The 66,891-nt window shown below is 45.3% G+C and overlaps 1 protein-coding gene across 2 annotated transcripts; it reads right to left on the bottom strand.

Annotated features, from left to right (window-relative positions):
• Positions 1-24,093: 24,093 nt before the first annotated feature.
• LOC146026605 (vitamin D3 hydroxylase-associated protein-like) lies at positions 24,094-59,898 on the bottom strand. 2 transcript variants are annotated; one of them, XM_083157416.1, is made up of 15 exons: positions 59,631-59,898; positions 49,045-49,158; positions 47,984-48,127; positions 47,380-47,510; positions 43,919-44,125; positions 41,589-41,629; positions 36,959-37,083; positions 36,035-36,160; positions 34,558-34,652; positions 32,925-33,024; positions 30,853-30,896; positions 29,530-29,569; positions 26,509-26,617; positions 25,270-25,415; positions 24,094-25,057 (listed from the first exon to the last, which is right to left on the bottom strand). In XM_083157416.1, the coding sequence occupies exons 1-15, from the start codon at positions 59,835-59,837 to the stop codon at positions 24,929-24,931; spliced, it is 1,758 nt and encodes a 585-aa protein (XP_083013542.1). In that variant the 5' UTR covers positions 59,838-59,898; the 3' UTR covers positions 24,094-24,928. The 2 variants fall into 2 exon arrangements, with proteins under 2 accessions (XP_083013542.1, XP_083013543.1); XM_083157417.1 differs by lacking the exon at positions 24,094-25,057 and having other exon boundaries at positions 25,282-25,415; positions 26,464-26,617.
• Positions 59,899-66,891: the final 6,993 nt, after the last annotated feature.

Genomic DNA, 66,891 nt, shown 5'->3' on the forward strand with positions numbered 1-66,891 from the left:
TTATCAAGCACTGATCTGGTGGGCAGAATAAAAAAAAGGCATCCTTACTTATTAAGGGGTTAAGTTGTCAGATGTTGTTGTGTTACTAGATCACTACATTTGGAGGTGAGTGGATGTCTTTTAGAGGAGGTTATTACTTTTAATCACTTTGATTAAGCTATATACAGTATTGTAGTGCCTATGACATGAAGGAACACTGAGTTAGGGGTGTATTCAATCTGTGCTTGTTTTTCCGCTGGCTGAAGTAGCTGCACTCGCCTATTCCAACAGCATTGAAGGCTTTCAGTCGAATCTGAATTGGCAGAAACGACTACTAATTGTTGAATTCACAGCCGATTCTGACAATTTATCAGCCGTTTCCGACAAACCGCAGCTGTTCCCACATTCAACAGTCAGAACATTGAACACTGACTGTCGAGTAAGTCAGATGGGGTCAAAAAGGTCCGCAAAGCCGGCTGCCGGGAATGTCCCAACAGTTGGATTTGGGATTGAATACCCCCCATTGTGAGAAAGGACCTTGGTCTTTATTTCTTGATAGCTATTTTTCTGTACTGTACAGTATGTAGAATTTGTTTATGAATTGGTGAAAAAAATGCTTCCATTTCTTTATAGAATACATAGTTCTAATCTCCAGGAACAGCCGGGAGGTACAGGAAAATCGTGTCACACTCCCAGCCCCCTGGGAAAGCAGGTAAGTCTCCCACATCTGCTGCCCACCACCTCCCTTCTATCAGTTCACCCCCTTGAGTGAACCATCCTTGGCCGGGGCTCACCAGACCCTCCCTGCTGGTGAGCGCCGGCGGACAGGGGCTACACTGGACTGGGACGCGCGTGCGTCTCACACGCACGCGCGTCTCAGTCTCTCGAGGGGACGCTGCGTGTCCCTGCCCGTCTTTGCTTCAGGGAGACGGGCAGGGTTAGGGGGCGCTCGGGGCAGCAAGAGGTACCTGCGGCAACGGTGGGGGAGGTGGCGGGGACCGGAGACAGGCTCCGTTGCCAGGGGGCACTCATGCGTCTCATACGCGCGCGCCCCCTGGCGAGAATGGTGGGATGGCGGGGCTGGCGTTAGAAACGCCGGCCCTGCAAAGATGGGCCAAGCCCCATCTGTACCTCCCAACATGACCCTCTCCAGAGGGACACATTGCTCTGTTCCTGCACTTCCCTCTTAATGTATGATTACCCTCATCTGTGTTGAAACACCTTTCTTATCAATTAACTAGCTCACCACAGGTGATGGCAATCATAGATGAAGAGGGAAGTCCAGGAATAGAGCATTGCGTCCCTCCTGGAGAGGGTCATGTTGGGAGGTATGCAGACGATAAGTAGGTAAGTATAGTATGATACACAGGTATGAAAGAACTACAGGTTGAGTATCCCGTATCCAAAATGCTCGGGACCAGGAGAATTTTGGATAACGGATTATTCCGTATTTCGGAATATTTTAATATTTCAATGATGTATTTTGAAGTATCTTGCATTTATGCTGTTTAAACACATAATATACACACAAATATATTTTATTACCACATAAAATACACACAAATATATTTTATTTGTTCAAAAAACAAGGTTTCAAAACGTGAAACAAAATGTGTGTACTATCTCAGCACTGAATTTGAATGCCAAGCAATCATTGTCTTGCACATATATAGTGGCAGTTACATATCATGTCCCCAGTGATGCTGTTACAAATGTCCCCAGTGAGTTTTTACACTTTCTGGAATGTCTGGTTTTCGGAATAATTCGGATAACGGATATTCGGATACGGGATACTCGACCTGTAATACTGTAGATATACAGTATATAATTGAGGCAATATCTGAGTCACTAAACAAATCAATGACAATTCTCCCAGATATTTAAAACACACAGCAACAGCAACAGTGACTAACTATAGCTCCATCATTGAGAAATCATTGTGTAAGCAACAACAAACTTAAACCAGTAAAATAAAATGAACTTTAGGAATGTTCTATTGCTCCTGTTACACTGATGAAACTACTGACACCAGCATTAATCAGATCATTCTCTGGGTGGTCCTTAATCAAAAGGACAAAGGGAATATCAGTGTGGAGGGGCAGGCAGGTAGGTGGTCAATGAAGTAAGTCAGGGGTGATAATGTTACACCATCTAGCACATTGGATAAATGTAAGATGCATGATTTTGGGAACATTTTTATCCCCTTTTCTCTGCTCCATGTAATCTAAAACCTAATTTAATTAAAGATAATTCAAAACTGCTCTGAAAGCATTTAATTAGTCCTTCTCCCAGGGTGACTTCACTATTCTACACAGCGTTGGTTGTATAATGCAGCACTTGGATAGCAGCGCTGTGAGTGAGGTGTCGGAAAGGGGGGTGTATGGGTTAGGGTCACCTGTACGAGGGGTTTGGCTTCAATGATTAGTCAACATTAACGTGAAAATAATATTTTTTATTCACCTGTATCAGTGGTATAAGTTTGTTCCAGTTGCCCGGAGGCAAGACAAATATTGGTGCCCCCCAATAGCTCAGTCAGTAAGGTGTCTGTCTCCAGTTAGACAGGTCGTGGGTACTAATAGAGGGTGTGATACTTGCAAAAATGATGTTAGGAGGGGAATTCAGCCACAAAAGCGCCATTGACGGCTTTAAATTAACTGATTTAAACTCACAGGGGAGGAGAGGGGGCCCCCTTGGGAGCAGGAGCCCGGCAGTCAGGGCTGCGGTCAGAAATTGCGGGACTGACTAAATTCCGCCCCCCTCCCTTCCCCTACCAAGCCCCGCCGTCCGCCCCTAGGTGTATTGAAAGCGTACCTGCGACCTGCGGCATCCCGGCTCGTCCTCACTGGCATGCTGGGCGCCCGCACTATAAGCCGCGCGATGACGTCACACCACATGCGGCTTACAGTGCGGTCGCCCAGCATTCCTGCTGCCTGCTGCACTGCCCTGCTGCACTGCCCGGGACAGGCAGCGGGCAGCAGGAGGATCGGGCCAGGTGGGGCCTGGGGGACTGCTGTGTATGTGCAGGACCCGCGACCCTCTGCTGTGAAGTGGTGGATGGTGACCCATGGGCGAGGGGCGGATGAATGGGTGTGCTGGCGAACTGCTGCCTGGGCCCTACCCTCTGTTAGAGCGGTGGGGCCCAGGACAGTTGTGCCTATAGCACCCCCCTGTCATCGGCCCTGTCGGCGGCCCTGCTGGCGGCCGATGACTCCATTTCCTCCCAGTTACTCCTCTGCCTGTATTATTATCATTCTTATTAATAATAACATAGAAACATATAATTTGATGGCAGATAAGAACTATTGGCCCATCTAGTCTCCCAATTGTTTATTCAGTTATTGTTATACAGTACTATACACTTATAAGCATACCTCTGCGGGAACGTCCAGCGTCTTGCCCAGGGTTGCCAGTGTACCACGGCGGGGGGAGGGGCAGTTGGGAGTCCCCCCAGCCTGAAGGGAATAGAAGCTGTACGCGTGCGCACAGCATCTATTCAGCGATGCTGAGGGGCAGGAAACGGGGAACGTGGCCTGTGGACACTACATCCTGTGAGGCCACGCCCCTTTTCAGGCACATGCGTGGGGGGAGTGTCCCAATTAGCAAGACACAGATGTTGGAAGGTATGCTTATAAGACCATAAACTTATTATTGACACACAAACAAAAAACTGCATCTTAATAAAACTACACTTAAGATCAACTCTGTCATGTGCCTCACGTTGAACACGAATGTGACATCACATACATACATCTCAGTTTAGAGTAATCAACCTAGCCAAAAGGTGATCCGTGCCTCCGGACGGCTCCCGTTACACTCTAGCGTCCACAATATCAGATGCGGCTTCTCACTCAGGATACAAGCACAGCAACGTCAATGCGTTCAACGATCCCAAAGCCACGTGTGATTCATGTTGAGAATGTAAACTTTTGGGTCAGATAAGACATAAATCAAGCAACCTATTTGCACCTGAGATTGGCATTAACTGGGGTATCTAACAAGAGACTAGTAGTTACATAGTTACATAGTAGATAAGGCTGAATAAAGACTTGCGTCCATCGAGTTCAACCTAGGCTTTATTAGCTTATCCCTTATTATGTAGTGTATTCTGATATTTTTAAAGACAAATTATGATTCTTATTTGTACCCCTAGATGTTTTTAACCAATAAATGTTTGTCCAACCTTATTTTAAACATATTTATTGTGTCAGCCGACACCACCTCACCAGGAAGAGAGTTCCACAGTTTGGCTGCCCTGACCGTAAAGAAATTTTTCCTTCTAATGGAACAAAATCTTTCTTTTAATCTAAACTCGTGCCCACGTGTCCTAGAATCCTTCCCTGCAGTAAAAAGGGTGCTTGACAGGTCCTTATATTGGCCCCTGATATATTTGTACATGTTGAGACAATTAGCTGCATTCTAATAGGCTTATCACTGGACACTTGGCCGCTTTGTCCTAAGTACATGTTTGCCTGAGCCCCCCAGCAGCTCCCCGGGAGGCGCACATGTGATCTGGCACTTGATGTGCCATTTTTACATGTAATACTCCCGGGAGTTGCTGCGGCATCAGGGAGCGGGCAGCTGAGTCCGGCCAACTGGGGGCGGGCAGCTCGTAGTGGCGGGCAGCAGGGTCCATCCAAGAAGCGGCTGGGAGCTTGTAGCTGCATTTTGCCGGGCGGCGGGGCGGGATGTGGCTGCTGAATATTTTGAAATGACTGGCCAATCAGTGGCCTCCCATCTGATTGTCTGAGAGAATTATCTCAGCCAATCAACGTCTGGCCAGTCACTTAAAAATATTCAGCAGACGCATCTCCCGCCCCACCGCCAGGCATAATGCTGCTACTGTAGCTCCCAGAAGCCACCACTGCACAGATGGACCCCGCTGCCCCCTCCCCAAGCCACCCCACCACTGCCTGACTACCAGCTGCCCGCCCCCCACCACTGCCAGCTAGCCGGAACCCACTGCCCGCCACCAGTGGAGGGAGGCCCCAGGTCAGGTGGTAGGACGGCCAGCAGGTCCGACCACCGGCTCAGGTCCGATACAAACGCAGGGGGAGAGGGGGGTTCCCGGTTGCCTGGAACCCCCCCCCCCCCCCACACACTCTTGTCAAGTTGCTAAAAATATGACAATAGCAATATTATGCAGTATAAGGGACAGAGGAGAGCTGCTGCACATGCCTAGTGGTTGCAGCTTCTAACATGTTTCCTGTGAGTGCAGATTTGAGTCCTCCATCAGTGCAGTAGACCAGAGAGCAGCTACCAGGAAGAAGAGACAGGAGCTTTACCATGAGGTCGGAGAATGTGAGCTCAGAAAGTGCAGTACTAATTCCATTATGTTTGTGGGTTGTATTATTTATAATGGTATATTTATCCTTTTCTTGACCACTTATTCATATTACAGGTTGAGTATCCCGTATCCAAAATGCTCGGGACCAGGAGAATTTTGGATAACGGATTATTCCGTATTTCAGAATATTTTAATATTTCAATTATGTATTTTGGAGTATCTTGCATGTATGCTGTATAAACACATAAAATACACACAAATATATTTTATTACCACATAAAATACACACAAATATATTTTATTTGTTCAAAAAACAAGGTTTCAAAACATGAAACGAAATTTGTGTACTATCTCAGATATTGAATTTGAATGCCAAACAATCATTTTCTTGCACATATATAGTGCCAGTTACATATCATGTCACCAGTAGTGCTGTTACAAATGTCCCCAGTGAGTTTTTAGCAAAAAAAATATTTTTTTTCACTTTCTGGAATGTATGGTTTTCGGAATAATTCGGATAACGGATACTCGGATACGGGATACTCAACCTGTATTTAAATGTTATATACTGTATCTCCAATGAAGTCAGGATACCGGCGCCCATGTCATTCGCCAGCATGCTAAGCGTATTCCATGATAAAGTGATGTCATTTAGTGGCAAAATAAATAATTTAGGATTATCTGCAGTATCTATCTACTGCAGGGGTCAGGGAACATTTTTACCTTTAACCCCAAATATATTTAGATAACCTCTTGATTTGAAAGGAAGGAAATCATATAATGGAAATACACATTGTACCCCCAGAAATTGTCAATGTCAGGCTGTGGGCCAGATGCACTAAGCTTCAAAAGTGATAAAATGGAGAGTGATAAACAGCCAGCCAATCAGCTCCTACCTGCCATGTCACAGACTCTGTTTGAAAAATGTCAGGCAGGAGCTGATTGGCTGGCTGTTTATCACTCTCCATTTTATCACTTTTGAAGCTTAGTGCATTTGGCCCTGTCTAGGATATAGCCATTGATAATGTTTTCCCCTAGACTAGAGATGGGTATACCTTGACAGGAGCCTATAACCAGGCAAAGAAACTCGGCGCCGCAGCGGCAGTACAGTCTGCGCTGCCGAGCAGCAACTAGTCCACGCTACTGAAGAAGCGGGCGGACTTGGAGGCTGGGGCCCGGGGCATCAATCAGGGAAGCGTGTTATACACAAGGGCCCGACGCACTGCACAGTGTCAGGTCCTTGTACACTACAGTACTGTAACACACACAGCCCACATTGCACTGCGTCAGGTCCTTGTACACTACAGTACTGTAACACACACAGCCCGCACTGCACTGTGTCAGGTCCTTGTACACTACAGTACTGTAACACACACACAGCCCGCACTGCACTGCGTCAGGTCCTTGTACACTACTGTACTGTAACACACACAGCCCGCACTGCACTGCGTCAGGTCCTTGTACACTACAGTACTGTAACACACACACAGCCCACACTGCACTGCGTCAGGTCCTTGTACACTACAGTACTGTAACACACACACACAGCCCACACTGCACTGTGTCAGGTCCTTGTACACTACAGTACTGTAACACACACAGCCCGCACTGCACTGCATCAGGTCCTTGTACACTACAGTACTGTAACACACACAGCCCACACTGCACTGCATCAGGTCCTTGTACACTACAGTACTGTAACACACACAGCCCGCACTGCACTACAGGACGTCCTGTCCTTGTAAACTACAGTACTGCCCAGTGGCAGTTCGACCATCCATTACCCCAAGTAATTTAATTTTTAACCCATTTGGGGCAATTTACCCCTTTTCCCTGACCACTGATCTACTGTATCTATCTATTTATATTACAGCTGTACTGCTCAATTCCCTAGAATTATGAGGGTGGTTTGGCAAAGCTAAATGATGAAATAGAACTAAAACTCCAAAACATGGGGGTCCACATCTCCACTATATATATACTTTATCAGAACAGGTAGAAGGCCTGCAGGAACATCCCCGGTGACAAATCGCAGTATGGATCTCGGTTACATGATAACGACAGAGCGGGTAATTTATAATGCAGTCTACACTTTCTATAGATAGGAACAGTCTTAGACAAATAACATTATTATATTACTCATTTCATGTCTGCCCCACGTCACGAAATCACAGCTCATTCTTACTTAAATGTTTCAATCTTTACGGCATTAACAGAAGCCACTTAATTCAATTACAAGCGCCGTCCGCTGCTGGGAAACGCATTCAGTACACACTATTTTACACCAGTGTCAGAGGAAGCAGCTAATGGACTTAAATAAAATGATTTCTGTCCCAATTGACAGGTTTATGAGAATTTAATAAAGCATAACCAGGATAAAATGAGATATTACCGCCCGGAACAAGCGACAAATTCTCCATCATGTCTTCACACTGCGATATTGTCCGCTGCAGATAAATGGCATCTTACAAGCACGGTCCGCCTGCCCAATTCCCACAGAGTAATTGGATTATTGCTATAATTGGGCCATAAATAACATTAGTCCCTTTTTTCTACAGCCAGTGCTTCCAGGGTCTGGACAATGCTTGCACTAGTCCTGTGAGCTTACACTCTATTATAATGTGTGTTTCATTGCTAAACTGTGATGATTGACATTAATACGCTCAACACTTGATATGGAATAAACTGTATTAATCCTGTTTACTGGTCACAATTTGTCAGTTAACTTATTTGTGGACATTTAAAAAATAAAATGTGATGTTAAAGTGGATTCAATTATTGATGCAATTTAACAATATTTCGCATTGGAGCCTCCTGAGTTTTTGGTGCCGATTCGGGCTCGATGATGGGGCAGTGCGCATGCGTATAGTAGCTTATGCGCCTGTGCACACACACACGGAACGAATGCCTTCGGCAAGTTTTACACTTACTGGGATGTTCGCGAAATGCTTGACAGGCAGGGGGTAGCGGTCGAAGGGATTCGCCCAGAATTTTATGAGTGTGCCAACACACGATCCCCATTTGAACGCAGCCCTGCTGTGAATGGACCAGAATAAGGGCCATTGTCTCTCTATTTAGTTGCACGAGTTACTTCAGGGTTGCCGACTTTAGAAAGCTTCTCTCTGCGAGAAGCCCGGAGAGGAGACTTTCAGCAGGAGTTCAGGGGCGGGGCTTAAATGTGACATCATTAAGCCCCACCCCCATGTAGGAAAGTGCCTCAATTTGATGATCTCCGCGGAGGGGGCGGGGATAAACGGCGCGATGATGACACTTTGGCCCTGCCCCCTCTACGGAGATTGTCAGAAAAGGTAATTTAAACGCTGCGGCCGGGGTGCATGAAGCCACAATCAGGGGGGGGGGGGGGGGTCCCCAGGAATCCGGGAGGGTTGCCCACCTTTCCAGGGGGCCGGGAGGGTGACCCGATTTTCGGGACCTCCCGGCCATTCCGGGAGGGTAGGCAACTCTGAGTTACTTACTGCAGGTCAGTCCCAGGAAAATGAATTATTAAAACAACACTAGAAATATCTGCTGCCCACAGTCACTCATGGCAAAGGGTCCATCTCAAGGCGGAGCACAGTGACTCAGTCGGCGGCGCAGCGAATGGGGTGGCGGTGGTATGGTATTTGGGGTACGGCGTACAGACTACTAATTTCTTCATGTTGCACCATACTGGCCCGTTCCACCTTACTTGCTCTGCCGATACCAATATATTTAACAATTTGTTGATGATGGAAAATACTTTATTAACCCTTTGAGCACCAACATCTCTCCGAGAGATGTGCAAAATATCCACACAAAACAAATGCCAGAGTCGCTCACATTTGTTATATAAATTCAAATTAAAAAAAGATTCTATTTCCTATGTAAGATAAACATTACACCGGTTATTATGATGAATAAAAATGTTTGCTTGCCAATTTTCACAGCAATTTTGACAAAGGGTTAAACCTATGAAGCATTTTAGGATTCAATTTCTTGAATTCATTCGTCATCCTTGTTAGCCGAATATTTCCAAACTCATGCTTTCCTTTTGCCGGGGCGACAATGCAGCAGGATGTAAATCATGCTGTTTTGAAAGTGTAGTGGGTCCAGGATCTTCATCATTGGACTTCCTGGACAGCTCACACAGGCTGGCCAGTGCCTGAATCCATCATGAAACGCAACCAATGGTCGTGATGATGATCCACTGATGGTCCTTCAGACAAAGTAGTCGGATTTTGCAAATACTCTCAGGAGGCGTCTACCTGCAGATGACCCAGTTTGCAATTGAATTTTAATTACATGGAGTTGCACAGCCGCAATTATTCCTCAACATGAATTAGGCCCTATGTACAGATCTGCAAATGTTGGCATATGTGCAGAAAGGTTACATTATAGCGGATCGACGCTGTGTAGACTATGTCGACTATGTTATGGTCAACTGCCCTTAGTTGAACCTGGGCTTCTCCCAGAGAGGGACATTAAAAAATTCGGCAAGTATGAGTTAGATGTCAGCGTTAGAGTGACGGAAGCGTGGTTGACAGTCACTTGCTCGACATGACTTTTTCACGGTACAGTGGCCTCTCGCATGGCTCGATGCGCTCGTCACACTATTATAATCTCACTTTATCCACTTGGATCGTAAAGTATGAGCCAAGTTGACATTTGGCACCAAAAATAATGTGAAAAACTCATGCTGCCCATGGGGGTTATTCTGGTTCACTCTTTCTGACAAATTCCTTCTTAGATGGACAAAACCATGTGCACTGCAGGTGGGGCAGATGTTACTTGTGCAGAGAGAGTTAGATTTGGGTGGGGTTTTACTTCAAAGTGAGATCTATATTGCAGTGTAAAAATAAAGCAGCCAGTATTTACCCTGCACAGAAACAAAATAACTCGCCCAAATCGAATTATCTCTGCGCATGTTACATCTGCCCCACCTGCAGTGCACATGGTTTTGTCCATCTAAGAAGGATTTTGTCAGAAAGAGTGAACTAGAATAAGGCCCCATGTGACAATCAACCATTGCTCTAACTGGCATCTAACGCCCGTTACTGTCGATCTAGACGTGGTCGGCTATGTTTAGGCGTCTAGCTGGATGGGTTCGACTAAGGGTGGTCGATCGTAACATGGTCAATCTAGACATAGATTCGTCGACCGGATACCATGCAGAGAAGTGTCTCTATTAACTAAGCAATCGTTAAAACAGCAATACCGTTCCGTGTTATCATCTGCTGTCCCCTTGATGTATAGAATGAGGTCCTATTCCTGGTAAAAACACCCTTTTATAAATAGACCCTTTAGAACTATTTATCTACTCACTTCATTGTGTTGTAGTTCGTGGCTGTTCAGTACACTTTGAAGGATTTTAAGGAAAGAATCGCCATCTAGTGGCTTCAAGGTATAATACAGCCTAAATCTTGACTTCACAGTAAAACTTTTTTAGGTAGGTTGTAAAACAAATATTAATATTTTTTTTAGGTAGGTTGTAAAACAAATATTAATAAACTAGTAAGCCCGCTCAAAGCAAATGCTTCGAAAGCTAGTAGATGTAGTTTCACTTGCTGCCGACAGATGGCAGTGTAAGGCCGATTGATGTAACCACTGAGCACATAGATGTAGTTTTTTTTTCCTGTAGTTAAAAACAACTACAATTACCCATGATATTTATGTATAATGAGATCGCTTTACTCCTTTCACCGGTACTTGCTTACACAACATTTTTGCGTATTTCCACATTAATTGCCCTCCAAATGTATGAAGAGGGTACAACGGCTGCCACTCCTCTATTATCAATAACAATTACACTCCTTATAGAAAACTTTCTGTTTTATGGTGTGTACACACGGTAGATGTGCCTTAAGATCCTATCCACGATCCGATCAGATAGGATCGTGGATAGGATCTTAAGGCACATCCAATTTGCATCCTATCTTGACTATATAGTGCAGAGACAAGGCAGCCAAGACTTTCTGGCTTCCGATACGTGAACGCGCATAGGGATCGGATCGGGATCGCAAGGGTTAAAACCCTTGCAATCTGCATCCGATTCCGATCCGATGCAGATGTTGACTATATCGTCAACATCGGAAAGGAAATCGGACCGTGTGTGTACAGCATTACTCGTGTGAGATGAGAAGATTGGGACTGTCTGATGTATACCCATCTAATACCCCTTTCACATCGCACTTTTAAAACGGTAAATTGCCGTTTTTTTCCCTTTTTAAAACGTTTAAGCCTGCACTGTGAATGCACCACAGCCGATTTACCGTTTAAAGTTAACTGGCATTTCGAACCGTGTAAAAAGCAGAGTCCTACACGGTTCCTTGCCGTTTTTTGTGCAATGTGAATGTGTACAATGCTATGCATTCACAGTGCAGGCTTAAACGTTTTAAAAAGGGAAAAAAAACGGCAATTTACCGTTTTAAAAGTGCGATGTGAAAGGGGTATAAACCGGTATTTAAAACGGTAATCTGCAGCAATGTTAAGGCTCTGACCCGTTTTAATTACCGTTTTAAATACCGGTTTTTAAAACGTGTCGGCGATGTGAAAGTGGTATTAATGTGTCTGTTATGGTTTAATTGCATAAATAAATAAATACATAAATAAATAAAGGAATAATACTACGCTCTTAAAGTGCACTTAATCTAGTATTTTCCTAGTTTAAGTCAAGGTTGCCCACCCTCCCAGAATGTTCGGGAGGCTCCCGAAAATTGTGTACCTCCCCCCGGAAGGTGGGCAACCCTCCTGGATAGTGGGAGGGTTGCGTTATTTATTGCGCCATTTAGCCCCGCCCCCTCAAAGACCCGCAAATTGTGGGATTTGCAGTATTATGGGGTGGGGATTGATGATGTCTACATCTGGCCCCGCCCCCCAAAGTCCTTCTGACAGTCTCCTCTCCAGGCTTCTCCTGGAGAGGACATTTTGGGCAGTATTCAATGAGAAAAATTCGCCATGTTTTATGGCGAGTTTGTGCTTTTCTCGCGTTGGACGGAGACTTTTGCTCTCAAAAAGCGAACAACCCTATTCAACGTGCACTTCGCGCCATCTTTCTAAGTGATTTTCGCCGTGTCTCTCCGTGTAGCAATTCTCCATCTTTTCATGGAGAAGTGGAATGTGAACTTTTTAAATAAAAGGTTTTTTGTTTTAATTTTGGTGTAAAAAAATCAGGAATTTTATTCTGTAAAGGGGCATGCTATTTTTATTCATGTGCTTATAGCACATGAATATATATTTTAATTGTTTAATATTTTAATTGTTTAATATTTACACAGAGCAGCCAGCAGGGGGCCGGGAGCCGAGCCGCTCATTAGATATTCATATATTCAGTGCACCCGATCATTACATATGCATGATTGGGAGCAGTGAATATACCCGGTCCCCTGCTGGCTCTGGGGGGGGGGGGGGGGGGGCAGCTTGTGCTGCCTGGGTCCCGGGGAGCCCACCTCCCCCCCACATACGTTCTGGGGCAGGCAGGGAGACTTCAATCTCCCTGCCTGCCACCATCCCACGGCTCCCTGCCGCGGATGCTCGTCCGCTGCAGGGGTTAAGATTCGCCGCGAGGGGCTACTCGCCCCTCCGACATTGAATACGGAGAGAGCGAGTGGCAGCCAGCCCTCCGGAACACAGCGAGTGTGCAGCGAATCCTAAACAGGATTCGCTGCACACGGCGATATTTCTCATTGAATACTGCCCTTTAAAAGTAAGCAACCGTGGTTTAAGTGCTGTACCTATGTGATTATCCTTAACTGTCCACAAACAAAGATGAGTAAACCTATTTTCCTAGACAATCTAGTGCAGGCATATTCAAACTGTGGACCTACAGCTGTTATTGAACTACACATCCCAGCATGCCCTGCCATAGTTTTAGCATTACCTAATAGCAAAACTATAACATGGCATGATGGGAATTGTAGCATACTTTTGAAATCTAGTTTCAGAGAGATTATAGTTGGTAGTAGAATTTTGCACAGCGCCCCATTGAGGGGGCGTGTCATGCTCCACCCACAGAGAGAGATTGTGAACATGGCCCCTAGAAGCGTGGGTGCTTACTGCTACATCTGAGAGGAATCTTTTAAAATGACTCGTATCCAAATGTAGATGAGCCCCAAAGCAGTTAGTAAGAGATACTGTACTTGGTAAAGTGCTGGGAAATGGTGCTGATGATTCAATGTAAATGTATCTATCTCTCATTCCTTTTTTTCCCCCAAAACAGTGTAATGTGGGCTAGGTGAAATGAGGGAGATTGCTAGACTAATGAGGGCGGGTGGGAGATTGCTGTTATTTCAGGGAGTCTCCTGCAGAATGCAGGGGGGAGGTAACTATGATGTAACAGTGTAATGTGGGCTAGGTGACATGAGGGAGATTTCTTGACTAATGAGGGAGAGAGGGAGATTGCTGCTATGTCAGGGAATCTCCTGCGGAATGCAGGAGGGGAGGTAAATATGATATAACAGTGCAATGTGGGCTAGGTGAAATGAAGGAGATTGCTAGACTAATGAGGGAGAGAGGGAGATTGCTGTTATTTCAGGGAGTCTCCTGCAGAATGCAGGAGGGGAGGCAACTATGACTTGTAGTTTCACAACAGCTGGAGGGCCATAGTTTGTACATGCCTGATCTAGTGCTTTGTCCTTTGCTCACTACTCTGAATCCTTAGTCAGCAATTACAGTAAATTCAGAATCATCGATGGTCGATGGCCATCCCTACAATGAATCTGCATTTCATTTCAGAGCAGTAAACAAAAACATTGGCGTCTTGCACCCACATCTGAATCGGGCCAAGTGAATGTGGATTGGGGGTAACAAATTTCTATCTAATGCTGTAAAATCTCACAATCTGTCCGGCTGCAATTATCCTGCACTAACTGATCTGATTCCGCCGGAGCAGGTGAATCTAGGACTGATCATTAATAGTCCATGATTGGTTAGCTTGACCCTCAGCAGTGTCCACAATACAAATATTTTCAGGCCAGAGCCCCAGGCGCATCCGGATAATGTGCTGCATAATGAACAGTGTGTCAGTGCAAAGTCTGAAAGTTCACTAATTAAACATGCAGATTCTTATTAGGACAATATCAATCTAAATAAAGCCATTAGAACTGTGCTAAGTGGATTTATCTCATTATTAAACTTTTCCTCTCACCACTGAGGTTACTCACAGATTACAGCATCAGATGCTCATACTGTATTGTCTGGCTGTCAATTACCACATTCAAATACCTTGTTAAAGGGGTATAAAGAGAAGGGGCAACTGACTACAGCTTTACATTGGGCTCCTACTAAATTGCTTCATTAAAGTAAAAACAACAAATATATATATATATATCTATCTATATAGATATATCTATATCTATAGATATATCTATATAGATATATATATCTATATATATATATATCTATATAGATATACATATATATATCTATATCTATCTATCTATATATATATCTATCTATATATATAGATATACATATATCTATCTATCTATCTATATATATATATATATATATATCTATAGATATATATATATATCTATAGATATATATATATATATATATATATATATATATATATATAAACCAAGATATAGAGAGCGCTAAGTATGTATTCCACCACCTGGTATGAGTGTAATATTTCACTTTATAAATTGATACATACAACTTTGTATAAACAGAATGATTTATTAAAACTTTTTCTTAAAAATCCATTGTTGTGTTCTTTCAAGATGTCAACAAAAAAATTACCCAACGCGTTTCGCCTTTCAGGAAGGCTTCATCAGGGTTTTTTTTATGCGCACATGCACACGAAAGAACAGTATAAAAACAATCACTGACGGAAGTGTAGGCTTTAGTAGAACTTCCCACAATCTGCGGTAATAATGTGGGGTCCGACGGCAAAACTGCCCGGATTGGTCTTTTCACTATTTAGTGACCCCTTATTAGGAGAAGCGTAATAGCCTATCACATGTGGGGGGAGATCTGTCCAAAACTTAGGTGGAAGGATTTTTTCTCACTTATAGTGAGGATTTTCACAACTTTTTAAAAGGCTATCAGCCACGTATAAAAGTGAATATTTATCGTTTAGATGTAGAGATTTTATTCCAATAGTCCTCCAGGAATGTGTGACGAAAATCTCACTAGTGGTAAGGATTTTCCACAACCTTTTAAAAAGGCTATAAGCCACGCATAAATGAAAAAACTCTCGATCTGATGTAGAGGTTTTTCGAAAGTCCTCAGGGCACAAGTAGCAAATATCTTGAGACGACTTCTCCCTAGTGAGACTCCCACCAGACTGAGTGGGAGTGGGAGTCTCACTAGGGAGAAGTCGTCTCAAGATATTTGCTACTTGTGCCCTGAGGACTTTCGAAAAACCTCTACATCAGATCGAGAGTTTTTTCATTTATGCGTGGCTTATAGCCTTTTTAAAAGGTTGTGGAAAATCCTTACCACTAGTGAGATTTTCGTCACACATTCCTGGAGGACTATTGGAATAAAATCTCTACATCTAAACGATAAATATTCACTTTTATACGTGGCTGATAGCCTTTTAAAAAGTTGTGAAAATCCTCACTATGGCCCTTATTCTGATCTGTGCGGAAATTCCCGCATTCTTACGGAGCGGTCCGCACGCCACGGTGTTTTTCCGCATGCGGCCATCGTCCGTAGAAACGCCCACGTGTCCTCCGCATTCGGACGGACTCACTCTTTAAGAACAGGGCGTGTTTACGGACGACATACAAACCATGCGTGTGCGGGAGAAACACTCCGATTCGGCACGGTATTACAGAGTATTACAGAGTATGCTCGGGAATACCGCATCCGACCGGGAGCCAAGCGGTGCTACCGCACGTAAGCGGAGTATTTACGCCAAACAACCCACTATGAAGTATCTTCTGCAAGACATCACATGACCCACTTATTCAATTACCTATCCTCATAAAAAACTGCTTATTTGGAATTGGAATCAATTAGATTCCAATATATCCTTACAAGCATGCCTAACACATGCATTGCACACATTAACCCTTACAGCAATTGAAGTGCAATGGTTTCAATTAAAGCACTGACAAGCGTCCTATTAGTGAGTAATGAGTAAAGGAGTAGATTGTATTGGGTTCAGGTGTTAATGGTTGTAGTCATTAGGCGTACGTTCGCCTACCGCATGAACGAGTGGTGTCCGCAAAGCAATAGTACACTTGTGGACACCGCACATTTCAGCCCTTTTTGCTCGCGTGCATTCGGAGTGGTTTCCGAATGTACGCCCCCCAACATAAGTGTACTCCCCCGTGTCCGCCCATGTTTCCGCCCCGTTTTGCCCACTTTGAAACTACGCCCATGTGTCATTCCGCATGACGCCCATAATACGCCCCTATTTCCCGACTGATTGCGGTGACCAGTTTTGGACGGGCTTTGTCCGAACTGGTACCGAGTCAAGGCGTGGCACATGCGCGTTGCGTTCTCTACGCATGCGCAGACGCCGTAAAGACGCAATCCGTAAGAACGCGGTAAAGTCCGCATCAATCAGAATAAGGGCCTATAAGTGAGAAAAAATCCTTCCACCTAAGTTTTGGACAGATCTCCCCCCACATGTGATAGGCTATTACGCCTCTCCTAATAAGGGGTCACTAAATAGTGAAAAGACCAATCCGGGCAGTTTTGCCGTCGGACCCCACATTATTACCGCAGATTGTGGGAAGTTCTACTAAAGCCTACACTTCCGTCAGTGATTGTTTTTATACTGTTCTTTCGTGTGCATGTGCGCATAAAAAACCCCCTGATGAAGCCTTCCTGAAAGGCGAAACGCGTTGGTTCATTTTTTTGTTGACATCTTGAAAGAACACAACAATGGATTTTTAAGAAAAAGTTTTAATAAATCATTCTGTTTATACAAAGTTGTATGTATCAATTTATAAAGTGAAATATTACACTCATACCAGGTGGTGGAATACATACTTAGCGCTCTCTATATCTTGGTTTCTATATTTCTTAGTATCATCTCCCGCTAACAGGGGTGATTTATAGAGTAGCTGCTTCTTGGTAGCGCACTTGGGGTCATCACCCTATTTTTATATATATATATATATACATATTACACATACATGTGTTCTCATTCTCTCTTTTCACACTGCCCAGCAACTCAAATTTGACCCAGGTAAAAACCTTATTTTGACCCGTGTCGGATTGCCGGGTTACTGGATGTTTTTTTTTAAAAGGCCTTTTAACACTGCACAGTGACCCGTGTCGACCCGGCAACAATCCGGTTATTTGCGCGGTGTGAAAGGGGTATTAGTGACCGGAGATCTAAACAGAATCACAGGTTAATACGTGACAGGAGAAAACATGGAAAAATAGAGCTGCGCACCCAACTGGAGTATATGAAAGCAATTTAATAATATTACACAAATACAATATAGAAATAAAAATAAATAAAAAATGAAAATACAATAAAAACACAGAATGTAAAAAAGGGGGAATATACAACCGGTTGTATTAACTATGATCCAGTCCTGGTAGTATTGATTAGTATCAGGTTAGTACTGTTAAAAGCATATTATTACTGGCAGTCACTGTGCATTCCCGGATTTTGATGTCATTATTAGAAACGTAGTATATTGCAGTATTTGCTAGTAGTTCAACGAAGTTTTAATAGTAACTTTTTACGTCTGGCCAGACAATTAATGGTACCTTACAGATGACCTTGTGCTGCTATGTCCTGTCCTCCCAGTTGATGGCGCTGATTATCCGAATTTTCAACTTTATCCGGAGTATGTTTCTCAGGAAAGCTAGTCACAGTATAAGCAGAGGTACCGGTCCTCTTAAGTGTATTGCAGGTGGACTTGTGCCCTAACGCGTTTCCCCGCCTTTTGTAGTTATCAGCGGCTTCCTCAGAGAGTCTGTCAGTTGTCCATTCCAGGCAGGTTAATCTTCGTGTCTCAGGCAGCCCCATGTGACAGGTCATTATAGAGGAACCCAAAACAGTTGTAACAGCACCCCTGTGATGGTGTAGTGTCATACCTGCATTCCCAGATGACTGGTGCGTTCAGCACTCAACGGCTTTTTCTTCCTCCACGGAGCCTGTGGCAGAAGACTGAACACCCCAAGGAGCACACAATAACCGGCATACACAGTGACAATAATGTTTATTAAGCAGAGAATTAATTGGTCACTGATGCAAATCAATGGTAGTTAGAATGAAGTATGAATAATAAACATCAGTACTACAGTACTACGATCCTCAGAAATAGTACAATCACTACTGACAATCCAGTTTAATCAGCAGGGCCGCCGACAGGGGGGTGCTGTGGGTACAGCTGTCCCGGGCCCCAGCCTCTGGAGGGGGGCAGCTGCTCACAGCGACAGCGGAACAATGCCACCCACCCCCGCACACCGCCTCCCCCACCCGGCGGCCCCCCAGCCGGGCATGCACAATACACAGTGCAGTCTGCAGAGCACTGAGCCTAGGACACAGAGGGGATCGGCGCTCTGTAGACTGCACTGTGGAGTGTGCGCTCCCGAGAAGATTCACGCAGAGAGTGGAGGCGTACAGGAACAAGGGCGATGCCGTGCCGTCGCAGCTAGGTAAGTAATGGTACTGGGGGGTCAGTCCCGGGTCCCAAGATTCCTAGTGGCGGCCCTGCTCTTACTGTTCTGTTCCTCCTGGAACCTTCATCCCGGCGATGCAGTAATAATACTTTCAGGTGAATGAGGATTCCTTAGTGGCACAGATTGCGGCATAAGCAACACTTTGTATCGGGCGCAGGCTACGGTCTATAATAATAGATAAATATGCCCCATAGAGAGATCTATAGCTTCTTTCAGTGTCACACCCCAGACACTTTTTCTGGAGTAATCACAAACTGCCAGCTCTGGAGAAACTGCTTTTGCTGATGAATGCAGTCAATATGAAAAGAGTTTTATGTGTCATTAATTCCTTTAGCATTCAAAAAGAACTTCCTCTGACTGGAGATAATGCAGTAATCACTCACGATCGCCAATACAATTATCTCCATTCAGCTGTGAAGAAGTAGTGTCATATTTTTAGCCACTTAAAGTTCTAATGTTTATATTGAAATCTGTACTGGATTCATTCAGAGAAATCAGAGGTGAGATGAGAGAAGGAGGTGTTAACCCTGTGGGTGCTGGAATAGTACTTCTGTCACGTGATCATGATTCGGAAGGACAAATTAGGGGCTGCTATATATATATATATATATATATATATATATATATATATATATATATATGTAATAACAATAGTGAAATCAGCACATAAAACTACCAATGTCAAAATAGATAAAATCATTAAAATAACATCCATTAACAAATCATGGCATACCCAAATATTTATTACAATAAAAATCATCCAAAAAAACACAGAAATTATAGCTTCTTGAGGTTGGTTGGTTTTCTTTGTTTTTGACAGTTGTTAATAATTGATGTCTTTTACAGTTGTTAACCATTGATGTAAGTAGTCATCAAAGGTACAATCCAATGCGTTTCATCTCTTTGTGACTTCATCAGGGTATAAAATGTCAATGTCATTTTGACAAATAAGCCTTGATTAAATGTGCCGCAATAATAACAATGATGGATTTAATATTTTATGTGGGTGGTATCCAACACTGATTATTTGTTAATAAATGACTATTTCACTTTCATCCATATAGGTTTGTCCCAAATAAACGCCGTGTACAGCTAGTGCTAAATGTGGCCTCTAGTGCATCCAGCAGTGTAGCTTCATATTTGTGGGTACCCTCCCAAAAACTATTGTACAGACAAGAATAGTTTGATAAATATGTCCCATCACTATCTCATGACTGTGGCTCCACCCCTGCTATACAGTGTTGAGAATGCAGGCGCTGTTTAACATGCCTACGATGATAAGATTCATCACAAATCACGTCATCGTAGCCCCTTTGTGAAAGCGGTTTCCTGTGGGATGGCGGGGAAAGTGGGAAACTAGTGCACCTTTCCAAGGGGAAGGGAGCGCCACCCGATTTTCAGGAGTTTCCTGGTTGTTCCGGTAGTGTATGTAAGTATTCAGTAGGCTCTGAAAGCTATGTAATTGCATACCTCCCAACTTTTTGTCTTTTTTTTTAGAATCGGTAACTGCCGCACGTAAAGCATGGCCGACCTAAAATTGGGGCGGGTACACATAATGAATGGGCGTGGTCTATGGTAGAGGGTCGCGGCCTAGCACCGCACCCCTCACTTTCATCATTTAGGAGGCGTGCCTAGTTCTCCCTGAGCAGCTGGGAAGCCCCAGAGAAACCAACTGTCCACCTTCCACCTGCTGGACACTGCGACCCGCAGGTGGGTTATTGTCCAATTTGCAGGACTGTCGCACTGGAATGAGGACAGTTGTGAGGTATGCAATTATTCCTTTACCATTATTAACTGATTACCAGGCTCTTTGCTCTTTCTGTACGTGACATGAACGTGTCCCCAATCCGCCCTGGTGTTTCCATGGCCTCTTTCCTTGAAGTACGGATAACAACTTGAAGACCTGAAATCCTGGGTGACGGGAGTCATGTAAATGTCACTATTAGAGAAATGCTCGCTTATAGCTCTGATAATACTCCGAGTTAATGGGTTTGTCTTGGGTCAGAGGTGCGGAACAGTTGGGTGATTGTCTTGTGCAAGTGAGAAGACAATTCTAGAACAATTGTCAAGTTAAATGTTTTCCGCGATAAAAACCTCTTATGAATTCCATCTCTTCTGCTTCATTCCAGTCTCTGAAATGTGAATCTGCTCATATAGTAGATGCAGAAATAATGAGACTAGCGGCTGATTTCCTGGAGATCCCAGAGCCGGACATTAGGGGAGTCGGGAGAGGTGCATTTGAATGTAAAATGTTGCAGAGATTGGAGAAAGGTGATAAGAACATATTTATAAAGAAATCACAGACGCTGCGGACGCAGTGACTTGTGTTATACAATTACGACTGAAATCTGAGGAATAAATAAAAAAAACAATATATTATAGAAAGGAGCCAATATCAGCGCTGCATGTTCTCAGCATTTCAGGCCTTTGCGCATTTCTTAAAAAGAACAGAAACACTTTGAATGATCTTCTCCTCTTTTGCCTGAGTTTAATATCTGATTCAGATCTGGACACTTACATATTTCCCGACTTCCTGGTTACGAGGGGCATTTTGCTGTAAAGTGGGCAGAATTGTGAGTGTGATGAGACAATTGCATCATCTTGGCCCCACCCCCAACAACACAATACCGTGATTAGCCTATTTGTGGAGTGGATGGTGGGGCAGCGATGATGTGATTCAACACAAATCACATTATCTGCCACCCAGATTGCCCACTTGTATTTAGTAAGTAGGTGGCTTGTGGACAGTTGGTGGACGGTTCAGAAGACTTGCCCACTTATTTGGGAAAGCCACTGGATTTTCAGGAGCCTTCTGGCCATTCTGGTAGAGTAGGAAAGAAACGCTGTTAGCACTGCTGCGTTTACATTGATCATGTCCAAGGTTGCAGCATCAGATCAGTCAATGCAACCATCAGCCATCAGCGTAACCATCAAGGTATGGGAAAATGTACTGACATCGGAATCCTGCCCGCCGGTACTCCTGTGATCTTCTTCAAAGGGAAGAAGTTCACAGCGGGTGATCGAAAACGCGTTCGGAGCTCCTGTTGCCTATTGGTTTTAGACTGAGGACTGAACACTGGACCAGTTACCTACTTGCCTGAGTGTGGAGGTGGATCCCGGGTACTCACCTTCCTTTCATGCGCATTTGAGAACTCAGTTAATTCTTAGTTCTCCAACACCTCGGTAATTGGCCACTGTTTACCTTTTGTTTTGTGTATATTTCTGTTGTGTTCAATAAATGGTATTATTCTATGTACCATTTTTATTTGTTTTTTTCCGGTACTTACATCCTTGGAGGTAATTCTGCCCCCTACTGTTGGTCCAAGGGATTAAATACCACACTTTGCCTATCCATTGATACGGAGAAGAGGATCCCTTCTCATCAGAAGGAACGTTGGGCTATTAAACACTATCTCACATATACGGAGAAGAGGACCGTCCCTTGATCAAGAGGGACGTATTCTTCTTATTAGGGCACCATTGGAAGGAACACCTTCACTCTTGTTGTATTTTGTTGCTATTTTGATATTTTAGGGATATCATCTAGGTGTACCCTCCTTCGGGCTGCCTAGGCGCACAGAGGGATAAATCTCACTCACTTCTTCTATTGTACTTTTGAAAACTAGTTTCAGGGAGATTATAGTTGGTAATAGAATTCTGCACAGCGCCCCATTGAGGGGGCTTGTTATGCTCCGTCCAAAGGGAGTGTCTAGTTCCATATATGGAGAGATTGTGAACGTGGCACCTAGAAGCATGGGTTTCTGCTGCTATATCTGAGAGGAATCTTTTTAAATTACTTATATACAAATGTAAATAAGCCGCAAAGCAGTTAGTAATAGCTGCTATACTGTAATGTAAATGTATCTATCTCTAATTCCTTTTTTCACCAAAAAATGTAACAGTGTCATGTGGGCTAGGTGAAATGAGGGAGATTGCTGGACTAATGGTAATGCATTTTAGGGTGTCTCCTGCAGAATGCAGGAGGGTAGGCAACTTCTGTATGTGCTGGATGCTTCCCAGACAGGAAGTCTTCAGGAATCCCATGGCACTAGTGATGTCACTGTCAGTGCTCCAACCCTAACTGAGGACCACCTCTTTTGAGTACAGAGAGCCAGGCAGTAGGAGAAAGAGGACAGGCTGCCGCTGAAGCACAACATCTCTCCCCCAGTAGCGCACGCAGGGGGGTTTCCGAGTACCCAGAAGCCTCCCCAGGAGTCTAAGGGTCACTGTCTGAAAGCTGAGGGTCCCCTCTTTCCAGGAGTACAAGAATTTTTAAAATTGGACCTTGGGAACCGGAGATATCTGACTTCAAAGCAGTGGTCCCCATCCAAGCCTGTTAATTGCTGTTCCCAGTCAGATATTTCAGGTTCTGTCTAACGTAGAGTTTTTCTGAGGATATATTCCAAAAGCTGGGACTCTCCCTCTTTGAAAGACATTAGAAGCTTGTCTCTACTGTTCCTAGAACCAGAGATATCAGCCTTCCAGCAGCTGGTTACTGCTCCAGCTCCACACACCTGGTATGTAGTTTTATATACTCCTTGGCAGATTACTCTGCCTCCTGAAGTCTGATCCCCTAGTCCCCAATATAATTTGGTAGGTGGGATTCTCTAGTTTTTAATTCCATTAAAATCTAAGAAATCTATTTCCGGGAATTGGAGATATCTGCAGTCAAGCAAGCTGTCCTCCCACCAGAAAATTATGAATAATAAGCCCACTCCACTATACACCCCTCCTCTGCATATTAAACATCCTCTACCGCCCTGGAAGTTATGTATCAGGGCCCCTTCATTCAGCCCAATGCCCCCTTCTCCCACCTCATCTCCCACCATCTGTGCAGTAAAGGGGTAATTAGTGGAAATTACTGATCCAGGCCCTACATGCTGAGCGATTGATATAATACCCCCTACCACCCGCGGGACATCAAAACATATACTGAGTCATCTAAGTGTCCATCTCCGTACTTTGCTCCGCCCCTCTGGAAACCCCCTTCTGAAAATCCTGCGTTTGCCCCTGCTCCCCAGCCCAGTCTTTCCTATCTCTCCTTGCACCTGTGTGATCCCACTCTGCCTCCTGCCAACCCTGCTAAGTTTTGTGTTCTTTTTTTTTTTTTACTCAGGGGCGTGGCCACTCCCCCTCATTTTACCGTGGCCCAGCAGAGCTGGCGGCGCCCCTGATCACAAGTAAAAATCATTTGCGGTCACTTCTTGATCATTTCCATCCACCTGTTTTAATAATAAATAATGTGACAGAGGCACTAGATAGAGTTTTATTAATATGTAGCATCCACATTTATTGATTTAAGGCACATTCCCCTACAAATGCCACAGACCTCATACCCACTAGACTTGCATTTGTGTATCTTAATGTTGTTATACAGTAAATGGCACTCGATGCATTTTTTCCAAATGCAAATGCTCACATAAAATACATAGAAATAGATGACGGTGTATTCAGGAAACCAGAAAACAAATGGAAAACACATAAAACTGCAAGGGTATAATTATTATTGTTAATATTGTTGGTTACATGGATTTTACTAGAGGTAAAAGCATTAGTTAAAACAATGTAATAAGGGTCTCTAGACTGGTATATAATAAAATAATGGTCCCCTGAGTCATATAAAAGTGTATATAGGGGCTCTGATGGCATATAAGGTGCAAGTGGAGCAGATGGCATATAAGAGGGACTAATCAGGACTGATATCTGAGAAATAAAATGATTGTAACCCTATGGCTGTGACTGTCACAAATAACTGTGAAATAACTGCAGAGAGATCTGTTCTAGTTAAGCAGCCACTCCAGTTGTTTTTTCTTGGTGCCCCTCTGACAGCTGGAGCCCAGCAATCAGTGCATCCACTATCTTTGGAAATTACACCACTGCTTGTCATAATCCCTGTCCAGGATTCTGAAAACAAAAAGTTGGTAATACTACCTGCAGCTATCATTAGATGCCCCCTACAGATAATAATAATAATAATGATTGATATATGTTTCTATAATGAAATAAAGAGTTCTGGTAAATGTTTATAGTTCTCTCTATAAATTCCCACTTCGAGGATCATTAATTCACAAAGAACTAGATAGTGTCTTATCGCTTCTTCTGCTGACGACCACTGAGGGTCTCGACTTCTTTCATGAGGCGCAGGCAGAGCTCATCCTGGTGGGGGAGCGCCACGCACTGAACGGACAGCGGGAGACCCAGACTTCCTTCCACAGCCTGCAGAGGTAGTTATAGAGAGGCAGTTACATGGAGCAGCCAGTAGGGGGAGGAAATGAGACAATACACATAACCACTGAGCCCCCAGCAATGTGTAGATACCCGCTGTCCAGGCTTATTATATATAAACACACTTTATAACTAAATAATCTAAAAGACAGAACAAATAAACCTCACCTACAGTATGTCATATACACCACTATAATAATTACCTTCTTATACAGCTTGTCCCAGGGATCATTGGAGTAACCTGTGTAATGTTTCAGCTCTTCCTCATCTTCCGCAGTGACAGAACCTACAGGAACGACTCCGGCGGGATAATTTAATAAGTTGTACAGCATTGTGCAGGACAGAGGAGCTGAGAGACAAAAGAGATTGGTGATTTATGTAAGATTCTGCATCACCCTATAATCTGTCCATTAATTTTCAATATTGTTTTACTATTGTGTTTAATCCTAATTGTAAAGCACTGTGTATACAGCGATGTGGAGGGTGCAGGCTGAATCTGGGTGTGACCTGCTGTGCGGTGTGCGCTGCACTGCAACATTACATGCAGCATCTTGCTCCTGTCACAGTGCAGGAGCGGCACTGCAAACAGGCAGTCTTGAGATGCGGACCACATCTCTAGGATTCTCCGAGTGATAAAAATGAGGTCGTTATGTGAGGCCACTCCCCCCCCAGGTTGTGATCTCTTGTAAAACCACGCCCCTCTTTATACCGGCGGCGCATACCAGGTGTCACTGAAGTAAGTCTGCTGCTGTGGACCAATTATAGTAATATTATTGTTAGAGTTATTAACCGTACATCTTACTTTGTCATATGTGCACTGTCTTTACCAGGGAACTTCAGAAAAAAACACATCCACATTAGCGTCCTGACCCCATGTTCTACCTACAAGCAAACCGAGTACAAAATAAGCCCTTGTACCATTTGCGATGCATGCCGGACCCACAATGCACTTCAGGGAACGGTTGGGTGAGGGCCAAGGGTGGATTTTCTGGGCCCCTTGGTGCCCGCCAGGCCCTAGGCGAGTGCCTACGTTGCATAGTCGGAATTCGGCGCTGGTACTGGAGAACCATAGCACTGTATCAGAGTCTAGTGTGCATGCATGATATATGTAGTGGCTAGTATGGCTATATCCTACCCTCCAACATTACCCACGCCATTAGGTACAAAATGCTGTGTTCTAGGACGTCCTTGTGCTGCAGTTATTATAGACAGCAGAACCCCCAACACAGGTCCTAAGGGGGGTCCCTACTGTAACATCAAGAGCTGAAACTTCTATGGGCTGAGGTGCTTTAAAGGGCCCTCATATCCATCAATGCTCAGGGGTAAACGTTTACACCCGGCCAGCACAGAGTGTACACGGAGCCCCTTTATTACATGTTGCTGTGATGCCTACTTACCTGTGTGATACTATACATAAATCAGGGAGGAATTTACAGAAATACCGAATAATTTCCCTGCATATCCGATGTTGAAGGCCGGGCCCAGCATGGGACATAGGACCACATCTAGATTCAGCTTTCTCCATTCATTGAAGAATTCTGTCTGGTATTCCTGAAGGAGGAGACACTTACCATAAGAGCTGACTACCGTATGGATGGAGGGGCAAGAAGAGAGAACACACCTAATGCCTAGCAGTAACCAAGAGTGATATCTCTACCTGCACTGGCTGGATAACTATACAGTACTGTAGGGGACAATACACAGGTTTCAGTGTCTAGACCGTCCCTTACATGGTTGATATGCATTAGAATTGACAGGAACACAAGGTCACAGGTACAAAAGGTGGACATGACTGTGGTCGCAAGTTTTTTGGGTGTTTTTTTATGTTTTTCTAACTTTTGGTAAATGTGCTATCCAGGTGTACCAACAGTTGGGCCAGACCCCGCAAAAATGAGGGGGTGTGGTCAATGGAGGGGGCAGGGTCAATGGTGAAGGCGATCTCAAGCCAATGTGAGAACAAAACCTTAGTTTCTGTGGGAGTGTGCCACGCTGGGGATGCCGGTCGGGGATTCGGGTGGGAGCTGCCTCTCTCCCCAGCTCAGCACACAGCACTGAGCATTGTTTGCTGAGCTGGGGAGAGAGGCTGCTCCAGCGGCAGTTAGTTCTCTCTCTCCCTGCAACGGGGAAGGGCGACCGGGACTCAAGCTTCTCCATCAGATCTAGGTTTGGGTACAACCCCCCCACTGGTGGAATAGTAACCTGCCCGGAGCGTGGGATGCAAATAGTGTCCATGAGTTAACGCATTTCCACTGATTGCGCTTAGATATGGTTAAACATACAAAATGAAATCCACAAAAAAAGTTAAAAAAAAACTCGACCTGTTGACCCTGTCAACATTTTGTACCTGTTAACCTTACCCACTGTCTACGTTTTACCTGTAGACCTTTTGAGCATGCCAACCATATGAGGTCAATCTAATTGCTGTATATCTACAGTGTAGACCTATACCACGGCCCAATGTACGCCCTACTGTTAATTATATGGGTATTTGAGGTCATAGAGTAGCTCTAGGGCAAAGATGAGATGACTTCTACTATCTGTTATAAATTACAATTAGAAGAGGGTTATTTGTAATTATTCTAAACAACAAAAACAATACTTGTGCATTATATTATTAGTGGAGTATCACACTGATTGTTAGTAGTGTCAGAGCCATCCCTAGCTAATTTGATGCCCCAGACAAGATTTTGGTTGACGCCCCCTTGCACCATCCCTAGTTCTGCCCCTTATCCATTGCTCCTTATTCACATTACTCTACACTGTTTTGCTCCTTATTCACACTGCACCACATAGTAGTATCCTTTAAACAAAGGCCCATGGGAGGAGCAGATGCTACAGCTGTAATGCACAGCAGCCCTCCTCCAGGGAGGGTAGCCATTTTTGTTACTGTCCACTGTCTCTGCTCAACGCACGGGTACTCTCACTGCTGCTGGCTCAGTTGTATGAGCTACATGCTCCTAGGCATTCTAGAGGCTGTCGCATGGGGATGTCCAGCGTTTCCTGTGCGTCCCCACAAAACCAGTGAGTGCGCCCAGGAAAATGCTGGGTGTTGCCATGCGAATGGGGAAATCAGTTGATGATCGGCGACCATTGAATGGTTTTGCCCCCGTACGCTCACCTGCAAATGGATGTTTATGCTCGTCTGGCGGGTGCTGTTAGATGCTGCTTAGCAAGCCAAAGTGAATCAGGCCCAAAGTCTAGACTTCTTCCTGAAGGTATATCACAGGTTCCAGCTTGACTTGGCTGCCACAACTCCTCATGTACAGTCTTAGTCCTGTATCTGATAAGTAAGGTACCGGCTGGCCTACTCACATTCAAGGTCAACTGGCCTTTCTTCTTAGTAATATAAGTCAGGAGGTCTTCCTCCCTCCTGCAGGGTTAGACACTGGCCCCCACTGGCTTTTCGGGAACACTGGACTCTTCAATTGCCCATGGCCAGCTCTATGATTAGGCAGCTGTCTAGGGGCTCCAGAATATGGGGCCTCCCTAGTCTCTCACATAATTAAGGATGACTCTGAGAGGGATCCTAGTTGAACTTAATGTAAATGGCAGGTGCTGATCTTTGAAGACTTGTGTGTAGTGTGTGGTTGGTGGTGGGAGTTCTGCTGAAAACCTTGCACCGGCCCTGGTCTTACCCAGACCCGCTCTCCAGCATTTAGGTCTCCATCCTCAAATGTTTTGGTTTGGATTTCAAATTTGAGTTTTGGGTTTCTTGTAAATGGATAAAAACTGCTAAATCCTGTATTTTATTGTAATCCAAAATTCATATTTAAAATCCAAATTCTAAACTGCCGGGGACTTGGGACCTTATTCTAATCCATACGCTCCCCTGTGCATGTGCAGTCGATTGGTGTGAGCGGGCATGGCGAATTGAGGCAGGTGGCGGCAGCGAGGGGCTGTGTTCATGGGAATGCCCAGTGTGTCCCTGTCAAAATGCTGGGCCTTCCCATGTAAATGCGCCAGTGACACGGGTGTGACGTCAGCTGCCCACCCACTTCTCGCACAGGAAGCATGCAGATATAAGGCACCAGAAAGGTGTCTTAGATCTGCGAGCACTTGCAAAATCATTCAATGGTTGGCGACCATGAAATGATTTTGTCCCGCACGCGTGCAGGGATAATCGGCGGTTGAGTGGGGGCGGGCGTAGGTATGGGTGGCGCATATACAGGATGACTTGCAACCAGAATTACCCCTTAGCTTGGATCTCTATAGTTCCAAAACGTGAATTGGTTTGGTTCAGAATTGGTTTGGTTCAGAACGGCAACATTTGGGTGGGTTCGGATTTCTAAAGAACTGAACCAAACATCTCAATAAACACACATATATACCATGTATACCAGCTATATGTCCTATATACTGGTGTGAATGTTCAAATATTCTCTCTGTAAAGCGCTGCGGAATATGTGTGCGCTATATAAGAAACTGTTAATAAATAAATATATACTGTTCATGGTGTATACTACCTGCATGGCTGTCTGATACTTCCAGAGTTGCCTGACAGATCTAGACAGGGAGGTCAATATGAACAATAATAACACAAAAAAACAGACAAATAAATTCTATTGCAATGGGTTTAATATAATAGAAAAATAGCAGTACATAGTAAATGAGCTGGCAGCCAATAACATAACATGGAAGCAGTATGCTCTATGTCATGGTTCTTCAACCTATGGCCCTCCAGATGTTGTGAAACTACATGTTCCAACATGCATTGCCACATTTTTTCCTATAAGAGCATGCCAAAACTGTCAGGGCATGCTGGGAAATGTAGTTCCACAACATCTGGAGGGCCACAGGTTGAAGACATGTGCTCTATGTTATTATACTGTAGCAATAGGAACATAGGGCCTTATTCTAGTTCACTCTTTCTGACAAAATCCTTCTTAAATGGACAAAACCATGTGCACTGTAGGGGGGCAGATATAAAATGTGCAGAGAGAATTAGATTTGGGTGAGTTATTTTGTTTCTGTGCAGGGTATATACTGGCTGCTTTATTTTTACACTGCAATATAGATCTCACTTTGAAGTAAAACCCCACCCAAATCTAATTCTCTCTGCACAAGTAACATCTGCCCCACCTGCAGTGCACATGGTTTTGTTCATCTAAGAAGGATTTTGTCAGAAAGAGTGAACTAGAATAAGGCCCATAGTAACATGGGGTTTGATGTAGGAAGCAGTGATAAGGAAGAAGAACTGAGCCAGAGCAGAAGTGGCCCATGGCAACCAATCAGCTGCTCTGTATTATTTTATATTATGCAAATGATAGATGTTCCTTCCATGCTCATTGGTTGCCAATGGCCACTTCTTTGGCTCACTTCTCCTCCCTGGTTGCCATGGGCCTTTTCTCTTCATCACTTCTTCATACATCTACCCCACGGAAACAGAATAATATTGCGTAAAATGGTATAATTCTAGCACCTCCCCCTTCACCTAGACCTACGAATCATGACAGTTACCATAATGGGGGCAGGGCTTGATGACATCAAGCTCCGTTCCCACCTCCCAAAATGTAGGCGAGAGGAGTAAAAGATAATTAGACAACTATGCTGCCTTCCTGATTCCTATTATTATGTATCCATCATACCCCAGTGTCCCTTTCCTCCCTTACTGTTAAAGCGTCCCATGGTTTAGAAATCCTCATTTATAACCTCACTCTGTGGCCTGTACACCCCCAGCGGGTCATGCCCTAGCGGGCAAAGGTGAGAGGGGACCCTTATCTGGAATGATCACCCACAGCTGTACATTGTATATGAAAGATCCTATTGAAGAGCGAGTAGGATCTTACCTCGCACCAAGACTGGAATATATAGCACTGGAAATCCTGGGATACTGGAAAATAAAATAATATTATTTATTACAAAGAAAAATATTTCTATTACTCATCACTAAAAAATATCAAATTGTGTTCAAGCTGTTGCTCAGTGTTACTATAGGGGAGGGAAACGGGACTAAAAGCTCTGGATTTGGCATCTTCATATGGACATGATGGAGAGGGAAAAGCAGAGGCAGAAGGTGCAATGCACGGGCCCTTGAGGACCAAAAGGCCCATTGCTGTCCCTATCACCCTCTTCCTGTCACCCACTTTGCCTCTTCCTGTCACCCACTACCATGTTCAATATTGTGAACTTTGGGGTGAAGAAGGGGGGCCCAAATTATATTTTTGCACCTCGGCCAAAAACCCACAAGTTCCGCAACTGGGGAGAAGCAAGGAAGCTCAACCAAGCTCTCGAGGTACTGTAGGTGTAAACTGATTGGACGGGTAATGAAGGACACTAGTAATATGTTAAAGTGTTCCACCATACACTGCGGCCTCAGTCATGCCAAATACCCCCTCTCTGTTCGACTTGGCCCCAGCAAACATCCATCTCACTTAAATTGTAAATAAAGCAACTGTAGGTGACAAAATGACTTTGCTAGATTACACAGAATTCTACATCTGCGAGCTAATGATTCAGAATCTCTATACAAGGTACTACAGTGCAGCAGCAGTGGCCTATACTCGTGCCAAGACCCGCGCTGCATCATCTACAACTTGTACATTTATTAAAATCACAGGCCCATCGTCTCAAATACATTGTGAGTAGTGGACAGACCTGAAGTTCTAGCACTGAGGACACAACTCCAGGGCTGAGGACAGAGACTGTATAACATAGCTGCACATTGGGCAGTGAGAGAGAGGAGGCTACTTCCTTACTCGCAGCAGCCTCCCTGGATATACAGTACATAACAGGATACAGGAACATACAGTTTAGACACCTACAAGTTGCAATGACACTTTCTCTTAACAAAACATCTTCAAGGTCAAACCTGTGATTCAACAGAGCACTTAATAGGAGAGACAGTCAATATTGGTGTCTGATAAGACCTTGGAGGCAGCAGGAGAAGTGTGACTGAAGGAGCCGTGTTAAGCTGGGTTCCACAAGCATAATCCATGGATACACCGAAGGCTAAACCAGAGACTAGACTTGTAATTCTGTCAGGTGGACTCCCAAATGCCTTCAAGATATTGCGGTTGATTATTTCTGTCTGTTCTGGGACACGAGGTGTGAAGTTCTGTTTGTAGAATTTGTACATTGATAAAGTCCAGTGAGCGTAGTTTTTAGTTCAGCGTGAAGAGTTGTCCAGTGGCTGCTATCCAATATCAGAAGTCTACAAAATAACTTATTTGGTGTTCAAATGCTACACTAACCAAAGGTGGTCATGTATTTAACCAACAGGGGTCATGTAGCTAACCAACAGTGGCTATGTATCTAACCAAAAGTGGCAATGTATCTAACCAACAGTGGTCATGTATCTAACCAACAGTGGCCATGTATCTAACCAACAGTAGTCATATAACTAAACAACAGTGGTCATGTATCTAACCAACAGTGGTCATGTATCTAACCAATAGTGGTCAAGTATCTAACCTACAGTGGTCATGTATCTAGCCACCCGTGACCATGCATTTAAACAACAATGGCCAAGTATCTAACCAACAGGGGAGATGTACCAAGCATTGGATAGAGATAAAGGGAGTAGTTGCCCAAAGCTACAAATCAGCTACGTACTGTCATCTCTAAAACTGGATACACAACTAGCTGAACGTACATCGCCCCGAACGATTGGCTCATTCTGGGAAGCATACGCTGTACTGATTGGCCGCTCAATATGTTGGCTCAGGCATCCAGCTGAGCAGACTGAAATGTTAGTCCTTGCAGCCATAGTACTTAGTTTTAGAGTAAAAAAAAACATCTGTTATGAATGTTAGGATAATATATGCAAAAAAAAGTTGTTAATTTTTTTAATGGAAAACGTCTCTGCTAAACATTTGCCCAATAAATGGCTTTTATTATTATTTTTTTAACATCTACTTACGATTGGCCAGAGAATGTAGGACAGAATCCTCTTTACCACATTGGGTATGAAACAGAGACGGGAGGCTTCCGCTATGTGGGGGTCACCGATGTTGTTATTACTAAAAGAAACAGAAAGTGATTCATATCGTGGTCTCTATAGTCATAGGCGTGCGCACATAGAGTGTTAGGGGTGCACAGGCACCCCCTAATGCTGTGCCCACCCTTATATAATTTTGCTTTTTAGAACTGGTATTCCATTAAAACAAGCGCCCATCAATCAAGTATGTGTGTTTTGCATTGTTAATTGTACTAGACCATTGTCATATCACTACATACCTGTCATCCATATATGTTTATGAGTAATTAGAAGATTAAAATTGAACTAGGCAGAAGATTATGGTGTGGCTGAGAGATGTTTTATATTGTAGCGAGTGCCAATAGCTGATGGTAGACACGTCTGATTGGTGGTGTTAGACACAACCAATGGGCGTGTAAGACACCCCCTAATGAAATGTGCACCCCCTAATGAAATGTGCTGCGCACGCCTATGTCTATAGTTATAGTCACGAATGTGGTCATTACTGTCACAGTGGTGTGCTGAACCTACAGAATTAGTACAGACAGGCAAACACCCTCCTCCAGGGGCGTAACTAACTATTTTGCGCCCCCCCGCCGCCGCCGCCGCACGTTTTTTCGTCATATATCATAGATAGCTTGCTCTTACTGTATGTGATCTTCATTAAAGCTCCTGTACCCTTCGCAATTTAGCTCTCCTAAACTCAAGCGGTAATAAGTAACATACAGGGTAACATTTAATGAGATGTGAAAATGTGATTTTTGCGATTTTTTCGGCCAAAACGGCCGAAATCCCACTTTCTACCGAATTCGCACATTTGATGAGATGCGAAAAACTGCAAAAAATGCTGATTTTGCAGCAAAATGGCACATTCTGAAAATGCGATTTTTATTATTATTTTTTTTTTAATGGCGTGAGGTCCCCCCTCCTGAGCATAACCAGCCCCAGGCTCATTAAGCTGGACCTGGTTTCAAAATATGGGGGACCCCCAGTTTTTTGGTTGAAACCAGGTCCGGCTCAATGAGCCCGGAGCTGGTTCTGCTCAGGAGGGGGAACCTCACGCCATTTTTAAAAAAAAAATTTTTAACACAAATTCGCACATTTCTGCAAATTCGCACATTTTCATGACTAAAAATCGCACATTTTAATGACTAAAATTCGCACATTACCGCACCATATAGCACTTTTTTACCCGGAATACACACTTCATTAAATATGCAAATTCGCAGCAAAAACATTGCGATTTTAAAAAGCACGATAATGGGCGAATTTAAAAATGACTAAAAATCGCATCCTATTAAATGTCACCCACAGTTGCACCAAGAAGGGGGGAGGGGGGGAATTAGGCAACAATTACCAGGGCCTAGGCTTGCTTGAGGGTTCCATCCAAGTCTGAGTCAGCTGCTAAGGAGACAAATGTCTAGCGGTGTAACACGGCACCACCGACGCCACCTGTGTGGTTGCCAGTGGCGATAAGCAGGAAAAGCTGTGCTTTAGAAATATGTTTAGTTGCGTGGCAAAATGAGATTGTTTCACATCTGTAGCATTCCTCATAAAACTGGTACATTCCACTTACAGCTTATCTACAATTGTTTCCCCTTTATCGCCAAGTAACGCCTTCCAGAACAGTTCATATGCATAGTCCACCCGCTGGGGATTGAAGGGGATCAGCTGAAATGAAAACAAATTATATTAATTTAGTTTTCATAATTTTATCAAAATTTACCCCAAGACTTGTTGTTGTAAGTTTGTAATTGAAGAAAAAATTCTGAAATTGTGTGAAAGGGTATGAATAGAAAATAAGTTATGGACATTTGAATTCCAAACTCCAAGGCTATTGGGTTATATCTCACCCCGACTCCTCCTCTTCTATACAACCTTCTCAGACCCCCCTGACTATTTCTCTGTTTTAGCTCATCTATCTCAGGAAGGACAGAAGGAAAGGAGCAGAATACAATATGGACCCCATATTGCTTGGTGAATTGGTATGTCCCGCTATGACCTTGGACAGTATGTACAAAATCCCCTTTTCTCCTTCTGCAGCAGGGAGCACAGAAAAAGGATGTACAGTATTAACAGAGCCCCCATCGATGGGAAAGGATAATGCCTAGGAATGAACAGCTAACTGTCGGATTTTCCTACCAAATCACCTTCCTGGCGCTATTAACATCATGCTGAATTGAATTACCACCAATGTGTCTGCATGTTAGAAATCATAAATCAGCGAAAACCATACAAAAAACTCATTGGGGGAAAATTACTAAGCAAAATACGCTTAAAATAGGCTTATTCGTATAAGTAAATATGCCTATTTTAATTGTATTTGTTTTTTCGGCATTTACTATGTCGAAAATAAGTCAATTCATATTTGTATTCATGGCACATTTGTATTCGCAATTCACAATTCACAAAAATTGTTTAAAAAATCTTACCGTGAGTGGGCACCTTCAGTCTTTAACAGGGTTGCCGACTTTTTAAATCTCCTCTCCGGGAGAAGCCCGGAGTGGAGACATTCAGCAGGAGTTCCTGGGGGCGGGGCTTGAACGTGACGTCATTAAGCCCCGCCCCATGCTTGAAAATAACCCGTTTTGCTCATCTCCGTGGAGGGGGCGGGGCTAAAATGATGCGATTATGGCACTTTAGCCCCCGCCCCCTCATCGGAGATAAGTATATCGGGTTATTTAAATGGTGCGGCGGGGGTGTTTTAGCCGCGATCGGGGGGGGGGGAGCGGGGGGTCCCCCAGAACTGGGAGGTTTGCCCACCTTTCCGGGGGACCCGATTTTCGGGACCCTCCTGGCCATTCCGGGAGGGTAGGCAACCCTGGTCTTTAAGTTAAATTAGCACAATAATTATATTACCCCTCTATTAAAACGTTGTATTAAAGGAGGGGAAAATGATGGGATGATGACTATGTGTAAGTCCTGCACATTTTCATATAGGAGAGGGGCCGCTTCAATCAAAAATATTTTTTGAAGTTGCAGGTAAAGAGGTCGCCCATCAGCATACAGGTAGACCTGTACCAACAATGATCCCATCCTTGTTCTCCTCTAACCTTGTGTCCAGCGTCCTCTAGAAGATGTTTTGTTTCTAGAAGAACTCGTCTCATACCGGGGTTTGGCTTGAAGTATCCGTCCTCTTCATAATACCCAATGCGGAGAGGTTTTGTAGAGGAGTAGATCTGTAGAATATAAGGTCAGTGGGATTAGGTTGGGTCATAGTGCTGGTCACTAATGCTGCTTTCACACTGCAAAACCTGTTTAGACCCGGTATTTAAAACATTTGTTAAAACGGGTCAGAGCAAGTTTAACCCCTTTCACACTGCATGTAAATACTGGGTCTATAGCAGGTTTGCGGTGTGAAAGCAACAGATGAACTCAACTGTACAGGGAATGCAGGACTATGCAATGGGTGATTCAGTGGGTGTCACCCGTGGCTGAGAAGTAATCAGCCAGTGTCTAGGGTAGGGGGTCTGAGCATCAGCTGGTCCCACTCTGAGCGGACCAGCGCAGTGCATATTTAATGAGCGGGACCACTCATTACATATGTGCATATGTAATGAGCGGATCATTTCATATGCACATATGTAATGAGCGGTCCTGCTCATTAAATATGCACTGCACTGCGCTGGTTCCAATAGTGCTCACTGCTGCCTGGGTACCGTTTTAAAATACCAGTTATTTTAAAATGGTAAATTCACTATGGACCTTTCAGTCTGCACAGTTTACCATTTTAAAACGGTTAAAAATCGGCAAAATACCATTTTTTTTAGTGCAGTCTGAAAGGGGCATAAGTGTCAGGGAAGGCAATTATCATTTCTCTATTAAGCTCCAATCATTCCGACAGATATATCCCCATTGCTGATGTAACCTGATACCATTACTATGTTTGGTCATCTGTGGAAATCCATATAAAGTCAGTCCCCCCCCCACACGTTTCCCATACACTGCATATCTATTATATGTGAAAGTCTTATTACCTCCTCATTGAAATAAATAGGTGGAACTTTTGGGTCAAGACGAAACATCTCATCGCACAATAGAGCCCTCATGGAGAGTACCAGAGCATCCACATCTCTTGCCATTGGTCCGTTGCATGTATCCACTGATATAATAAACAAACAATTAATGTGCACATCTTACAGCCCACTAATGTCACACAAAGAAGAGGCTCCACAAATAATGTGCATCCATTTGTTACGATCCAGGGAGTAACTCTGGTAACTGAATGCCAACTCAGACTGAACGGTGCCGCTATCCTCTAATCTGACTCTATTGGCTCTCGCTGACAGGTGGCCGTGGACTGCGGGATGCTAGGCTTCGCCTGTAGCCGCCACGTTTGAAAGGGCGAGTTAAGCCCGCCCTAGCTCCGGTGCAGCCAGGTGTTAGGATGTGACAAGCCCACAACGACCGCCAAGGCTAAGTCTAATCCCTGCAGCAATCCTGCATAAGGCACAGGATGATTATCACCGGCGTCTGGGAAACCTCCCAGACTCCTTAAATGAAGGACCTCAGCCAATGAGAGAGCGGCATCAGGAGGCCACCCCCTAGCCACTAATGAACCCAGCTGGCTGAGGGCGCGAATATGAGAGCATCCTGGCTGCTTAGTAACAGCCAGGACTGAAAACTGCGCTGCTTAGCGTCTAACAGTTGCCTAGCAACCGGCCGGGAGTTCCTGAACTAGGCAACCCTGTATAGGCAACCCTGTATGTTCGGTGCACAGACGCCACAAGTCACCGTGAGAGCCCGCCTGCCCCCTATCGCCGAAGTGCCGGGGGAACCCAATATCAGGTACAGGACGCCAGGGATCCCGTGCGGTCACCGGGCCTGCACCAACGGGACCCCGGGTCCTAACACCATTACACTGATATACAGTCCTGCCGTGCTCTTACACCCCATCACACTATACAGTACTGCCCTGCTCTTACACCGCATTATAGTGATATACAGTACTGCCCTGACCTTTCAACCCTTTATACCAATATACAGTACTGCCCTGCTCTTACAATCCATTACACTGATATACAGTACTGCCCTGCTCTTACACCCCATTACATTTATATACAGTACTGCCATGCTCTTACAACCCATTACACTGATATACAGTACTGCCCTGCTCTTACAATCCATTACACTGACATACAGTTCTTCAATACTCTTACACCCTATTACACTGATATACAGTACTGCCCTGCACTATACCCTATTACACTGATATACAGTACTGCCCTACTCTTACACCCCATCACACTATAGAGTACTGCCCTGTTCTCACACCCCATTACACTGATATATGGTACTGCCCTACTCTTACACCCCATTACACTAACATACAGTACTGCCCTACACTTACACCCCATTACACTGATATACAGTACTGCCATGCTCTTACAACCCATTACACTGATATACAGTACTGCCCTGCTTTTTACCCCATTACACTTATATATAGTACTGCCCTACTCTTACACCCCATAACACTGATTTACAGTACTGCCCTGCTCTTACACCCCATCACACTATAGAATACTGCCCTGCTCCTACACCTGATTACACTGATATACAGTACTGCCCTGCTCTTACACCCCATTACACTGATATACAGTACTGCCCTGCTCTTACACCCCATTACATTGATATACAGTCCTGCCCTGCTTTTACTCCCCAATACGCTGATATACAGTCCTGCACTGCTCTTACCCTCTATTGCACTTAAGACATGTAAAAAAATTGTATTGCTTTATTCATTATTCTGTTGTCACAGACTTGCACCAAATGTGTAATTGCTTCCTGAATAGTTACATTTCAAAAAGTCCTAAAATCTTATTTATAAAATAAGTAACCCCCTGAACCCAAGTAGGACATCATACCTCCCAACACTCACGATTTCAGCGGGACAGTCCCGATTACCGGGTCCTGTCCCGCTGTCCCACCCACGGCCGGCGGTGTCCCGCTGCGGGGGGGGGGCAGTTGGGAGCCCCCCCATTTAACAGAATAGACGCTATGCGCATGCGCACAGCGTCTATTCCCGGCCGAAAACGGGGATGCGGCTCATTTGCATAAGCCGTGCCCCTCATTTACATAAGCCACGCCCCCTTTTGGGCGCTCGCGTGGTCCAGCTACAAAGTTGGGAGGTATGGGACATCCACCTTTAAAAATGAATACATCTTTAATGGACAAAGGATCTTTCAACGCTTTATACCAATATACAGTACTGCCCTGCTCTTACAATCCATTACACTGATATACAGTACATCAATACTCTTACACCCTATTACAGTGATATACAGTACTGCCCTGCACTTTACCCCATTACACTGATATACAGTACTGCCCTACTCTTACACCCCATCACACTATAGAGTACTGCCCTGTTCTCACACCCCATTACACTGATATATGGTACTGCCCTACTATTACACCCTATTACACTGATATACAGTACTGCCCTAACAGCTGAGCGAACTCACCAGGTTTGAATCCGGTTGGATCTAGTCTAGATTCACTTCTGTTCCATCTACCCGGGAGAACAGAGTCCCAGCACCGTATTTATATCCCAGTGTTACCCTGGAAGACCATTTGGGCATCCAAGAAATCTGCATTTCACAGACTCCTCCAACGGAAAAAAAGATACAGCTCCGTGTTCTAGCGAGGACCAGTGACGTCATTCCCCCATCCACCTTGGTACAGTGACTCCAACACCAGCAATTGGGCTAAGTGCACTTACCCACATTGGACTTTACACCAAGCGTCCATCCTGAGAGTGAGATACCCCTCTTAATTTTTTCTTTATTTCATTTTATATTCAATGTATTTGCATATGTCAATGTTTTAATATAATTCTTTATTATATAAAATTACCTATATATTTTAAACCTTCATTGAGAGTGTGTAATCCTTCATTGTAGTGCCAGCGCTGCTTCCCTCTTTTATTTTTGTATCACTTGTCCCAGTGACAGCCTCAACAGGGATTGACTACCCCTGTTATCAAGCAGCTGCCTAGAGGAATTTCTCATATAACAGGCGCCCCTATATATACTCTCCAGTAGAGTATATTATTGTTCTTAATGGACAAAGGACCTGATTCAGGACTGATCGCAAAAGCAATCAGTCGCGCAGTTTCCCACATGCACACCGTAATTTTGCAAATGGTTGTCCCTAATTGACAGGGAGGGACGAGAGCGTGGGCGGGCGTTGTTTCTGAATCGGTTTTGCGTAGAAGTTTGAATCATGCCCTGTGTGCACATTACTCGGTATTCAAATCTTCTAATGTCACACAAAGAAGAGACTATACAAATAATGTGCATCCATTACACTGTTATACAGTCCTGTAATCTTACACCCCATCACACTATACAGTACTGTCCTGCTCTTACACTGCATTATACTGATATACAGTACTGCCCTGACCTTACAACCCTTTATACCCATATACAGTACTGCCCTGCTCTTAGACACCATTACACTGATATACAGTACTTCAATACTCTTACACTGATATACAGTACTGCCCTGCTCTTTACCCCATTACACTGATATACAGTACTGCCCTACTCTTACACCCCATCACACTATAGAGTACTGCCCTGTTCTTATACCCCATTACACTGATATATGGTACTGCCCTACTCTTACACCCCATTACACTGATATACAGTACTTCCCTACTCTTACACCCCATTACACTGATATACCGTACTGCCCTGCTCTTACAACCCATTTCACTGAGATACAGTACTGCTCTGCTCTTTACCCAATTACCCTGATATACAGTACTGCCCTACTCTTACACCCCATCACACTATAGAATACTGCTCTGCTCTTACACCCCATCACACTATAGAATACTGCTCTGCTCTTACACCCCATTACACTGATATACAGTACTGCCCTTCTCTTACACCCCATCACACTATAGAATACTGCCCTGCTCCTACACCTGATTACACTGATATACAGTACTACCCTGCTCTTACACCCCATCACACTATACAGTACTGCCCTGTTCTTACACCTCATTACACTATACAGTAATACCCTGCTCCTACACCTCATCGCACTTTACAGTACTGCCCTGCTCTTACACCCCATTACATTCATATACAGTCCTGCCCTGCTTTTACTCCCCAATACACGATATACAGTCCTGCACTGCTCTCACCCTCTATTATACTTAAATACAGACATGTAATACATTTTTATCGCATTATTCATTATTCAGTTGAGTCACAGACTTGCACCAAATGTGTAATTGCTTCCTGAATAGTTACATTTCCAAAAGTCCTAAAATCTTATTTATAAAATAAGTAACCCCCTGAACCCAAGTAGGACATTCACCTTGAAAAATGTATACATCTTTAATGGACAAAGGACCTGATTCAGGACTGACCGCATAAGCGATCAGTCGTGCAGTTTGCCGCATGCACACCGTAATTTTGCAAATGACTCTCCCTAATTGACAGGGAGGGACTAGAGCTTGGGGGGGCGTTGTTTCTGAATCAGGTTTGCGTAGAAGTCTGGATCATGCCCTGTGTGCACATTACACGGAATTCAAATCAGCCAATCAGCTGCAATTTCCATAATTTACTGCATCTGCCCGCAAATAATTACCTGCAGTCATTCCATCAACACACGGACGGACGCCATTAATGCTGCAAAATAAAGTGATACTACAATTATCTCCTTTACCTGGCTAATGTATTCTACAGGAACATCATTTACCCTATAACTACCCGGACAGCAGATTGTGCTAGAAATTATTATTAGCTGCTGCTCTGACTACAAATCCTGCTACAAATTAGTAGTGGGAATCATTAGTAACCCTACATAATAGAGAAAATAACTTTGTGTACTTGTTTCCTAGCGTGGAGTTGATTTTAGATAGTGTGGCGAGCGTCGCTCGCCACCGAGCCCGAAGCGTGGCGAGCGCAGCAAGCCCCGCGAGGGGACACGTATTATTTTACATGTATTCTGTGTCCGCTCGCCACGCTTCGGGCTCGGTGACTCGCTGCGCTCGCCACACTATCTACATTTAACTCCACACCGACTTGGCTAGTGGGGGTATGAAAAGGTCGGAGGACGTGTATCGCCGCCCCTCGGAGTTGATAGTACGGGTGGTGTGGGGGTGCTTTTAACATTGTAAGCACCCATATGGTGCTTATACAATTAATAATCTTATAGGGGGCACATTTAACATTGAAAACACCCATTAGGGTGCTTATACCATTTTAAATCGTATACCATTTTATATGGCATACAATGGCATACATTGCGATGGTATACGATTTAAAATTGTATAACATTGGCTGCCATCACGTAACATCGAATCGCATACCATCGAATGGCTTATGGTATGCGATGGGCGCCGTGCTAGGATACAAGTACCGAACTTTGCCATGGGGACCTCAGATCATGATGTCTAGGCTAATCTCTGCTGAGGGAGAAAATGATGGTCTGGGGATGGTATCTCACCATAATCTGCACTCTAGCTGTGGCAGGTCACTTATTATATTTCCAACATGCCTTAAGGCTGGATTCTGATAACCCTTTGTGATGGAGAGTGCCATCAGAGAGGAACTTTAGGGACTGGAGTCCCAGGCTTGGACAGATGGGTGGCCCTGAGTGCCTGCCCCTGGCTCATACCGCTGACACCTGCAGTCTCCAAGTATCAGCTGGGAACTAGTCTTCAGGACATGCAGTTACCTTCTGGTAATGGGAAGGACCAGTGCGGCATCTTGGAAGCTGGAGGAGGCAGGCAGAAACAGCGCTAGCGTGAGGATGCTGTGCAGCTCTTGTTACAGGGATTAGCCCTGGAGAAGGCAGGCAGAAAGAGTGCTGGGGTGAGGGTGCTGTGCAGCTCTGGCTACAAGGGGCGATACTGGAGGAGGCAGACAGAAAGATTGCTGGTGTGAGGGTGCTGTGCAGCTCTGGTTACAGGGGCCAGTGCTGTAGGAGGCAGACAGAAAGAGTGCTGGTGTGAGGGTGTTGTGCGGCTCTGGTTGTAGGGGCTGGTGTTGGAGGAGGCAGGCAGAATGAGTGCTGGTGAGGGTGCTGTGGGGCTCTGGTTACAGTGGCCAGTGTTGGCGGAGACAGGCAGAAAGAGTGCTGTGTAAGGGTGCTGTGTGACTCTGGCTACAGGGGCAGGTGTTGGAGGAGGCAGGCAGAATGAGTGCTGGTTTGAGGGTGCTGTGCTGCACTGTTTACAGGGGCTGGTTTTGGAGGAGGCAGGCAGAATGAGTGCTGGTGTGCGAGTGTCGTGCGACTCTGGTTGTAGGGGCTGGTGTTGGAGGAGGCAGGCAGAATGAGTGCTGCTGTGAGGGTGCTGTGTGGCTCTGGTTACAGGGGCTGGTGCTGGAGGAGGCAAGCAGAATGAGTGCTGGCGTGAGGGTGCTGTGCGGCTCACGTTACAGGGGCTGGTGCTTGAGGAGACTATCAGAAAGAATGCTGGCCTGAGGGTGCTGTGCATCTATGGTTATTGTGGCCAGCGCTGGAGGAAGAAGGTAGAAAGAGTGCTGGGGTGAAGGAGTGGCTGGCTGCAGGTGGTGTGTGCCTGAAAGCCCTGGCACCCATGAAACATGTATTTGAATATAGAGAAAAGGGTCAGTAGTAAAGCAGTGGAAAAGTTTTCTTAAATGACAAAACATTTCAGAAGGCCGATTCCTGTCACAACTGCTGTGTCCAGAACAACAGACATTATACCAATGTACAAGGTCCTAAAAAAAACTTCTTATATCTGGTGAGTAGCGATGTCACTGGTGTCACATGATTCATATTCAAGTTCATGGATATTGACATCTAATAATTCCTAATCTACAGAGTGTATATGTGTGTACAGTATATGTGTGTGTGTGTGTGTGTGTGTGTGTGTGTGTATGTATGTATGTATGTATGTATGTGCGTGTTTAACTATATATTATATGTATCATATATCTAGAACTTACCTCAACCTGTTTGCAGTTGGCTTAAATCCGGCAATTCCACAGGCGCTGGACGGGAGGCGGATACTGCCTCCAAGGTCCGTTCCAATACCAAGAATTGACCCACCACCTCCAATTAATGCCCCCTCCCCGCCGGAAGATCCTGATGCCGACTTGACTCTGTTATTGGGGTTTAGTGTGTATCCATAGATCGGGTTACTGGTTTCATGGCTAGTAGACAATAGAATAGTTTATTATGAATCCATATATAATGTAATAAAACCACAGTATGCGCTCAGAAAGTGTAGTACATGTGACCCTTGTCGGTAACCAGTTTATTCATCTATGTATTATTAACAGCAGAAGGATGACTTTCAAAGTACTGGAGCTGTACTCGGTTGCTTTGTTTTGGAGTTTTGTGGCAAAACTTCCATCTGCTATTTACAATACTTCACCATTGTGCTCTGCAAAATAGTGGCAGTTAGTGAACTCTCCCTGTGCATCTACTTTCAAACCTAGAACCATACTTGCCTACTTGTGAAAACTAGTTCCAGGGAGATTATAGTTGGTAGTAGACTTTTGCACAGCGCCCCATTGAGGGGATGTGTCATGCTCCACCCAAAGGGCGTGTCTACTTCCATATATGGAGAGATTGTGAAACAAGATTGTGAATGTGGTACCTAGAAGTGTGGGTGTGTACTGCTACATCTGAGAGAAATATTTTAAAACGACTTATATCCAAATGTAGATGAGCCCCAGAGCAGTTAGTAAGAGCTACTATACTTGGTAACGTGCTGGGAAATGGTGCTGTTGATTAAGTGTAAATGTATCTATCTCTCATTCCTTTTTTCCCCAAAAATGTAACAGTGTAATGTGGGCTAGGTGACATGAGGGAGATTGCTAGACTAATGAAGGAGAGAGGGAGATTGCTGTTATTTCAGGAAGTCTCCTGCAGAATGCAGGAGGGTAGGTAACTATGATATAACAGTGTAATGTGGGCTAGGTGAAATGAGGGAGATTGCTAGACTAATGAGGGAGAGAGGAAGATTTCCGTTATTTCAGGGAGTCTCCTGCAGAATGCAGGAGGGTAGGCAACTATGCCTGGAACATGTGATCTGCTGGGTGGTCTGAAAACTGTGACAGCTATTTCGAGCAAGCTGCTAAGCAGGGAGTTTTCAAAATTCGATTAAAAAAAGGCACATCAGCTAGTTATTATTTATTTCCAGTTATTGACATAATCTGCAGCGCTTTATGGAGAATATTTGGCCATTCACACTAGTCCCTGTTCTAGTGGAGCTTAAGCTGCTTTCCCACTGCAGACCAGTTTAAAGTACTGGTAATCTTAAATGGTATTTAAAACGGTATTAGCATTCCCACTGCAGCAGATTACCGTTTTAAATACCATTTAAGTACCATTCCCATTGCAGTAAACCGTGTAAAATGTAGAGTGCCTAACCCCCCCCCCCCAGTGTAAAGAGTGCCTAATCCCTCCCTCCCCCCCCCCCCCAAGTGTAAAGATTGCCTAACCCCCCGTACCTGCCCTGTGCCCCCACCTCCCCTCCCCTTGTACTTACCTGCACGGGGATGCAGGGCAGTGGGGAGGCAGCAGGGGTCCATGCAGGGTACAGGCAGTCCCAGTGCCTGATGAGAACTAGTAGTTCTCACTTTGCGCATATGTAATGAGTGCACGTGCATACCAATGAGCCGCTCATTACATATGCGCATATGTAATGAGCAGCTCTTTATTATGCACGTGCACTCATTACACATGCACAAAGTGAGAACTACTAGGTCTCATCAGGCACTGGGACTGCCTGGAGGCTAAATAACGTTTAAGAGGCATTCCCACTGCCTCTTAAACGTTATTTTAACGTGTAGGACTCTGCTTTAAAAACGGGTTGAAATACCATTTAGCTTTAAACGGTATTTCAACTCTGGCACTTTCCCACTGCAGCCTTAAAACGGTAAATTGCGCTGAAAATTGGCAATTTACCGTTTTTTTAGCTGCAGTGGGAAAGGGGCATTACAGTCTCTCTCTACACACACATATCCATTGTTGTTGTTATTCCAGAATCCAATTAACTCACCATTATGTTTTTGGACATGAATTGTTTCTCATGTAGAGCCAGATGTAGAAAGCTTCAAAAAGTGATAAAGTGGACAGTAATAAATAAACAGCCAGCCACTCAGCTGCTACCTGTCATTTTTTAAACACAGTCTGAAACATAACAGTTAGGGGCTAATTGGCTGGCTGTTATCACTCTTCATTTTATCACTTTTTGAAGCTGGATACATCTGGGAGAGAGAGAGAGAGACAGAGAGAGACAGAGAGAGAGAGAGAGACACACACACAGAGAGAGACAGAGGGCGGTATTCAATGAGCCTGATTCGCCATGTTTTTATGGCGAATTTGTGCTGTTTGGCGAATTTCTGACTAAAACGGTGAATCACCCTATTCAATGACCACATGGCGAATACATTTCAAGGTTTTTTTCGCCATGATTCACCGTGTAGCAATCGCTATCTTTTTATGGAGAAGTGGACTGTGAACTTTTAAAATAAAGTGTTTTGTTTTTTACATTTGGTGTCAAAAAATCAGGAATTTTATTCTGAGGAGGGGCATGCTATTTTTATTCATGTGCTGTAAGCACATGAATATATATTTAATTTAAAAAAATATATATATATATATTTTTTTTTTACACAGCATCCAGCAGGGGGCGCCGGTGCCGAGCCGCTCATTACATATTCATATATTCACTGCACCCGATCGTTACGATCGTGTGTAGTGAATATACGCTCCCCTGCTGGCACCCCCGGGGGGCAGCCTGTGCTGCCTGGCACCCGGGGAGCCCACCTACCCCCCACAAAGTTCTGGGGCAGGCAGAGAGACTACCATCTCTCTGCCTGGCACCGTCCTCAGGCTCCCTGCGGTAATCGCCGCAGGAGCTCATATTCGCCAGTCAGGGGCAGCGAGCCCCTGACACGTTGAATACCGGAGCTCCGGAACGTGGCGAATGTGCAGCGAATCCTAAAAAGGATTCGCTGCACCTCGCAGGTATTCTCATTGAATACCGCCCAGAGAGAGAGAGAGAATAGACACAGATCCAGTGAATGTATTTATGTCTTGATGCATCATATGAGATTGTTCATATAGAGGACAGGGGAGAGTGACTATTTCCATGTCATGGATAATGGCTAATAGCGCCATTAGACTATTGGATTTTGTTGAAGTTACAAAGTACAAACTGGAGAAGTTCAGCAGCAGAAAGTCACCTGGTGCCCATGTAATGTAATTTGTGCTGTGATCTGTTCTGATGGAATTGTGGTGCCCTATTTTCAGCCTGGTTCTAAGACTCATGTAATGGGCCTCTTTCCAACTCACAGGGGAGAGGACGTCTGAGCCTGGTGTAACCCACATCACATAGACCTGTGGTAAGGAACCACACACAAATAAAATATCAGATTCTCTGATTTTTAGTCACCAAAAGAGAGCCTGGGGAACATTTGTCCTGGCAAACACAATGGCTCCTTGTTTCTTCAAAACCTTCACGATGATGCTGTCCTCCTCAACCTCATCAAGATACTGAACCAGGCCGCACGTGGAAGGATAGCCCTGAAATTGAAACAAGAGGATTTGGCAAAAGGGTGCCCATGCTTTACCACAGGTTGTTAGGGTAGACCAGGCATGTCCAAACTATGGCCCTCCAGCTGCTGTGAAATTACAAGTCCCATCATGCCTTGCTACAGTTTTGCTATTAGGGAATGCTAAAACTATGGCAAGGCATGCTGGGATGTGTAGTTTTACAACAGCTGGAGGGCCACAGTTTGGAAATGCCAGGGGTAGAGCTTTCATGAACACAAGTACAGTATGTTCAATGAAGGAATTCCTCAGCATTGATAAGATATTTAAGGACATGTTTGCCATAAACCTCATGGAATTTTAATGTTTTTTCAAACAAACTAAATGTATTTCTGATATCCTTCCTCAAAGAGCTTACAATCTAATAATTAGGATCTGCCTCTTAGTAGAATCAATAGAGGTGAGTGTGGTCCACATAATCAGAGTACACAGAGTATAAGAATTACCTTATAATTGACTTGTTCCTTTATAGAGACGGGGACTCCGTACAATGGACCCTTTTCTTCTCTCTCTCTCAGTCCTTTGAGCTGAGCATCACAGTCCAACAGAAATTCGGTCACACAGTTCAGATTGTCGTTGACTTCCAGAGCCTGTGAGAAGACATTCCCCAGAGTCTAGAACCGAGTATTCTATCTAGACATTCTCTGAAACACTTCACCAGAGGATGGAGGTTGAGGAACATCTCTTATGAGAAAATGTCCCCATAGGCCATCTGAAGATGGGGTCAACCTTTGGGGTAAACTGACAGGCTACATTTGTGGTGCTTTGTACACCGGTTCAGACAACAGTCGCTGCCTCCTTCCCCATTTAGAATATTGGTGACTGCACCCGGTAGCCCGTTGTAGGAGCTTTCAGGGATAGGTCCTGCATTAGGCTGTTGCTACATAGCCCCGAAGCTGTGAGTGAGGAGGAAGGTCCATCAGCAAGGAGGCCGGCAGGACTTATCAGACCATTGCTGTAGACAAAGTTCCATATGAAGGATAAACCTACCAAAACACAGCCCACCAGCATAATAAACAAAATACACCCCACTAAGAATAACATACCCACCACTATCACACCCCACCTATCACAACACACCCAACCAGGCATAATACCCACACCCAGTAAGAAAACAGAAACAGAAATCTACCCATAATACTCCGCATGGCATATTAGGAACTGCACATAATACCCACACCTGCCCACCACCGCAACATGCACAACACAACCCTCCACACCAAAAACACACACACAATACAGCAACTAACAAAACACACTCATTCACCACAACACACCAAGCATAATCACAATGCACCCAACACCTCATGAACAACCCCACCAAGTATAATATATATTATCCACCAGGGCACAAAATACGTCAACACAATACACCCACCAAGACAACACACTCAACACCACAATACATTCCACCGACCATAACAGCCACCTACAAAACACATCAACTTCCTCCGCAACACCATTCCTGTGTAGCCATATGAGGACTATAAGAACCCTGGTCTCTGACCTTCTCAACATAGGCCTGCAGGACAGTCTCTGGAGAGAGGGACCCGTCCTGCAGCTTCTCTGACAATTCCGTCAGCGTCAGGCTCAGGATCGCATCATTGTCCACTCTTGGGTTCTGGAAGAATTGTAGAAATTGCAAGCAGTTAGAGAGACAGGGTGCTGGGTCACTAAACTAGAAGTTCATAACCTGACTTTCAGCACTTTTTCTTTAGCTTGAGTCCATACACCAGGCGTGGCCAAACCTGTCCTCAAGATCTACCAACAGTTCATGTGTCTCAGGCAGCCTGTGGATCTATAGTAGGAATGAATGCAGCAGGTTTGATAATGTCACAATAATGACTAGACCTGTGCACCAGCTAGGTGATCTGGGGAATGTGACAGTTAGTAATAACTACATATGTGCACCAGCTAGGTGATCTGGGGAATGTGACAGTTAGTAATGACTACAGCTGTGCACCAGCTAGGTGATCTGGGGAATGTGACAGTTAGTAATGACTACAGCTGTGCACCAGCTAGGTGATCTGGGGAATGTGACAGTTAGTAATGACTACAGCTGTGCACCAGCTAGGTGATCTGGGGAATGTGACAGTTAGTAATGACTACAGCTGTGCACCAGCTAGGTGATCTGGGGAATGTGTCAGTTAGTAATGACTACAGCTGTGGACCAGCTAGGTGATCTGGGGAATGTGACAGTTAGTAATGACTACAGCTGGGCACCAGCTAGGTGATCTAGGGAATGTGACAGTTAGTAATGACTACAGCTGTGCACCAGCTAGGTGATCTGGGGAATGTGACAGTTAGTGATGACTACAGCTGTGCACCAGCTAGGTGATCTGGGGAATGTGAGAGTTAGTGATGACTACAGCTGTGCACCAGCTAGGTGATCTGGGGAATGTGACAGTTAGTGATGACTACAGCTGTGCACCAGCTAGGTGATCTGGGGAATGTGACAGTTAGTAATGACTACAGCTGTGCACCAGCTAGGTGATCTGGGGAATGTGAGAGTTAGTGATGACTACAGCTGTGCACCAGCTAGGTGATCTGGGGAATGTGACAGTTAGTAATGACTACAGCTGTGCACCAGCTAGGTGATCTGGGGAATGTGACAGTTAGTAACAGGGGCTGGCTGGCAACTTTCAGCCCAGGGGGCCAACATTAGTAAACGGCCCGGCGACCCCCACCCAAGATGGTGGGAAAGTCTCCCGAATCACTGAGTTGCAGCCCCCTCTTCCCCCTTCTCCGCTGTATGAAATCCCAAATTTTGTGGGTCTGCGGGGAGGACAAGGGGCTAAAATGATGCAAATCCCTACTTCAGCTACTGCCACACAGCACCGCCCACAATCCACTCAGTGTCCACTCTACACAGTGTTTTCCCACCCTGTTCAATGTACACACTTAAAGCAAACCCCCCCAGCACTCTCCCTGGGCCTCCAATATTCAATCCCCAGCACACACAAATTTACCTTTTTCCTAGTGTAGTGTGGCAGGCTGCTCCCTGAGGACAGCACGCTTAGCCTCCCAGCTTCTCAGAGTCACTAAGTATTACAGTGCAGATCACCGGGCAGGAAGCGTCCTCTGTGCCTGCCTCCCTCACACAGCCGGCTGTGAGCAGTGTGGCCGGGGACCTGAGAGCAGGGCTGAGCAGGGGGAGGTGAGCGGCAAAGCTGTCCCCTTTAAACCCACTGTTCCCGGTCCTGGCTGATCGAGCAGGAGAAGGACAGTAGAGCTCGGCTGTCAGGAGGCACGCAAGCTCTACCAGCAGTACCTGCCAGCCTCCTGACTAGCTGCTGCTGCTCCCGGAGGCTCTCAGGGCTGGCACCGGCATTCTCTACCCGGGAGCCGCAAGCTGAGCTCTACTGTCCATCTTCTGCATGACCTAGCCGCCAGGCACACAAAGCCAGGCCCAGGACACAGCAATACATACCAGCCCGGGGGGCATGTTGCACCCTGCCCCCCGGCCCAGCCCGCCACTGGTTAGTAATGACTACAGCTGTGCACCAGCTAGGTGATTTGGAAAACGTGGACTGTTGCTAGATCTCGAGGACCGGTTTGGCCAGACCTGCTGTAGACAGATGACAGAGGTGATGATGGGGCTACTGGTCTAGTTTCACACTGAAACTCTGGTCCAAACTGGGTTATTGAACATAGCAACTGAAACCATGTTCACACTGCTGCAGGCTGAACCTGGGTTGTCCCTTTTGAGACTGCACTCAGGTGCAGACTGCATGATCTGCCGGTGCTTGGAGATGACATTCCTGGTTCTTTTATGTGACCCAAGTAAGATAACCTGGGTCACGCTGTTGGCGGAGGCAGCGGGGGTCCCTGCACTCAATAAGAAATAACGAGCGCTTCCGCCGGGCTATGCGGAAGCGCTTCTGTTGTGAAAACACTGTCCGCACGCTGATTGGCTGAGATCAGCGTGCGCCGTGCGGACAGTGTTGTATTGTTTTGTTCTGTCTCCCTCTACTCTGATAAATGAAATATTTGTATATTGAAGGTTGATAAGGTTGATATATACCATTTCATACCACCAGGAGACAGAATGTGGGGTGTGAAACGGATAAGGGGGAGCTACAATGTGGGGTTTGACACAAAGCAGATGAGACACGGAATGTTAAGTGCGACAGAGCAGGTGATACAGAGAATATGGGGTGTGACGCAGAGCAGGGGCAGACAGAGAATATGGGGGGTGACACAGAGCAGGTGATACAGAGAATATGGGGTGTGACACAGAGCAGGGGCAGACAGAGAATATGGGGGGTGACACAGAGCAGGGGATACAGACAGGGCCGGTGCAAGGCATCTAGGCGCCCTAGGCAAACCTACAGGATACCGCCCCCCCCCCCCCCCAAAAAAAAAAAAAAAACACATTACCCTAGACTCAAATCCTGATAACACAGTCAGAATGAACAAATGACTGCCACCATATATGATGCAGACTGTCTGCATCATGCAGACACACACCGCACCCGGCCACCCCCATGAGCAAATGCAGGTTCTTTTAAAATTTTAGATCCACTGACTCACTGTTTAACACACAGAGCCGGGACTATGTAAAAACCGGACAGGACTAAACTCCGGACCGCCGGACAGGACATCAAAATCTGCAGTCCGGAGCTTGTAGGGTCCGGTCCGGGGGGTGTCCTCTCCGGGGGGTGTCTTGTCCGGGGGGCTCCCTATTATAGCTATCACCAGGGACATGGGGTAGGGGAGATTACAGCCTCCCCGTGTGGTCCGGACCGTCCGGTTTTTGCTACATGCCCGGACCATACAGGGAGGGTTTATTCTACCCCCTCCTACTCTACTTGGTGACAGGTGTGACAGGCAGCCCTCCGAACAGGACACCCCCCGGACCGGAGGCTACAAGCTCCAAAATGCAGAGTTTGTTGTATGGTCCGGGTGTTAAGTCTGTAACTTATATTATATCAAACCTTCATGAAGGAGGACACAGGAAGTTCAGCATGCTTCTTTACTCCTAAACTGCAGGGCAGGAACTACTACATTACAGGTATTCATACGCCAACTTATACACAAGAAAATAAGATCTGTTATATCCTTCCACGGGATACTTACACAGCAATAGGAACTATATACACCACACTCCTCCCAACTTAGATAAAAGCAGACAATTTGTAAATGTAGCACTACACAAGGTATATGTTACCCCAGAAGGCTACAAATCAAGCCTTTGGGGTGCCTTACGAACTCTGTCTGGGTAACGATGTTTAAATTCCCTAGCGACAGTCTGTTCCACTGAAGTCACACCAGAAGGTTCAGGGTCAGTTGTTGTCACTAGGGGAACCTCTTGTCCAGGTGACTCCATTCTAGACATAGGAACAGTCTCCGTAGTCAACCCAGAGGGGTATCCATTTTCCTCAGTGTCAGGAACAGTCTCTGTACCAGGCCCATGGGGGTAAACATAAACCCCTACATCACTAGCTTGGCTGTGTCCAGATTCCGACTCACAAGTCATCTGCCTCCTGGCCTCAATTATTTGATCAATGTGTCGACGCCACAATTCCCCTCCAACTTCAATCACATACATCAGTGGGCCAGATTTTGAAGAAACTATGCCCGGTTGCCATTTGTCTCCTCTGTAGTCACGGACAAGCACCTCTTGACCAATGTCGAAGGATCGTGTAGGTTTCTGGTAAACAGTTTGAAACTGTTTGTTTTGTACCTTTCTTCTCACATCTGGTTTTATCAAGTCCCATTGAGACCGCAAGTTTCGCTGCATAAACAGCACAGCAGGCGGTTGACCAGTAGTAGAGTGCTCAGTTCTACGATATATGAAAAGGAAGTTGTCAATCTTATGTTGTAAAGGCAGATGTTCCTGGTGTGCGGACTTGATAGCCTTTTTGAATGTTTGTACAAATCTTTCAGCCAAACCATTAGTGGCTGGATGGTGTGGAGCTGATGTGAAATGTCTAATGCCATTATCTCGCATGAACTTTTTGAATTCATTCGACACGAATTGTGGTCCATTGTCGCTGCATACTTGCTCTGGTAGACCATTTCTGGCAAAGATGGTTCGCAGAACAGCAATTGTTTTCTCAGATGTAGTGGATTTCATATTTATTACCTCTGGCCATTTTGAATGAGCGTCCACTGCAATAAGAAACATACAATTCATGAATGGACCAGCAAAGTCGATATGTACCCGCTGCCATGGAGATGATGGCCATTCCCAGGGGTGCAGCGGGGCTGTGGATGGTGAATTTTGAACTCCTTGACACCCTTCACATCCTTTTGTCAATGTTTCGATTTGCCCATCGATTCCTGGCCACCACACATAGCTTCTAGCAAGACTCTTCATTTTTACTGTGCCCAGATGCCCCTCATGTAAATTTTCCAACACTCTTTTTCTCAGTTTGGGCGGTATTACCACTCTGGAACCACACAGCAGAGTTCCTTGACAGACAGAAAGTTGATCCCTCCTGGCTGAAAAACCATAATATTGAGCATTGCCATGTTTAGGCCAACCTTTGAGAGTTAATTCCATTACTTTAGATAAGACTGGGTCTTTCCTTGTTTCCCGATTGATCATGTCATTGGTTATAGGTAGCTGTTCTATTAACATATTGTGATAAATGTCCAGGTCATCTTGGTCACTGGCTTCATTGCCTTGGGGCAAGGGAGAACGTGATAGACCATCAGCGTTGCCATGTAGTTTTGTTCCTTTAAACTCAATGTCATATGAGTGTGCACCCAGGAATAATGACCAACGTTGAAGACGAGCAGCAGTCATGACTGGAACTCCCTTTTGGGGGTTAAAAATTGACACCAATGGTTGATGATCAGTTACTAATGTGAACCTTTGTCCGTACAAAAATTGATGAAATTTCTTCACTCCCCATACTAGACTTAAGGCCTCTCGATCAATTTGAGCATAATTCTTTTCTGCTGCAGTCAAGGACCGTGAGGCGAATGCAATTGGTTTCTCACTTCCATCTCTTAGTTGATGTGACAACACTGCTCCAATGCCATATGGTGAGGCATCACATGCCAGTCTGATCGGCAGTGTTGGATCAAAATGAGTAAGGACTTTATCAGATGTAATCAATCTTTTTGTTTCTGCAAAAGCTTCCTCACAGTCTTTTGTCCACTTCCAACGAGCACTTTTCTGTAATAAGGCATTTAGTGGGTGTAGGACTGTGGAGATGTCTGGTAAGAACTTGTGATAATAATTGACTAGACCCAAGTAAGATCTTAGCTGCGACACAGACTGGGGCCGGGGTGCTTGCAGTACTGCTTCAATTTTGTCAGCCGACTTGTGTAGACCCTCTCTATCGATTACATGTCCACAGTAGGAAATGCTTTCTTGGAAAAATGCACATTTGTTTTTATTTACTCTGAGTCCATACTCCTGTAGTCGATTTAATACTTTCTCCAAATTATTTAGATGGTCCACGTCATCTTTGCCTGTTACAATTATGTCATCCAGGTAACATTGTGTTCCTGGTATTCCTTGTAGGACTATATCCATTGATCTCTGCCATAGTGCTGGGGCTGAAGATAGTCCAAACACAAGACGGTTATATTGTAATAAGCCTTTGTGTGTGTTGATGGTAAGATATTTCTTGGACGCTTCCTCAATTTCCATCTGTAAGTACGCTTGAGCTAGATCAATTTTGGAAAAGCGGTCACCCCCTGAAAGAGATGCAAAGATGTCCTCTATTTTGGGCAAAGGATACTGTACGGTTCGTAGCACTGGATTTATTGTCATCTTGAAATCGCCACAAATTCGGATACTTCCCATTTCATCCTTCTTTACTACTGGAACTATAGGCGTAGCCCATTCACTCCATTCCACGGGGGAGAGTATACCAGTGTCTTCTAATCTCTGTAATTCCTTCTCAACCCTTGGTCGAATAGCATATGGTACTGTACGAGCTTTATGAAACTTTGGAACTGCCTGTGGATCCACCTCTATATTCGCCTTGATGCCCTTTAATGTGCCAATTCCTTCTTGGAAAATGGATTGTACAGCATCCAACAGTTTTGAGAGCCCTTTAGTAGCTGCATCACTGCTAGATACATTGGAGGTGGTAGACTGTAACGTGTGAATGGAATGCCAGTCAAGTTGAATTTTCCTTATCCAATCACGACCCAATAGTGCCGGCCCACCCTGTGGAAGTACGTATAAATACAGTTTATGATTATTGCCTTTGTATTTCACAGAAACCTTTATCTTTCCCAGTGGAGACACCAGTTCGCCCGTGTATGTGCGGAGATTCACTGATGTTTTCTTCAAAGGAATTGTAGCAAATAAGCGTTTGTAATCCTTTGCATTTATCACTGACAGAGCAGCGCCTGTGTCTAATTCCATTTTTAAGTCAATACCTGCTACTTTTAAGGTGACCCACATCACTTGGCACTCTTTTGACGTTACAGAGTGCACATCTAGGCTGCCTAAGCCTTTTTCTGTCCCAGTACTATCAGTAGAGTCGGATTCATTGTCGGTTACCTTATGCACCTGGGGTGTTGTATATTTTCTCCCAGAGGCTTTATATGCTTTTGAGCGGTTGGGTGTTTTCCCCGACTGACATGTCCTTTCAATATGGCCTCTTTTCTTACAATTTCGACATACTTTGTCTTTAAACCAGCACTGACTGGCTTCATGTGAGGACTTCCCACAGCAGGCACAGGGCTGTCTCTGATTCCAATGAATTGGAGTGGTAGAACATTCTGGAGCCTTCTGTTGCAATTCTGATGCATCTCTGGTTGCAGTCTCCATTGAAATAGCTATGGATAGTGCACTCTCTAAGGTCAGTTTAGGCTCAGCCAGCAATTTCTTTTGTGTATTTGTACTTATCATCCCACAAACCAATCGGTCTCTTAAGGCATCTGATAACCCTGCTCCAAACTCACAGTGTTCAGATAACTTTCTTAATGCAGCAATGTACTCAGACACACTTTCACTTTCACTTTGATTTCTTCTGTGAAACCTGAATCTTTCAGCAATCACTAATGGTTTTGGGTTTAGATGCTTTTGTAAAATGTCCACAATGTCAGTGAATGACTTGGTGGCTGGCTTCTCAGGTGTTACTAAACTCCTCAGTAAACTGTATGTTTTGGCCCCCATCACACTTAGTAAGACTGCTACTTTCTTGTCAGCCTGCACACAGTTAGCATCACAGTACAATTCCACTCTCTCAATATATGTAGCCCAGTCCTCTATAGCACCATCAAAAGCAGCTATTGTGCCAATATATCCTGACATCTTGCCTTAATGTCCTCTTTCCTCTCTTCTGTATAGAAAGAATGATAGAACTCACGTGCTCCTGTATTCAGTGATGGCTGTCTGCATGTGCTGCCCTTTTTCACCCCACAATTGTGTAGAGTCAGTCCTTTGGCATTCCACTGATCACTGGAGCAATACTGAAGAATAGGTTTTATCCTCGTCGCCAGTGTTAAGTCTGTAACTTATATTATATCAAACCTTCATGAAGGAGGACACAGGAAGTTCAGCATGCTTCTTTACTCCTAAACTGCAGGGCAGGAACTACTACATTACAGGTATTCATACGCCAACTTATACACAAGAAAATAAGATCTGTTATATCCTTCCACGGGATACTTACACAGCAATAGGAACTATATACACCACACCGGGGGTTTTGTCCTGTCCGGTTTTCATCCATACCCCACAGAGCCCGCCCGTGTACCAGCTAGCCGCTGCGCTGACAGACAGACAGTTCTGAATCCCCAGTTATCAGGCCTGCCTGCTACAGCGGGAAACTTTGTTGCCCCTGTCAGTCAGTCAACTGCCTGTCAGCGTTACTTAATCCCCTGGCCGCCTCCCCACCCTGGACGGTCTGGACCGGACACCGACACACACAAGCGGGCGGCTGAGCAATGTACTGACTCCGGCAGGTGGAGGAGCGCCCGCCCACCCAGCTGCTTAGTGAAACACATTCGCTAAGTAGCTGGGCGGGCGGGCTGCGGCGGCTCCGCCACTCGCCAAAGTCAGTACATTGCTCTGCCGCCCGCATCATCATGTGTGTCGATGTCCGGTCCAGACCGTCCAGGGTGGGAAGGCGGGCAGGGGATTAACGCTGACAGGCAGCTGACTGACTGACAGGGGCTACGAAGTTTCCCGCTGTAGCAGGCAGGCCTGATAACTGGGGATTCAGTTATTAACTGGGGGTCTGTCTGTCAGTGCAGCAGCTGGCTAGTACGCGGGCGGGCTCTGGCGGGGGGACGGGCCGGGGACGGTGGGGGTCCAAATAAGTAGAGTTACTCACAAAATGCTTTGTCTCTCTGCAGGCCTGGCAGCCTCTCCGTGCTCTCCTCTGCGGTAGCGTCAGCAGCATAGCTTCCTGCTGGCTGCTGCTGCTGCTTCTTCTCCCCGGCTACAGCTCACTACCGCCCCCCAGTGGCCGGCGCCCTAGGCAAATGCCTAAACTTGCCTAGTGGTGGCGCCGGCCCTGGATACAGAGAATATGGAGTGTGACACAGAGCAGGGGATACAGAGAATATGGGGGGTGACACAGAGCAGGGGGAGACAGAATATGGGGTGTGACACAGATCAAGTGAGACACAGATCGTGGGGGGGGGGGGGGGTTACAATCAGGGGAGTGGCACAGAGCAGCAGAGGTTTAGAAGTTGGGGTGTATCAAAGGAGGGTTGCCACAGAATTTGGGATGAGACTCAGAGAAGGGGGGATGCAGAATGTGTGGTGTGTCAGAGATCGGGGGTGGGACACAATCATTGGTGTAACAGGAGAGGCTCAGAATTTGGGGAGTGACACAGCAGGGGAGATACAGAATGTGGGGTGTGTCAGAGATCAGGGGGCTACAATGAAGGGTGTGGCACAGAGTAGGGGAGACAGATAATGTGGGTTCTATGACACAGAGCAGGGGAGTGAGGATTTAGGGTGTGACACAGAGCAGGGGGAGACAGAATATGGGATGTGGCATAAAGCAGGGGAGACAGAATGGTCCGGATGTACCAAGCAGCAGTGGGAGACCCCGCCACCCATCGTCACAATGTACTGACATATGCGATGAGCAATGCAAAGGGCAGCTCTCCCAATAAGAACTGCCCCTTGCGATCCCCAACGCTTCCTGGACATTTGGGTCAGAGACGCTGGGGGCAGTGGTTGGATCCCTCACACAGCAGCTCTGGGAAGAGGAGTCATATGCTTCTATGGGGTTATGCCAGCTACAGCTGGCATAACCCTACACAGTGATGCCCCACCTTGAGCAGTAAAAACCCAGTAAACAGGGTGTTATAGCATTTATTCTTTAGTACACCCCACCCATAATGTGGGGTGTGGCACAGAGCAGGGGAGACACATAACGTGAGATGTGACACAGATCAGGGGGAGACCTATAATGTGGGGTGTGGCACAGAGCAGGGGAGACGCATAACGTGAGATGTGACACAGATCAGGGGGAGACCTATAATGTGGGGTGTGGCACAGAGCAGGGGAGACACATAACGTGAGATGTGACACAGATCAGGGGGAGACCTATAATGTGGGGTGTGGCACAGAGCAGGGGAGACACATAACGTGAGATGTGACACAGATCAGGGGGAGACCTATAATGTGGGGTGTGGCACAGAGCAGGGGAGACATAGAACGTGGGGTGTCACCGCAGGCGGAGATACCTTCATGTATATTGCATAACACAGACTTCAGTGATGCTGCATCCCACTTTGGCATGCACCTGGGCTTCCACTGCGCACGCTCAGACGCAGGACAGACCATAAATTATTATACAGTTGGCTAATTGTACCCAAAGCTAATTCTGTACGTAAGCTTGGTACATACCCATAGTGCAGTGTAAATCAGGTACGCTGAATATGTTTTGTGAGTTTAACTAAGGACAGTTAGTTTAAACTTTAGAGTGTTTGGAAAACATTGGGCATTCCGAGCTGGGAAGTCAAAGGATTGGGACAGGGCCAGTTGGCATCAGACACAGATCAGAAGACTGGAAAATAGAAATCATGATCTCACATGTTGTGAATGTAACAAGCACAGATTGGAATGGAAGCTGCTTTCCCTGCCGACAGAAGATTCAGGGATTGTGGACATGCTGTAGGGATGTGTATAATAATGCTTTATGGGATATACGATACCAGTTTGTGAAACTTCACCACCGCCTCCTGCATGAACTGCACGCTGGCCTCTCTCCTCTTCCTCCCCTCTTCCATCCTTCTGCAGATACATCGTCTCTTCCTCCAGCGTAGCCCATAGAACGATGCAACCAGGAGACATCCCACGGTGGCCAAGAGCTTACACTCCAGAAAGTGCTCTGAGAGGATCCGATTCAGCTTGTCCAGCATGGTGTAACTCAGGATCTGACTGGGAGCAGACAAACAACTGCTGGATTTATGCTGCGTGAGGTTGGTCAAGTGCCAAGCCAGGCTTCCTGTAGGGATCCTTAAAGGCAGAGCACATACATAACTATAATAATACAAGTGGCATTTACACTGGGATATTCTCCTGTAAGTCAGATCATTATAACCAGAGAGGCCTAACAGCGTCACTCACATCCCTAAACTGAATAAACGGTATGCGTCAATGAGTCGACCAATATATTAGGTTGACATGCATTGAGTCAACCACTGAAGGTCGACGTGGCTGAAGGTCGACATAAAATAGGTCAACATGCCTAAGGTCGACATGGTTGGAAGGTCGACACAAGCATTAGATTGACAGTCAACAGGTTGACATGGGTTTTTCACTTTTTTGTGACAAATGTTGACATGGCCGACATGGACACCGTTTAAGTGTACCGCATCCCATGCTTCGGGCACGGCGTCTTGCTGCGCTCGGCACACTGTTCTGTTCTCCCTCCACGCCCTAGTGGATGGTAGGGCATGAAATACCGCCTGTCAGCACGTGTCGGCTATAAAAAAAAAGTAAAAAACCCATGTCAACACGTGTCGACCTAAGCCATGTCAACCTTCAGTGGTCAACCCAATGCATGTTGACGTTATATATGTCAACCTAATGACCATATACCAAATAAACTCCTTGCCCCCCTAAATTAATCCATGCAGCTCTAGTCAAAACTTTACAGAGCTTTGGGAACTCTTTATTAAAGTTTCAGTAATTGGTGATAATTATTTTATGACATTCGGGTATTTAATGAATATTAATAGTAACTTTTTAACCCCTTCAGTGGTGTTTATTTTTTTTAGGGAGCGCTCCCCACTGGGTGAGTTTTTTAGGGGGAGCTCTTCCTAAAAAAAACCCACCACGCTGTCTCCCGGGGTCGGGCAGAGCCGCCGAGCACTGTCAGCCGCTGCTCGGCCCTGCCCCCGGCAATCCGCCTCTTCCCCCGGCAACCCAGTGTGTCACATCCCTGCGCCACTGACTGTAATACAACAGCCGGGGGGGGGGGGGGGGGGGGAGAGGAGGTGTGGCCGAGCAGAGGGAGCTCTAAAGCTAGCTGATTTCAGTGATCAGCTCAGTGGCGCTGCCCCGTGCTAAGCAGTGGCAAAGCCGAGAATTTGCCAGTCTGGGAACTGAAGCATAGCCTGGAAAATTCTCGGGATTACCACTGAAGGGGTTAAAAGTGCTAATTTCTGACGTTAAAAGTTTTGCAAGTTGGTGATTTACGAAAAAGCCAAAACCCATATTGCATGGAAATCATATAGGAATCATGAATATGTAATCCAAATGGCAGCATCTCACCAAATATCACTGGATGAACCCTAACATCACTGGAAATCCCATATTTACTACAATTCAGTACAAGTCACTAAACCAAGACACTTAAAAATAAACTTGTATTTCACATGAAGCTGTGATCTGTGCAGGTTCTTCTGTTTTAAGTTAATTGAAGGGTTTATTTTTGAACAGAAAATGGCTTTGGGTCTCTTCCAAAAGTACAACCAGCAATGGGGCTTTTTGAGTCATTCCTGGTTGAGGAAATATAGGGTAAAACAGAGTGGGTCTCCCCTGTATTTCAACGATCCAGCATCAGGTTTTAGAGCTGGTCTTGATGCTAGACAATCAGAGAAAATTGAGTAGCGGTCCCCTGTATTCCCAGGAACAGCACCGTTCTATTATTGGCAGTGGTAATGCCAGGGTTGTCTAGTTTTAAAGTCTCCTCTCCGGGAGAAGTCCAGAGAGTAGACATTCAGCAGCACTTCGGGGGGGGGGGGGGGGGGGGGGCTGATGTAGACATCATCAAGCCCATCCCCCAGTACTGCAAATCCCGCAATTCGCTGGTTTTCAATGAGGGGGTGGGGCTAAATGACCCAATTTGAATCTTTAGCCCCACCCCTCCCACTCAGAAAGCAGCAAATCGCAGTAATTTACAGCTGCGGGCAAGGAAATTCAGGGGGGGGGGGGAGTGTTTGTAGTCGGTATCCGGGAGGGTTGCCCACCTTTCCGGAACCGGCAGGGGGCCCCGATTTTCGGAAACCTCCTGACCATTCTGGAAGATTAAACAACCCTGATGCCATAGCCAGGGGACACAGTTTATTGGTACCCCAGCAAAAGCATTCCTTCCCCTAATTAGTCACCCCCCCCCCCCCCCACTCTGGGATTCCTATGAAAGTTGGCCTACCCAATTAAGGGGTCTCACCTCCTGAGGATCCCCCAGGGTTAGGGTGAAGCTCAGGGCTATTCGGGGCACCCCTGGGGGGTAGGTGCCAAGTGGATAGCGTTTGGTGAAAGTTAAAGTAATATTGTCTTCAACAGGAGGACTACAGGTCCCAGCAAACCTCTTTCACATACTTGTACTTGACGAACGGGATACAGTCGCTAGGTCGAAAATATGAAGGTTGACATGCATTAGGTCAACCACTACACGTCGACAGGGCTAATGTCAACACATGAAATAGGTCGACATAGCTAAGGTCAACAGGGCCAGAAAGTCTACACAAGAATTAGGTCGACAATGTGAAGGTCGACAGTCAACAGGTCGACGTGAGTTTTTCAACGTCAACGTATGTCGAAATTCGGTACAAAACAGTGTGAAAAAATCATGTCAACCTTTTGACGGTCTACCTGTGGTATACGGTCATATTATCGACCACACTTGGGTCGACAGTCATTAGGTCCACAACGTTGGGTCGACATGCAACTAGGTCGACAGGGTTCTAGGTCGACTTGGTTGAAGGTCGACAGGTGTCTAGGTCGACATGGGACAAGGTCAACATAGCGTTAGGTCGACATGGTTTAGGTCGACAGGTCGCGAGGTCGACATGATTTTTTTTTTACTGTTTTTTGAGCCGACATGTGCCGACAGGCGGTATTTCATGCCCTACCATCCACTAGGGCGTGGTGGGAGAATAAAATAGCATGCCTGAAGCATCGCGAGCGAAGCGAGGGGCTGCGGTTGACTTCCAACTGTGTCCATGTCGACATTTGGGTAAAAAAAACAGTGAAAAACCCATGTCGACCTCACAACCTTGTCGACCTAACCCATGTTGACCTAATGCTATGGGAGGGGCTGCGGTTGACTTCCAACTGTGTCCATGTTGACTGTGTCGACAGGTCAAAAACCAGTGAAAAACTCATGTCGACCTAGACACCTGTCGACCTTCAACCATGTCGACCTAGAACCCTGTTGACCTAGTTCCATATCCACCCCATGGTGTTGACCTAAGTGTGGTCGATAAAACGATCCACACCCCTACCTATTCATTGTCAATCTAATGCTTGTCAACCTTTAGACAGCTTTCATTTTGTAATAAGGCAGATTCACATTACAGTCCTTTGGCCCCACCTAGTGGTCATCTAATAGACCACATTGCAAAGACCTGCACCTAACATTAGCTAAAATAATCATCTCCTTGTGATTCCAAACATGTGATCTGTCACTCTAGCCTCAAGTCTTATGGACTTTGATTACATTCACTCTCGCATGCGATCCATCACAAGTTTACGGACCGCATATTATCTGATTGGTCATACCTCCCAACTTCTGTGTTGGGGAAATTGAGCGCCCAAAAAGGGGGCGGGGCGTATGCAAATGAGAGCGCGGCTTATGCTAATTAGCCGCAACTTCATTTTCATACGAGAATAGATGCTGTGCGCATGTGCACAGCGTCTATTCTATTAGATCGGGGGTCTCCTAACTGCCACCCCCCGCAGCGGGACAATGCCTGCCGCGGGTGGGACAGCGGGACAGGACCTGAAAATCGGGACTGTCCCACTGTAATCGTGACAGTTGGGAGGTATGGATTGGTTGCCCATAGCAACATCCCATGTGAAATAGTAAATTTCCCCCAATGTCTTTTTAAAACTTTTACTGAACTGACCATAGTCAGAGAGGGGTGAAATGTGGTTTATGGGTTCACCCTATAATTCTGACATGACCCAACAGAGGGACATCCGACCAACGAGGTCTAGTTGGAATTGTATAGAAAGAATCCAGCATCACTGCCCCAGAGGCAGAGGTTGTGTCCTGTAGACTTAGCCTCACCATGTTCTGTTTCCCTCTCACCTCATCCAGGACACCGGAACTACTTCAAAGACATGGAGATAATTCTGGGCTTCCCCCCTCCGCTCTTCTTCCAGATCTTCTGGTGTTTCGTCTCCCCAGCCATTATATTTGTAAGTCTCCGAGTCCACACAACAAAATCTACAGTATAATAAAAAAAAAGTGGAAAAGGTCCAAGGCCCAATAGTATATTGTTGTAAGGTGTTTCCAAAACATTTTGCGCCAGTAGATGTACCCACCAGATCTACATGGAAAGATTTGCGCTAGCTGCGTATTAAGCACATACACAAATGGGTTACCAGGTGCGATATAAAACTATAGGGTCAAAGTTTGGCAGTCATGTGGGATGCCAGACGAACTCAGACTTTTTTTTAAAGGGGCAATCATTTATAAGGAAATATCATGCCTTGTGAATGATTGTCCCTTTAAAAAAAAAAAAAAAAAGTCTTTGTTACCTCATGTATGTCTTTTAGAAGCGGTAACATAAGCTGACAATTCATACTTGTGACGTCTCACTCCTATTAATAACAGAATTACACTTAAACTAAACACCATATTAGATCTTACATTTATTTGTATACCAGGGTTGCCGACTTATAAATGCTCCTCTCCGGGAGAAGCCCGGAGAGGAGACTTTCCTTACCCGATCGGGGGGCGGGGCTTGACTGTGACGTCATTAAGCCCCGCCCCCATTACGGGAAACAGGAGAAATGACTGATCTCTATGGAGGGGGCGGGGCTAAAATGACGCGATTGTGCCATTTTAGCCCCGCCCCCTCCTCTGAGACCCACGGATTGCGGCATTTAAATGCCGCGATTCGGGGGGCTCAGGGGGGTCCCCCAGATTCCGGGAGGATTGCCCACCCTTCCGGGGGGCCGGGAGGAGGACCCGATTTTCGGGAGACTCCCGGGAATTCCGGGAGGGTCGGCAACCCTGTTGTATACTCATACATGTTAGGTTACAGTGTTAATCCTCTTTCTTAATTTGAAATACGGATATCGGATAATCATGGACTTTTCCACCAAGAGATGTCTACACTTGCTCAAGACCCAAACATACATCCTCTTCATTCTCTACTAGGTTTTGAGCGCATTAGAGAACGTATGTCCTCAATTTATGGACTTTATATCAAGCTTATTACTACAATTAAAACACATGTTAATAATATGGAAAATGTTATACCATATTATTGCTATATTCTCATATGTATATACGATATCCAAGTAAAAATGACAGTTAAAAAAAAAAAAAGACAGAATTTGGCAAGCATCCCACATGGCTGCTGAAAGTCACAACTATTAATTATGGCCCCAACGCCCCATGATTGTAAAATAATAGAGAAACCTTCTCATATCTGAATATAGTCACAACTATTAATTATGGCCCCAACGCCCCATGATTGTAAAATAATAGAGAAACCTTCTCATATCTGAATATAAATGATACTCTCTATAGTAGAGGAATGAGGAACCTTTGGCCCTCCAAACTACGCATCCCAGCGTGCACTGCAAAAGTTCCAGCTTGGCCAAATAGCAAAACTGTAGCAGGGCATGCTGGGATGCGCAGTTCAACAACAGCTGCATGGCCATAGGTTCCCAACCCCTGTTCTAAATAGCCATTCATTCTCCACCTGACAAGAGTGGTGTTACTTTTTGAAGTTGATCCTATTAGGAGCGGATCATCATGGCACCGGGCGCACTTTATGGCGGACTGAATTCGCTTATAGGGATGCAAGCATTTTTTTTTAAATTCAGTGTTTTTTATTGAACTTTTTTGAGATACAATAAACAAAACTCCCAATATAAGCAAGGAGTGTGACAGACACCGACACATGCTGAAACAACAAACGCAGGGTACTTATACAGCAAGAAATCGGCAGAATATTGTTAATAGTGGTACTTGTTTCCTAGCACGGCACCCAATTTCTGTACGGTACTGTAGTGAAATCGCATTGCATGCCGCGTTATAGTGCCATGCAATGCGTGCAATGCCATTTCAGTACCACTCCCGTTCCCTGGCTCCCGCTCTTGGCTCATTGTGATTCCCGCCCCCTGTCACATCCTCTCAGAACTCATTCTGAGGTGATTTTCTGAGAGGAGTGTAATTCTGAGCTGATGTTTTACTGTGAGTTTTTGTATTTTGTGAAAGGTGACAATATGGCTGCGGAGAGAGGAGGAGGCTATTGAGTTTTTTCAGCGCCATAATCTCCTACCGGTGGCGCAGAATTGCGCAAATGGACACATAATGCACCTAAGTGTGAAGGAAGGTATGTGGTGGTGCCATGTCAAGGTTTGCCGCCTAAAGGTGAGCCTCAGAGCGGCACACTGGTTTCCAGGGTGCCGCTTACCATTTCTCACCTTGGTGAGGTTCATATATTCATGGGCGCAGGAGCTGACATCCATCGACTACTGTCAGCAACAGCTGGATATATCGAAAAAAAAACCTGTGCTATACAATAAGTGGATGCGGGAGGCTTGCTCGATGGACCTCAAGGCGCAGCCACAGCGCCGTATCGGTGAGCCAGATCGCATAGTCGAGGTAGATGAAAGCATGTTTGTGAGGAGAAAGAGTAATGTTGGCCCGGAGCAGTGGGTTTTGGGGGAATATGCCGTGAAACAGGACAGTTTTTCCTCACGATGGTGCCCACCCGCGATGCCAGCACGTTGACGATGGCTATCATCGATAATGTTGAGCCTGGATCTATAATTTACAGACTGCTGGAGGGCGTATAGCACTGATCAGCTCCAATTGGCCGGATATCGGCACGCCCAGGTTAACCACCGCTATAATTTCATAGACCCATCCACAGGGGTTCATACCCAGAACATAGAAAGAATGTGGGGTGCATGCAAATGGCGCAATAAACGCCATCGGGGCACCGCAAGACACATGCTCCTATCGTACCTGCAGGAGTTTATGTGGGTGGGGATAACCCA

Source organism: Crinia signifera, chromosome 8, assembly GCF_055691185.1.
Source record: "Crinia signifera chromosome 8, ASM5569118v1, whole genome shotgun sequence".
Taxonomy (NCBI): domain Eukaryota; kingdom Metazoa; phylum Chordata; class Amphibia; order Anura; family Myobatrachidae; genus Crinia; species Crinia signifera.

Excerpts from the sequence above, each read along its gene's own strand:
- LOC146026605 (XM_083157416.1), bottom strand. The coding sequence starts at position 59,837 with ATGCTGGACAAGCTGAATCGGATCCTCTCAGAGCACTTTCTGGAGTGT. Across the intron at positions 34,653-36,034 it reads TAGAGGACGCTGGACACAAG|CTGATCCCCTTCAATCCCCA; the intron begins GTTAGAGGAGAA and ends TTTTCATTTCAG. Across the intron at positions 26,618-29,529 it reads AGTATCAGACAGCCATGCAG|GAATACCAGACAGAATTCTT; the intron begins GTAGTATACACC and ends CTCCTCCTTCAG.